Raw genomic sequence first — 72,089 nt, 5'->3', positions numbered from 1 at the left:
CGACTACATGTGTACACATGTACTGCGTCTCCTGCAACAGGAATTCTTGTCCGATGTGCAACACAGTAAAGCTGTAAAACTTCTGATGGAAGGAGAGCAGATAGACACGTAGGTGACATTAGTGCTTATTTATAGCATTCATCAATAAATATCCGTAGTTTATAAAGTGAATGAACAGCTGTAGAAGGCTTGATTTTTGGTTTTATGCTTGCAGAAGACTGAAGCCAGCTGATGTCATTTGGTTAGCGGCGTGCCCCGACTCTTTAGGTGGAAGATAATTTGCACCTTTGCATGGATGAGACTCAGGCATTAATGTGTGAGTCTGACAGTACCGTTAATTAAGGCAGATGGTCAAATGACCCTGTCAGGGCTGCCAACAAAGTAGGGACAAAACAGGCCTAATTGCCTGCCCATTTGCAGAGCTTTGTCAATTCCCTGTGCACGTTGTTACTGAAGTGTTTTTGTTTTTCAGTCCATTTGGGCCTTATTAAATCTGTGGCTACAACTAAGGCGTACAGTAAATAGACAAAGGCAAGGACGGCAGTGAGGACATATACACAGCAGTGCCTGTGACAACGCCAGATACGTCCTTAAATGACTTGAAATGAAGCCCGCTGCTCCCAAAGCTACCTAATCGTTGCAGCGCACGTTGAAGGATTTTCCATCACACCTCAGGAAGAAAAGGTTATTTTTGTCAAGCAATTTTTTTTTGGATTCTTTAGAAAAAAGAGAGAGAAAGAAGAAGTGAATTGTGGGGGGTCACAAAATGAAAGCAACACCGGTGTTCAGTCGAGCTTAGATTTGAAGAGCTCATAAAACTCTCAAGATGTGTTTAAAAGCACCAAATTGAAATATGTGCTAAATTACCAGCTGTGCAAAAAAAATAAAAAATTCCCCAATCTGTCAATAGGAAGATCCTAGTGTATAATCATCGTTTTACAATTGGACCACATGCTGTAATAATGCACTCAGCAGGCCTATGCTGTGCTTCTGACATGATAGTACAGCTCATAATGCCGCCTGTAATTATCCGTTTCCTGAAGGTGGAAGGCTGCGTAAAAGTGCCATGAGCGCGTCAGCTCCTCATAAAAAACTCTCTTGTTCTCCTCTTGAGAAACGGCTCCTCCAGCTTAACTCACTGGGCTTTGGTGGGGAATCACAGCAGTTCCAGCAAGCACCCGGTTAAAGAAACAAAGGGCAGTAAACCTCAGATCACACCTATAATCCACCCACTGCACAAACCTGTATTCCTTCTCATGCCACGTTTTTCCTCTGACGGCCATTATGTGGTCGTCAAACGGGCAGAATATAGTTCACCCACAGCTTCTGTATAGGGCCTTAATTCCCACAATCCACTGTGAAAAGCCACCAGTGTGTTACACCCATATCTTCATGCAGTGTGAGATTAAAGAAGCTAAATAAGCATCATCTGTGCAGACGATGCAGTGCTGTCGGCCATTAAGCCAAGTCATCGTCTATTACAAAGTTGCTGCCTTAATGATGCATCAAATTGTAATGTCTGTGTGTGTGTGTGTGTGTGTGTGTGTGTGTGTGTGTGTGTGTGTGTGTGTGTGTGTGTGTGTGTGTGTGTGTGTGTGCTGCTCCTAGTAGTGGAGGTAATGCAGGACCAGAGAAAGAGAGGGTTAAAAGAGAAAAAAAAGCATTAATTATTAGTCCCAGTGGGATCTCTTATACTCTGTCTAGCCTGGACAACATCAATTAATACAGCAATTATTATCCTGGCCTGTAGCGGAGGGTTGACTAAGCTGGCTTGTCTTCTGACGATTACGGCGTGAGGGGAAGCAGTGAAAGAGAGGCATGCTGAAGCGAGATTATTCATCTTGCGCTAAAACCCTGCTTTTATGATGCATGGCTGATGAGGGAGATAGCCAAACAGCCAAAGAGTAATTCAGTCTGCACTCAGCATTACTGCAACACAATCTCCCTATAGATTAATTTCTGTTGGGTGTCATCTTTAGGGGTGTAGGGGAGCGCCACTTTGATAAAGAATGAACCGCGCACACATTTTTCTTCCCTCCTCTGGAGGAACAAGTGAGCCTAAAGCTGTGCTTTAACTCTGAAACCCTCTAGATCCTGCCTGACAGGTGCAGGTTCGCCGTCCTCTTCTTACACTCCTGGGGTCTCCTGTGACCCCGGCCCTGCTCTACATTCACTCTTCTCCCGTTCCTCTATTTGGCCTGGTTCCTCGGCACCCGAGGCAGGTGTGAGCAACAGCTCCACCTAGTTTCTGCAGCACAGCTCTCACTCACACACACTTGAGAAATCTGCCGTTTCAAATAAAACACGGCGCCCATATTATGCCCCCTGCTCCAGTCAAACGATCCACTCTATTCTTCCTTGTCATATATTTGGAGAGGAGCACCCTCTGTGTCTCTTGTTCTATTTTTGTGATCCTCTTGCTCGCTCTCCTGCAGTGACAGGCCTCGCAGGAGCGTCTTAAGCACATATGCCCCCTTTTCCCCGCTGCCAGTGTAAAATCTGTGCTGACAGCCTATGAAAACAACACGGATGCTTGCATGTTATCTTGACATGGCCATGTTAAGCCGCGCACCCATGATGCTAAATGGTCCTCATAAACCTTTTAAGATCCGCACAGCCTAATATGGACTTTATATACGAGGTGGGGAAAAAGCCATTATGCTGTGTAATATGGTTAGATTCATCGGAGACGTACAGATGGCAGCCGCCGCTCGCAGATCGCCAACATCCCACCAGGACAGTGTGGACTCGGAGGGAATCCGGAAAGGGGAATGCAGTTTTTTTCTTTTTCCAGGTTATGGTGCTGTTTAATTTGGTAGAAACTGGAAATCGCAGCGCAGATGTGGGCTGTTTATGCTTTAGAACGACGTTTAAGTGTCTCCTGCATTATAATCTATCGCTACTTTCCTGTGGAATCAATTGACAAAACAATTATGGTCTGCAGGATCTAGTCTAACAGAGTGCTAAGGATGATTAGATGGTGGGTATTACATGAGGAACCCATCTTTGGATTAGCGAAGAACACAATAAATTCTGAAATAAGTGGAGGAATATGTACATCCCTTTCATGGAAGACGCTTAGGTGATTGCTGCCACGAGGGGATTTGTCAGCATAACACAGGATCTCAAACAATAATGTGTGCGTGATAGGACACCACGGAACACACTCACAGTCGATTCACTGCCTGTTGTGTAAATGGATTTTGACTCCATGAAGCCGAGCAAAGGGCCAGAAAGAATTCTGCTCCGTTTCATCATCGTCTGATGGAGCGCAGAGAATCAGCCCCATTGCCGCAGTCGCTGAAGGAAGAGAGGGGCATTTATTTCCTTAAATGAGTCAAATCCAGGCACATGTTCGTCCCTCTGAGATCAGGAGTCTTGCTTTGCAGCTTTCCAACACGGCCGCCTTTATCTCCGGGAGCGGCGACTGCGAGGTGCTGGATTGCAGCTCCTGAGCAGGTTGTAATTACAGCGGCTGAGGTGTAATAAAGGTGCAAATTTCTGCTCCTGAGGCCGGTGCCAAACTCGACCAGATTGCTGACGGCGTCGCGAGCCGGCGCTTGATGTTGTCACCTCGCTGCCTTTACCTGCCTGACAGGATGTGTCAGATCCGAGCGTGCTCGCAACACCGATGCTGACGACTGTCCGTCTCCGATGACAACAATAATTAGGATTATGATGATTAATGGGGACGACGAGTTTCCAATGGGCAGCAGTTTGGCTCACAAGTGCGAGACGGGAAAGAATTTGCGCTTGTGTGATTGATTTAAAGAGTCTCCTCTTTCTGAGTGTTGATTGGAAACATTTTCTGGCGCCACTAGTTGTATCCTTCAGACACGTTCACATGACGTGAGCACACACACCCACACACAAACTCAGAAACAGACAAACACATTTTTCCTTTTTTTTTTTTGCACTCGCGGCAAAATGAAAACTTCTGCCGGAGTCAGATTGAAATTTATATCAGTTTTTCAGGCCCAGGCCCAAAGAAAAAAAGAGAAAAAAGATCTTACTGCACATTATTTTGATAAGTTTGGTGCCAGAGATAGAGAAGAAATGGAGGAAAGAGGGAGGAAAGCACCCCATGCTCCAAACAACAGATAAGTGCAGAATCCAAGATTCCTCTTGCTGCTTCATCATTAAATGCTCAACTCGACCCTAAAGAACACAACTTTTACTAGAAATGGATCCTTATATAGTATTCCACTCCAAATACAAAACACCCTCAATTACTACAAGTCAAAAACAATTTTGACTCTGTGCAATTGTGTGTGTGTGTGTGTGTGCGCGTGCGTGTGCCCAAAATGCCACTACATGAATGAACTTTGAAATGAGTTTGCGGCGCTCCTCCATCTGCTACAGTAGCAATCGTAATGAGAGAACCTGCAGCGCTGTTGTCAGTCACCAACATGTCGGCGTATCGTCTTCCTACACTGTTTATTTACTTTCCTAATGAAGAGAAAGTCTTTATCTGTGGACCACGAACCATGAAATTCTTTGTTGGCTGCAACACATGCACACGCACACACACGCACACACACACACACACACACACACACACACACACACACACACACACACACACACACACGCGCTTACATATATCTTTGTACTTTCTTTGTGAGGACTTTCCCAGACATAATGCATTACCGGGCTCCTTAACGCTAGCATCACAGCTAATGCTAACCTGAACCTAAACCCAAGTTTAACCTCAACCTTCAAACCTCATCTTGACCCTCAAACAGTCTTTTGAAGTTGTGAGGACCAGTCAAAATGTCCTCGCTATGTAGCAAGAACAAGAACACACACACACACATGCACACACACACACACACCACATCAGAGCAGCAGTAACACTCATTACTGAACCACAAATCAACCACAACCTTCCATCGGGTGGTGCAGCTACAGTGTTTTCTACTTTCTCGCACTGGGTCAGGTCAGGGTTGACTTTCAGTGTACAGTAGTGCTGGCAGTAAAAATCTGTTACCATATTTATCACTCTTCTGACGACTTTCCCCCCTTAATGGTCATTATATTCACCGCAGTTTACGTCCACATCTAAAGCGGACACTAGAACACCCGCGGAATCAGCCATTGTCCACAGGACCTTTCAGGCAGGTGGAACGTCTAGTGTGGAGGATTCACAGATGACTCCACAGCAGCAGGAGTCCGGACCCACCAGTCAACATGGAGAAATTAAACGCGGAGGCGGTTTCAATGTGGCATTCGCTAAAAATGCCTATTCCAAATTCCAATTGTGCACTAGAAGAAATCTGACAATCAATCAGAATCAGAATCAGGGTACTTTATTGATCCCTTTAGGAGGTGTCCATTAGGGAAATTAGCATCTCCCCAAAGAAACAAATTGGCAAATGTGTCAGTGTAATATGAGTGTTACAGTCACAACATGTGTGAATGCTGATTCACGTGTGGCTAATGGCATGTTGCCAGGTGTTAATAGCGAGAAGAGAGTTGAGGTTATTTCTAAATTATGTGTAATTGACGTTGACAATAATGCATCGCAGTATCAGCCACCAAAACAAGTTGACATTTAATTAACTAGTTATCATATTTGTATAAGATTGCAGGTGGCTATATGTCTGTTGATGTTAATGCGTTAATATCATTGTTTACATTTTAGTCGTGTTTGGGCCTGAATAAAGACGTGTGATAGTAAAGTGGTGATTATGGCTGAAAAGATTCATTTCCTTCGCCAAGAAGGTCATGTGACTGCGTTTGTTGGCAGCATAACTGAAACAGTTGCAAACGAATGTTTTTGGCATTTTCAGGTTATGACCAAGGAAACAGATGATTACATTTTTGTGATGTTCTGGATTCCAGAGGGCCTTTGACCTTTGATCTTTCTATATTTTGATCATAAAGCAAGCAACCTTCTATGTTATTTATCCTTGTATTACTACTGCATACGTGTATACTGCATACTATACTGTACTGTATGCTATGCTATGCTATAGGTGTGGGTCACAATATGGGGAATTAGGCTGCTAAGCAGAGGTCTGATCTGTCCGAGGGTCTTTTCTAGTGAACAATTTATTCATTATAGTAAAATCAACTTGAAGTTCTATTTTCTGTGCACCATCAGTAGAAACCAGCACACATTCTTATCTTGCTAGTAACAGCATGCTCCTGATCTCTGGAAGAATCACACAAAAGTGTGTGATCACACTTAATAATACACACATAATAAACTGAAGTGACACTTCAAAATAAAAGCTAAATTAATGGGGCAGAACAACATTTTATTTTGACTCGGACTGCGGAAAGAGTCTGTAAAAAGTCAGCAAACTGGAGCAGCATTTATCCATTGAGAGTTGGTCCACTCCCAGTATCGATTAATAATGGTTGTAGATCCCTTCAGGAAATACTGTTCATCCAAACAATTTCTTCTTCTAGCAAATGTATGTAATTGAGTTATTAGGCACACAATAAGCAATAAACCAAATAAACAGCTAAAAAAAACCCAAGTCAGCATAATAAAGTTGGCAGAAAGATAAAATTACAGTTTTAATAGCTTTACTTTTCTATATGTAAACAAAAACCAAGTTATTGAAACTGACGGAATCTCCAATAATGAGACTGTGTTTGATTTACTCAGCTCTACTGAATAATTAGGCTAACTTAAGAATTATTCAGAGGTTCTTATCTGAAGCACCTCTGTTAAATCTTTTGTTGACGTGTTGGATGAGTGTGGAGGACGCTGAGCAGGGCCGGATCTCCCACACGCTGGCACCCAGCGAGCCTCTACCGGATCTGTTTCCTCAGCAAGGTGCAGCACGCCGCTGTCACCGCTCGCCTCTTCATTACTTGCACCTGCTAAAACATTTGTGGTATTCGAGCAGCACATTTGCTTTTTATTTAACCTGCCGTTGGAGACCTTTGAAGTGCATAATAGCAGAGCAGCGTAGGCCCTCCTCCCACCCCCCTGAATCATTTACCTAGTAAAGGCACATTCTCTGCAGCTAACCCATCAAGCGGAAAACGAGTTTGGCCCTCTATTTCATCCTCCCTCCCTTCTTTACCCTCCCACCTTGCGCCCCCCCACCCCATTCCTCCGTGTGCGTCACTCCCTCCCACCTCTGTTGACAACCTTTGGCTGTTTGTGGACGAACCAGTCGCAGTGGATGGCCGCGTTATTGGCTAATTATCCTAAAGAACTTTACATGGCTAATCTTGGAATGCTACCTTTGTCATTTGCGCTTGACGGCTGCGCTTCCATGTGGAACGCGTGAGAGGAGAGGAGTTTCAAGAATGGAGCCAGACTTGGAATAATGTTCGATCACCCTCAGTGATAACAACAAATGCTTTTTTATTTTTATTTCTGAGTGCCCTTATTGCACAGAAGGGACTCTCTCTCTCTGTGTGTGTCTCTCTCTCAATTAGATTTATTCTCTCGCAACTGTAATCGGGTTATATTGTAAATCCACTGATGTTTTATTTTGTATGTCTGACAGAGCTATGTGAAATTTTCCCGGGTATGACATGCTCATGTTTTTTTTTTTTGATCCCTCAGCCAAAACCGCAGATGTAAATGTCATCTTTAGATAATACGGCCCATCCACGCACCATCTGCTGAGTATATTGCACATATTTTAAATCAGGTTGCGTTGAAATCCAGCACATAGGTGGTTATAATGAACAGGACCTTCACCCGTAAATGCCAACAAGAACTTTTCTTGGATGTCTGACTCAAATAAAAGCCAAAGGATTTTGATTTGCATTGAAATGTGCTCGAGGGCTGCAACATGGCAATCTGCTGCGCCTTCTAAATCATAACCTATCCTCTTATATTTGTTTGTGTGAACAAATATACATGTCTGAAGATGCACATGTCTCTGATTGACAAGTAAAGAATCTTTGAAGTGTTTCCCTCTCAGTTCTGTGTCTCATGAGGAGCACAATAAACACTTGGATGCAGTACAAGTAGGGAAAGGGTTGGTTTTTATGACAAAGGCATAAATCAGTCAGAAAGAAGAAAAAAGTAGATTTCTAAGGTGTTTTAAGCAGGGCCAAGCCTCCATAGTTCTTTTACAACCTGTTGCATTTGTAATAACTGCAAAAAAGGCACATAAACTATCCAGAGCTCATCAATCTTAGACAGCGACATTTCTCTTTTAGCCTATTTTGAGTCGCAGATGGAATTTCCCGGTAATTACTGAATCAGATTTGCCAGGGTAGAATCAAGTCCACGTTAAAGTTAGCATCCATTATTTTAAAAACACGCCCCAAAAAATGCCCCCAAAGACACAGATGCTCAAGCAACATGCCAAAAGCTCGATGTGCTGCTATTAACCAGTTTTTAAAACAACGCAAAGATAAGTTTATATTATGCTGCAGGTTTTTTCCCCCCAAGAGAGCCTTAAGCACCTTTTTTTTTATTTTTAGAGAAGTCAACCTGAACTAATAGTCTTGTAAGAAAGGGTCAGCCTTTGTGTTATCTACAAATCAAAAATAACAGGTCTGCAGCATTTATAAAATGATGAAAAAGAAAGATGGACTTAGAAAGATAATAAATTACACCTGGATACTTGGAGGGAACCTGGCAGAGGGCTTCTTATATTGCACCCAAATTACTCCATTTGTTCCTTGAAATATTTTAATCCTGGCTGACCTCAAACTTCCCATGAACCAGAGCCTGAACAAAAGGCCGCCCACTGTCCTTGCAGTAAATCTGTTGTCTCCCTTCTCGGCCCTCAACGGGGGATCATAGATCAGCACCGCTCTGCAGCTTGCTTCAATTTACTCAATTAACTCTGCTAAAGCGCTTGTAGGTTCCGCAGATGTTGGTTTATTATCAAGGCCTAAAATGTACAAGTGGGTTCAGGAGCCCGGGGTGGTGGCAAGGTTCATAGAGAGAGGGAGGGTGGGGGCCGAACAAACCTCAACCCCCCTTCACGTCGAAGAACACGTCAAACCCGCGTCTACAAATTGATATGGCTGTTATCAGCTGCATCATCCGCTGTAAATATTGAGCCCGGTTTCACATTCAGATAAGCAGAGGTGACGATCGCTGGGTTTAATTGAGCCATTGGAATGATCGAGTGGTCCGCTAAGATGAGCGGCGTTTCCGCTAAAGCAGATGTTAAACATCCAGCACGCCCCTCCGAATGAAGTCCTCTGAAGATCTTAGCCCGCATGAAATGGCTCAGATTCGGCCTGAATCATTTGCAGATGACAGCCCTCGAGTGGCTGGTTATAAATCACCATCGCAATATTATTGCGTTGCTTGCAGTTCACTCCGAAATGACCTCCCCCTACAATAATGTGGTCAAGTATTTTACACATCTATTTTCTTTCACTTATCAGAACATTTCTGATTTCCTTAAGCGTGCGGCGTTGTTTCCTTTCTCCTGCTAACCTTGGCTGAGTAAATCAAACTAAAACTGATGTAAGGAATGTATACAGTAAAGAAGATGCTAATGTTAACCAGGTGCTGTTAGCATTACCATAAACCATCCTGCTGTCACAGCTGATGTGTGCCCGTATATTTCCTCGCTTCCTTGGCCAGCTACAATTCAATTAACAGCGGCAACACAGGATGACATTCATGGTGCTTTAAAATAAGGCTCTGACAAATAATTTGCGTGTGTCGAGCTAATATGCTAACTGCAGTCTTGGCTCCGCCGAGCGAGTGTTTATCTGAGCGCAGCATTATAAAGCGCAGCGAGTCAGAGCTGAAAGGCTCCGCACCACTTTAATGGCGTGCCAGTTGATTCTAATGTGTAAAGAGATGCACAAACACGCACAGACAGACTCATCAGCATCTTTTGGCCGATTTGAATCCTTTTTTAGGGTGAGGATAATTAAAGCACAGTGTTACTCAATAGTTCCACTGAAGAGTTTGTTTTGACGGCGCGTTGGCCTGAAGCTGCGTCACCCAGACACAGATGATGTAGCATTCATCTAAAATCTCCATGTTATTTTAAAATCTAGTCTTAATTTTTACAATAAAAGTAAACATCAACTACTAATTACAAAAGTTTAAATCACAGCAGTTTATTGGGTAAAAAGGATGCATTTAATTCTTCTAAATATTTAGCTCTACTGTGACATACATGAGCAAAAATTGAGAAAAATAACAAAAGCTTTTCAATATTTTTCCTTTATTTAAAGACTGAAAAATAGAAATCTTTACTGTGACAGTAAGACCGCCTTTTCCTGCAGCAAAGATATGTTAGGTCGAGGTATCCTATTTTTATTTCAGGGTTTATTGCAGGGAATTACAAAAGAAATGCAAGTTGTTCTTGCTAATTTTAACGTTTAACAACTGAATTGTTGAACACATTTGCCGCCGCTGCAACCAGCCACAAAAGCACCGCAGGATTAGCATCAAAGTTGCGCCCTCTGAGCACCAGGGTAGTACTAAATGTTTGGAATAAGGCAGTGACCCCAGAGGGGGTGAGGTCAGGGGGTCTGGGGTAACAATTGCAAATGACACATTCACCCTGGGGCTTCTCCTAATAACTTTGGGAGCAGCGGATGAGGCCCACGTGTTTCTCCACTGTCTTCATTGATAGCTCTTTGGGGAGTGATCTGCAAGTATGGGAGTGTAATGAACTTGTTTTCCTTTCCTAACCCGCCATGCTGTCTCCTAAATCACTTGTGCAGCACATGAGCCACCACCGTCCCCTCCACAGATGCACTTGCTCTGGAGCTACAGAAAGTGGCGTTGATTCTAAGCAGATACGGTCCTTCTATCCTGTCAGCCCTAAATTCATGATTCACGTCGGGGGTTTTTGCCTTAAATTGTGAGCTTTGTATTTTTCAAACTATCAAAGTCTAATTTTCCCTCATATGTTGCTCAATACGTAACAGACGGAGGTTGTCATGAGCTATTTCCTGCGATGTAAAAAATGCTAATGTCTGACAGTTCCTCCTGACAGAACAGTCATCTGTCTAATCGCGCGTAGGTTCAATTAAATAACCTGCACGTTTACAGCATGTGACACTAATTGCGACATCATTGTGGCCTTTCTTCGCAGCGGTGAATTTGTCCTGTCATTTGTTCTCAAAACGTTCCCGTTTTCACATCTCAAGTCTCAGCGGTTGACAGTTCTGTTGAATATTGCTTTGGTTTGCTTTGTTACCAAAGCAAAGATTTGCCTCTTTAATCATCCCTGGGTTCAGATCTGGCCACAACGTTCAAAAAAAGTCCAACTCGAGATCCATTTTGCTCTATAATTCTAACGTTTAAGGTTAACAAATCGTGATTTGGTCACATGACATATTGTTTATATTAGGCATATTTATTTTTTTTGGAATCAGTGTCTACACAGGACCAAATTACTCCAAATTCAGAATCTGAGTGAATTCAAAGAAACAGGCTACGACAAACGCATCTCAAATCACTAGAAAAATAACATTTTGATCAATACGTGTGAGTCAACTCCATCAGAGTGAAGGGGAAGTAAAAATGAAGCAAAGAATTTCAGGATAACTCAAGACATTTTCAGGGGTTCATTAAATCTTGGTTCTAAATTTGCTTAGTCCAAATTGTTCAGGTGTCCAGGCCACCAAACACTTTGCATGTGATGAGTCTAGCATTAGCATTAGCATCTGCACAAGCTTGAGCTATTGCTTCGAAATGGACATCGACACTAACAACTATAACAACAGTCTGCAGGGACTGGGCTGAAAAGTGGAGGGTTGCTGGTTCAAACCCCAGTGTGGACAAAACATGGCAGCAGGGGACACCTTCAGAGCACCACCAAGGTACTTTTGAGCAAGGTACCGAACCCCCAAACACTCACATTCAGGGGTTTACCCTTCCCTTGCTCATATGCAGTTGGGATAGACTCCAGCACCCTCCCTGTGACCCCAAAAGGGAAAGTGATCAAGAAAAAGATAATAAACGTACATATTTAACTGGTTTTTCATTTAAATGTAAAAATAAAAAGCAAGCCTCCAATGAAAAGTCATCTTTGCTAACTTTTCCTTCCTTGATGGAGGGATTTAGCTTCTCTAACCTGTCCTGTACGTGGTGGGATGGCGTATGGTAGTGTGTGCTGGCTCAGATCCGGGTCTGTTCCTGGTTAACGCCACTAATCTTAATCTCCTGTGCAGGCTGAGGCCTGCATCTTTCAGAGAGGATATATGGGCAGCATTCCTTGATTCCTAACCCTGGCCTTCTCTGCCCCCCTGTGATGTAATGACATTATCAATTAGCCCCCATTAATTTAGCAAAAACAAATACGTGCCATGATACGCCTCCCTTCCAGCATGTGGTTCTGATTCCCTGAATACTGGTCAGTGGTTGATGTTTGGTTAATCTTTTGGCCAAGGTGTGCCCAGCAGAGGTCATGCCTTTGTCCTCCCTTCAGCAGGTTTCCTCCCTCTGCTCTCAAGGATTCCTCACGTCTCTGGTGAAATTCAACTTATATGAAACCATCTTGTATTTGTGGGTTTGATACCACAATGATTATTAAAAGAAGATAATAACCCGATCCTTGGTGATGTCATAGTGAGCCAGCAACCTGATTCTCTACAAGATTTCCTGCTGCGCTGGATTCGACGTGGAGGATTTTTGCAGTGCAGAAAAACCGTCCTGGGCGTTTACGTCAGTACCTCTAATCACAGCGCGTTTCCATGTCTTCAGCCGATTGAGCAGCAGAAGCTCTGAGCAGCAAACAGGCAATAATCATTGCAACTGTGCACAATATAGCATGAATATCAACCACTTAATCGCTGTAATCTGAGTCCAAACAAGCACCACTGCCAATACAGACGCACGTCCTCGTATACACGGCTATGTACACAGTCTCAGCCTGCCAACGTTTGACTACAGACTGGACTCAGGTTTGTTTTGGAGTAGAAAGAAAAATACAGACATCCCATTGTTTTCTGCCAAAAGTTGTTGATTTGATATGATCGGAGGGGTTTAAGCAGCGCTCGACTTTCCTGGTAAATAAGTAACTTAAATGATCATTTTTTTCACAATTCATATAGATTTCCTACCGTCTGTTGGGAATAAGGATAATTTTGTTTTACACGTTGGATAACGAGAGATTGAACAGATCCGAGAAGAATTTTATGAATGCGTAGCACAAGCCTGAATGGATCGTCACAACATTTTGAGTTTGGGAGTTTAAAGTCATTTATGTTAATGCCCATAATTACCACATGCACACAAAACAAGACTCAAGACGAATTCAATAAAAACTAAAAGAGGGTGGATATCATCGAAGCCCACCAGTTAACTAATATAAGTCTTTAAGAGATGTCATAGTTATGAGATCATTTTAAGATATTATCATCTCAAAATTAGGAGATAAGAAGTCATGACTATGTGAGATAAAGTCATGATTATGAGACAAAAAGTCATTTTATGAGATAAAAGTCACAAGTATGACATAAAGTCAGACTTATCAGATAAGAAGTCACGTTTATGAGACACAAAGTCATAGTGAGGAGACAAAAAATTGAAATTATGGGATAAGAAAGTCCTAATTGTGAGATAGAAAGTTGAAATGATGAGATAAAAAGTCATGATTATGTGATTTTTCAAAAGGTTGTGATAATGTGAAAAAAAAGATGACAAAAAGACAACATTATGAAAATAGTTCAGGATTATGACATCAAAATTCATCATTATGAGTTTAAAAAAATCCAAATTATTAGACAAAATGTATGTATGTATGTATGTATGTATGTATGTATGTATGTATGTATGTGTGTGTGTGTGTGTGTGTGTGTGTGTGTGTGTGTGCGTGCGTGTGTGTGTGTGTGTGTATTGTCCATGAGATAAAATGATTAACAATAATTGCTGCTTGTCAGCGTTAGCATGACGCTAACCATTAGTCAGCAAAAACATCCCAGGACGGGTCAAAGTTGCAGACAAACATCAAAGTTACAGAGAAAAAATTACTCAAAAACACTGAGCAAAATCACTACGAATTGGATTTGAATAAACCTTTTTTAAGGTTTCCTAATTTATACCTGGATGACATGAAGCCTGATTTTGGCTGCTGCTGCTGTGGGTAATGAGGCTGCGTATGACAACACATCCTGGAAGACCAGGCTAAAGAAAGGCTTCAACACGCACGTGCGCGCCGATGTTTCCCACTGCAGCCTCATTTGCTAACAGGGCTGGATATTATTATTTCCGAGGACGACTTTTCAATTGTGGCCACCTGCTAAATTCACTGCGATTCAACTTGAGCTTATCCTGGTAAAACCATCAGCGGATGGAAAATGTTAAAGAATTTATCCGCGTGCAGATGAAATGAAACAGTAATAAACGTGCTCATGACAACATCTTAATCTGCACTCCTGTGTGTTCTTGATAGCAGCGCCACATGTTGGTTATGCGATTGCTGCTTCTACCTAGCCGATTTATTTGAGACTGACGAGAACAAATCTCCAGCTTCTCCTCCTGGTTGCGACACAGCAAATCCTAAAGAGAAATCAAGGACCTTGAAGCGTGTTAATGCTCACATATTGAAGTGTTACAGCATGGTTAAGATACAGCACCTACGAGGGAGCGCAGATAAGAACCGTGGACAGAGATGGGAAGTTTCCCTGCAGCATGTTTGGAGAATATTCCATCTAAACACTAAAGTTGCTGTGACCCATCACCGGACTTTGCACCTGACTCGTGCTCAGCCAGTCAGCAGTGCACATCTTTATCCCTGAATCGGATCTGGATTAGGATGATCTGCACGAAGCATTGTGAAGTTTAAACTGAAGAACATTTTACAGAGTTAATTGACGCGATTGTCTCAAACAACAGTGGCTAAAATGCGATGCATCGTGTGATTAATGCAATAATAGTAAAAATGTGGAGGGTTTGTCCCTGAAGTTATTTTATGATTTGGAGTTTTTAGGACCTTTTTTGAACAAATTTGCAGCCAAAAACACAAACACAGCTGTGAAATACAGGACATCAATGGCAATCCATGTGTTTTTGTACAATATTCTACATAAAAGCTGCTGCAAAACTTCTAATTCCACTAATACTACTTAATTATTGTGCATATATTTTATTCTTTTCTTTATCCTACTCTTTTTATTGATTATATTTTGGCAATGCAAATAAAGACTAAGTGATTCTGATCAGACCGTTTTTACATAAATGCACACGTTATTATTTATTACCATTCATTTATGATGACAAATGACTGAATAATATATAGTTGTACCTGTAACCCAGGAGGGTGAATTTGGATGAAGTTACGATGAATGGAAGAACTTTCATCAGAACTTCTAATCCAGCCCTTAATGGATCTGTCTTGGTGTGGTCCAGCCTCTCACCCAACACACACACACACGCACACAGTCAGATTAGCTCAATGTGGTGTTTAAGTGATTAATGAGTGAATGAACACAGCATACATGGAGATACAACAGCTAAGGCACGCAGCGCAATATTCAGCCCTTGTTGCTGGAGATGGGTGCAGCGCAAATATCATCATTTGACTTGAATCACTGTGAGGATTAATCACATTATAATAAAAAATGGCTTCCCGTTTTTTGCCGCTCGCAGATCCACAGCTGTGTCTACGTGCTGGCTGGGGGATAACAGGGAAAGGAATTCCTCTTTGATTTATATGATGGACCTGTTTTTGACCCGGTCCAGCTGCTGGAAGCTTGCCATCACCCCATCAAGCTATCAGTAAGCGCTTGAAAGTGACCAGACAACATTTTTACACCACGCTCAGGTCATTCTGGGCTGCTCGGGCGCCTGGGCAGCCTCATTACCTCCGGCAAGGAGGTCATGTGACAGCCCACGTTTGTGCTCTTGCTGTTTGTCGTTCTGTTAGCACCTTATTTTAATGAGATTTCCAGGAATCGTTGAGAATTGCCGAACCAAGATCCCATTACATTTCAGTGATGTTCCAGATTCCAGACCTTTGATCTTCCACAGATCATGATGATCAAAGCCAAGGGGGCTTGCAACTGCTCAGTGGAGGACTTTGTTTCTAGTTGACCAGATTGGGACTTGGGATATTTGCAGCAAGGGATGCATTTAGAATGTTTCCAAGTTTATTCTGTAAAATTTAATCCAGTGCAGAGGTGTTCCAATGCTAAGATGAGCAGATAAAGATTCTCAGAAAGTGAAAGGTGCAGTTGCTCCTTCATCTCTGGCGCTATGATAAAAAGCTTAAATGGACACTTGTAAAACGTCTTTGGCTAAGCCACGATAGTTGGAGGAGCAGAAAGGAAATCTAGAAATAAATAAAGTTGATTATAGCCACTGAATTCTCCATCTCTGCCCTACAGCCGACCGGCACCTCCTGTCTGCGTGATAATGCTTTTGTTGAGGTTTGTGACCCAGTTGGTAAAAAGCAGGAAATTACGCCATTTGCAAATACGCTTTTATTCTTATTTATTTTTATTGTATAATTGTGCAAATGAAATGAGATTATCTTCCGATTTGTACACAAACAGCCGTGTGTCTTTGCTGGAGGGGGGTTGGAAAAGACTGATAATTTGTCGAAGGAGAGAGGGGAAAAAATGTGGCGTGGAAGCATGTAGTCAACATTGGGCCCAGGTTATTTTAAGGGAAAGCCAATCTTTGATCAGTCAAGCTGAAATGACTAAGATAAGTGCAAGCTACATCTCACGGCAGGACTGCACACCAGTCTGATATTGCTATTTCCTCCTCGGTTTCTCAAGAGTGGTAAATAGCTGCCGCCACCGCCGCCCCCCCCTATCTGCTCCCCACTTTCTTCTGGAGATCTCTGTCACTTTAATCCACAGAGTCTGCCGCTGGTTAACAAGGAAATCCTGTGTCAATTATCACCAACCACTTCCTGCTGGGAGAGCAGCAGGGAATCAAAGGGGCCAGAGAGTCTTTCACACCAGAGAGGAGCAGTAGGCCTAATTAAATGGCCCTTGAGTCCTGCTGGCTGCCGGTGGCCGGGCGACAGATAGCCCCACCAAATGATAACCTCCTTCGGCTGATGATTGTTTTGATAAGCTAGTGGGCTCTTTGGGTGCCCTAAGGTTTGTAGATTGCGATCCAGGAACCCCAAATTAAGTTACAGCCAGGACGCACAGGTTGATGGTGAAGAATGATGATTGAATTCTCTGAAATGTGCATAATCGTAATGTAATGTGGGCAAAAGAGCCGTATCAGAGTCACGCCGGAAGCAGATCCAACCCCGATTCTGCAGCGTGCCACAAGAGAAGGTCATTAAAATTCCGGTTTCATGACTCTGGGACGGCGGGTCCATAGATGCATCATTTGCACACTAGTTGGTGAAGCATGCTATCAGGATTTGACATGCTACACTGTTTGGGGAAGAGGAGCAAAGAGCAAATCTGCTGTGGTCAGCGTCACGTCCCAGACCAGTTTCAGACGGACGTCCGTGAAAACTGGAGATTCCCAGTGGATCCAATCAACACCGACAAATGTACAACCTGCTGCCTATGAGTTGTCTTTTCCCTCTTTACCTTGTTTGGCATAATCTGTATACTGTTATACATGCTTCTAAATTCATAATTTCCAATAGCGCTGGTTTGAAAGTTATTCCACGGGCCTGGCTGACGGGCCGTGCACGGTGATGTTAGAATAGGTCATTTGAGGATTCAAATCATGTCCATTTGAATAAAACCTGCAAAGGGCCGACAAACTTTGTAGGATATTTAAAAGTCGAAACATTATGCTGGAATTTGGGTGTGTAAACGTCAAGAACAAAAACAAAAATCAAGAAGCGGTTTATCACAATGTCCTCTCTGCCACCGTCCCACTGTTGTTGGAGGTATCTTTAAACCCCAAGGCCTTGTCCACCTTTAAATTTTCATATGGAGGAAAAGGGCTGCAGAAAAACCAATTTACTAACAGAGCGACACCATCTGTTTGGCCGTTTATCTCTGACACACCACCCCTCGGTCCAGTGTTGACAGTACATGATATTCCATTAATCTGCCTAATGAAAATTTAACCAGTGTTATAAACAAATAATTGGCCATTATCCTCTCAAAGATCCAGAATAAATTACTTGGGCATTTTCCATGGCCTCTGAAAGAAGAAGAAGCCGGCCCCTCCTGATTGATGTTGGAATAAATGCAAGGCCGGCACCGACGCTGCGAGTGGGTCTCAGCTAAGCCTGTGATTGACTTAATGAGAGTCTTTGGGGTGAGTAAATGTTCCAAATTGCTCAGTCATTAGCTTTTGCTCGGCTGTCTGAAGATACCCCCGGATCTGCAGCACGGGTCTCTCCTCTTGTACCATTCCGCCTGCAATTACATTTTCATTTAAAGCAAACCTCTGAAGTCCGATAGGCAGGCCCCTTTTCATTACGCTGGCCTCCTTTTTCTTTTTTATCTAAATGGTGTGAAATGTCTCTTCATTTAGACCAATTAAAGTTGAAAAAGACGGTGCTGTAATGAATTATCATACAAATTATTTACTTAATGTCACAATCTGGCTCCCTCTCCCTCTCCTTCGCCGGGCTGCGGGGATGCAGAGAGTCAGGTGGATGGGGACCTCAGCATTAGAGAGATGAGGTGAGAGTCTGCACTGGACCCACTTTGAAACTAAAACGTCTTCTAAATGATACACATTATGGCCCATTTAGCAATGTGTGGTGTGAACTTTGCTCCGCATTCGGACAGTCTTGTCTAATGGAGGTGGACGGGGACACCCATAAGGGAACAGTATGTTGTCAATATAGTTCATTTCAGATATTTCATTTCAAGAGATGTCTAAGCTCTTCTTAATTAAGGGTGAGCTTATGGTTTCAAATTAACTTATTTAATTGAGGGGACCAGTTCTGGAGAATGTCTTCAGCCTCCTTCTGGAGGCTGTTGGCTGACACAATAAACACTGGGAGAGTTCACAACTATCACACCAGCCCCATCCATACCTCTGGGACCGCCTCGCTCTCCCTCCTCAATGAGACGCATGCTGCCAAAGACTCCCTCCATTAGCTTTTCACCAGCTATTCAGCATATTCTCCAGCCGCTTTTGGTGTTAGCAGCCGCTGTGCCATATTAGCCCTATTTTTCATTAGCCGATAGAATGGGGAGAGGAGTCGAATGGTATATTTTGCCTGAATGTTTGGGGTTTTTTCATGTGAAATGCTAGGAAATTCATAACTCAGCCGCGCCGGGTAAAGCTGGTGGAGCCAAAGCGACTTGTCACCATGGAGACGGCAGCTTGTATTTCATGCCAGAGCAGTTCTGCTAAAGCCCCGAGATGAGGGGGCAGCAAAGAGAGCTGGGTTTGTCCCCTGCCCAGCCACCCCTTCCCTCAATATAAATGAGGGGGACCAGCCTGGCCAGAGATGGAAGCCAGATTTGTCACCGGAGGCCAAATTTGAAAAACCTCAAGCTGGTAAAATGAAAAGTTCCAGCCTGGATAAATTACTTTAACATCCCATGAGGCAGAAACCCAAAATCTACGGGGGAAAATAAACTCAAGAGGGGTCACTTTCAGATGAGGTGTCAAAGTGTCGTTAAACTCACGAGGCCATAAGCGTAAGTACTCCCTGATCTGCGCTAATTGGTATGAAATCACCCGCAGTGCTTCGCTGCAGCTACTGCTGCACTTGCCGGTTTGCTGCATCTGTTCTGTGTCAGTGCCGATTCCTCTTGACAGCCTGGAAATAAAAACACCAAATTGCTGTATGAATCGCCCACCTTTGAGCTTAAGTCACAGGTACAAAGAGAGAATGGATTTTCACCAGAAAATCTTCTCTATTGCTTTCTCCTTCCTTATCGGCAACAAAGAATACAAGTGCTATTTGCTTTCATTATCAGCAGAGACATAAAAGCTGCAGATATTCTCTTGTGCAAAGGCAGCTTTTCTAAATATTATGACTTGAAATGATTTGAACACAATGACAGACTTGATTTTGGCAACTCCGGCAGGTATTTGAAAGTGGAAGGGGGACAGAGTGTCACAATATTTTCAGATTATATAAAGAAATATGTTGGATTTCTGCCGTACACGAGTGACACTAACAGCAATAAACGTTGCGTTGGTTTACCAGCAAAGCAGCCTCGCTTCAAACTGTCATGGGATCCACGGTCCCAAAACCACATGTGCTCGAATGAGTGTTTGCCGAGCTTTCTCAGTAATCAAACCAAAGTGCTCATTATGGACTGCATGCACCTTAACGCATGCTAATTGCTGTTTATTGACTTAATGCCTCTGGGGAGCGAATCAGGTGCAACATACATAACATATAGCTTCCACATCCGACTTCAAATAGAAATAGACATAAAGGTTGTCTACTGTGAATTTGGCCGAAGACATTTGAAGAAAATCTGCTTGATGCAGATTTTAAAACAGCTGGATTGATGGCTGGCTTCACATTCCTTTTAAACATTGCATGTGGATCTAATTTACATGAATCAGAACAGGTTAATCCCGGATGCTTATACGAGCAGCTCTACCTTCAGTCCTCGGCGCGCATGATGACTTCCAGCGAATGAAATAGCCACCCATAATGAAATCTCCCCAGAGAGTCATAAGTTGTGTTAAGCAGTTCGGCGACACGAGCAAATGTTCTTTATACGTGACCACCTCCCCGACAAAAAAGCAGTTGTTTCTTCGGTATTAATAACCAGGCATCACCTCAAAAATTAATTTGAAACTATGCATACGCTCCTGAATGGGAGAGGGTAAAATTATTAATTAAAAGTGGAACAGGTTCTTATTTTAGTGGAAAGTGGAAAAATTAAGAGCTTTTGTTAAGAAAGGCCCAGGAGCAAAGCTTTCATTAGCCTACATGCATGGCAAAAGCAATTCATCAACTGTAATTTTGCCTCAATGGGCAAAAAAGACGGATCAACCTCAGCATGCTATTTATGGAGATTTACGGAAGTCTGGGAAATGCTAATGTGATTAACATTTATCTACAACATGTTTCGAAATGGCCCTCGTGTCCACGTTTTGCCTTTAAGATTAAGTTTCCGCACTCACTCCAGTGGGGGAAATGAAAAAAAGTGATACCAAATCTGCTTTGCAGTGCAAGAACACAAGATTTTTTATTTATTTATTTTTCCCGGTGGCGGCGGCAGCAGTGGCGGTGGTGGTGGTGGGGGGTGCTTCTGTCACATTAGTGGAGGATTTCTTCCACCCCACCGTCCCCTCCCCTCTCTAAATATCTCTCTTTATGTATGTCTGTCCCTAGATGAAGGAGCGGCGAGCACAGCGCCGCTTTTGTCCTACCGGAGTGTCTCTCTCGAAAATGTGAACTGTTCCACGGATTAGCCGAGCGGAGATTTATTTAATGCATCCTCATAGAGTATTGTTGAAATCTATTTTGGGATACGGAGCTTGCCAAGCTCTAAGCCTGGTAATATATGCCTGCTACAGTTTAAGAGAGAGGGTTCACAGACCCTCTTTTTGTTGGGATCATAAGGATCATACACCACCACTGAATATGAAAATATTGAGGGCTGGTAGCACATTGATTGTTTTGAGACAGGGTCCACAAAAGGCTTGTTTCTGTGCCCTCCTTTCTGTCTCCTGTTTGTATGGCCTGTTTAAATATTTGATGTCCTAGAGAATGATTGTGATATTCTGCAGATAAGATAGTGCACATGCATATGCCATGAGAGGCCCCTATTTAAGATACCGGCTTAAGGTTTCTGAGAGGCCAACAAAGCCACGGATGGAAAAGACTGCAGTGCATTTGCATTTAAGCTGTGGATTTAGAAAAAAAAAAGGGAGCTTGATCTGACTGAATACTAATAATGTATCTAATTTAAAATGCTAAGTATTTACCTTAGAATTCATTCAACCTTAAAATCCTAAAAAGAAATGGAATTACAGCTTTATATGTTATATCTATTTAAATATTCATGAAGTATATACTGTGAAGTGTACGAGAATTTTACCTGTAGTTTTTTTCCCCCCAGTTTTAATCACACTTTGAAGTACTTTACTGCAGCAATCAGTTTAAAGTCCAAAGAAACAGAACCAAGGCTCTGGGCTCTGACTACACTTCCCAGCATGCCTCGCAGGGATACGTTTTGGATCACTTCTCCTCACGCTGAACGGGTAAAAAATGTGACAGAGAGTGACACAAAAGAGAAAAGCCAGGGGGTGTGCAGGAGTGGGGGAGAGGGAGCCGGACAAAAGAGAAGACATGGGCTTTTGCACGGAGGACATGATAAAGCCAGGAGCATTATCGTCAGTGTGAAAGACGGGGCCATACTTCAAACGGGATTTTCTCTCCATGACAGGATACTCCGCTGACGCAGAGCAAATAGCTCTCTGTAGCAGTATATGGCCGCAGGGCTCCTAGGCTTCTTTGTAAATTCAACAAACTACAATGCAGCGATAGGATCTCATTGGGAGAACCCAGCATACAGTGAATTCAGCTGGTAGATAAGTCCATAGGGTAGACAGCAGTTTGTCCAGCATTACAAAAATGTTTTAAAAAAAAGGGAAAAAAAGGTGAGTTTTGAATAAATAAATCAGTCCCACTTGAAAGCAGCGCTGGCAAGTGATGCATTATTTTAGCTGCACTAGTGGAGGCATTAAGCTTTGCAAATATGACTCTCGCAAGGAAGCCTCGGGGTTCAATCAATTAGTCTGTGATTATTATTACTTCTGTTGTTATTACTAGTCCCAGCAGCCAGGCTGTTATGGTAACCCTAGACTGCTAATCCTTGCCCCCTCCCTGACCTCAACCTTTACTCTCTTAATCAACATCATATTCCGAGGGGTTGGGCAAAATATTTACATGTTATCTCTTGCAACGCTGAGCGAGAATTGACTTTCATTCTGGGAATTTTTCATCTGAAGTGTGTGCGTGTATGTGTGTGTGTACAGTATCTCCATGTGTGAGTTTGTGTGTTATTGTGTCCAGGCTTCATTGTTAGGTTCCATCTTTTGTCTGACTGGAACATCACAAAATTAGAGGAATAACGGCCCTCGGTGTAGATGGGTTATTGTGGGTGGTGCATTTCTGTCTTTATATAGATCTGCGGCCCACATTGTGGCATCACTGACAAAAAAGAATGTGGGCACGGCCTCAGAATTTGTGGTAAATGCATCGTTTTACTAAGTCAGTAAAGGCAAAAGGAGACAGTAGTACAGCGACCACAGCAAGACAATTTTAAATGCCAGACTGGTGGAAAAGCGCTTCATTATTCTATTCAATAGTCCACCCATCTGTCCTCAATTCAGAAAATGACTATTGAGAAGTTTGATCCAACGGCAAATATGAACTGGACTGTAAGATAAAAGAAAAGCACGAAAACAGTAAAGCAAGCAAACATCGCAGCGAGACAAAGATATTTCCTATGCAAAGCTCGCACACAATGTTATGTGTGATAGCGACGGATCCCGTCCAAGTCACACGAAGGGGATGGGGGGGGGGGGGGGGGGGGGTGGGGTGGGGGGGTTGTTGGAATGAGAGGCAGAAACGAGGTCGGCTGCTTGCATCTTTCAACCCACCCCCCCTCCTTTTAGCTTTGATTCTGCTGATCCAGTATCTCGCCATATAGTGAGGGACACAAAGCCTATTTCAGCTTTGGGCTAATCTCATTAAGAAACTCTAACCACCCCTATGAGTGGCGGTGGTGGCTGTGGGGAGGGAACAACCCATTTTGCACCATGCCCAAACCAACGCTCACAGAGGCAGGTGTAATGTTACATAATTAGCTCCCTAAATGGTAAAAAGGAGATTATTACGAATGGCCTGCTAGCCAGCACATGCAGTGGACCTGCTCTCTGGAGACGTGCAGGTGTAGCGAGGCTGAAATCCATCCCAGAGGAATTGATGCGTGAAACAGGAAAAACAGCTTATTTACTTTAAATGCGCTGTGATTTATAGAGCGGGCAAGACCTTCAAAGTTGAATCCGCTCTATGAAATAGACGAAGTATGGAGGTTAAAACAAAATAGTGATGATGTGTTACTCCATTAACGTTCTGTTACAGGGTTCATTTTAAATACTCAAATTAAAAAATCACTTGGGGTGGGGTAATAAGGGAGGGCTGACTCTATGCTACTGCTGAGATGTCCTGTCGGGCACCAGCAGGGGCTCTGCTGCTCCCGTGAAGGACTCAGAAGAATTGATGGAATCCATCTGATCTGCGAAGCCCACACCTAGTCATTCATAACCTCAGGACCGCTTTACCATATCAGATTGTTGCCATATGCGGCACGACCCACCACTCCAGCAATGACAGTGATCAACTACCACCATTCACCATATCCATCCAAAAAGCATTAGCGTCAGAGTTCAAACGCCAAAACCGACTCAAATAAAGGATTCCCGAGCTGTGATGACATGCGAATCTCAGCGATGTTCAGCAAGTTACGGAAAGAGAAGGACGCCGTCCGTCGGGACAATGACAAGATGGCTGTCCACGGAGGCCTTTTAAAAAAAGTTTTAAATATCAGATTGTTGTTACATGAGGTTGTATAACAAATGAGCCTGGACTCTTTGAACTGGCTGACCACACAAGGCTGGAAGAGTCACTAGAAGCCCAACATGTGGCAGCAATAAGTTGGCCCCACCCTCTGCGAGACATGTGGGAGACATCGCATTCCAGCGGAGCTCATTAAAGCTAAAAAACAAATCCAACAAACACTGCTGGGCTCTCGGAGGAGGACCGGGGAACAGGGGGACTGATGTCCCCTCCATATATTTATCTTCTTTTAAAATCACCGGTTTGTTTTGACTGCCGCCACCCCACCCCACCCGACACAGAAAATGGAGGACCAAATTTTAATAATCCCCAATTCTGTCTGCTCATCACCTCGGAAACTTCAGTAAGTCAGTGTGACTAACAGTGGACTTTTCAGACATGTTTTAAAGACACTGACATTTACCATGGCTCTTATAAAGTGTACAGATGTGGTTTAGCATTTAAACCTGTCATTGAACTGGGCTTATTTATAATGCTGTTTGTTCCACCAGTCTGCCCACTTAAGCTATGTGTTGTCTGTTTCACTTGACTATAAACAAGCTGCTGGCTGTCTCAACTCCCCTTCATAGGTTTCGTGTAAGCAAAAGGGCGTTTGTTCACTTGCTGTTATTCTAAAAATGCCACACGATATTCGCCAAACGCGCCTTCGCAACATTTCCGAGGATCCGGCTTCAGTGTATTCACTTAAGATCGATAAGGACTCAATAAAACCAAATGCCCACCGGGGAGGTGGGTTTTCTCGCAGCAGCAGACATCTGGCATGATTATTTTCAGCTCTTCAGCTAATCCTCTCGAAATGTAAACTAGACAAAAACGTGCCAAATGGCTTCAGAGCAAGACTGAATTTTGGACTTGAGAAAGATTTAAATGAGTTTTATAGTAATGTTCGAGGCATTATTGGAAAACACAGTGAGACAATTGTAATTACTTTTCAGCCTGTCACATTTATAATCATTATCCCACTTTTTAGACATGCCAATTTTTGACTCCTGTTAACCACAGCGACTGTGGAGACGCCACGTAACATCCAGCAGTTGTTTTTTTTTTCTCTCTCCATTTTCTGTTCATGTTTTGATGTTTTCATCTGCGCTGCTGGGCGTCAGCTGTTTGATATGTAGTGTTTTGACTGGAAATGCTTGCGTCGCACGCGCACCATTCAGAGGTGGCCCAGTAAGAGCTTAATCTACTTGTCAGGGTTGACTGCCAAGCATATCGGCCCACACACTTCACTATGTGACTTTATTCTCACTGTGGATCTGGGACATTAACAGTCTCTGCCCACCAGAACACAACACTTACGCCCACCGCTGCCAGTGAAAGGAAGCTACATTAAATCATAGCAAGCCCAAGCAAGGGATCCACATCCCCTAAACCTCACATCTGCAACCCCCATCACCTTAAGAATACAACCTGAGCCCTGTTCAGACCCACGCCTCTCAAACAAACACCTTAGTGCAAAACACTTTGGATTTCATGTGGAGACTCTTCCTATTTCCCTTCAATATCAGGAAACATACCAGCAGGGCTGAATGATGAACCCGAGCAGAAAAGGGCCTAAAGAGATGTGATGTTTCAGGCTTCTCTGACGACTGCCACCTCCAGCCAGCCGAGAAGACTCGAGTCAGAAAGGTCACGATGCCACTGTTCTGACGCGTGGCGAGCGCAGTCTATCCGATAGAATCATATAGCAAAACGGCATATTTCCTGTTGGACTTGGAAGTGGGAGATGCATTTGATCAGGCCCCGCACACGTCGTGCCCTAATAAAAGAATTTTGTGATTTATTGAGCTTAAATAATGGTGCCTCGCGAGTATTTCATAAATCTCTAATAAGGCAGTGACCTCAGTCACAAACACTCCATAAATCTATATCAGCAAAATTGGAAGTTCAAAACACTCATACTATAGCAGATACAGCTATTAGTTTTGCTGCTATTAGAAAAAGTGAGTGCAGGTCATACATGCAGAGTTCACATATGCATTAGGAGTAAACTGCAGAACAATTATTTGGAAAGTAATAACTCCCCGATAAAGAAGAAAGGACACGTCGGACATCTGCAGCCGATTAAAGCCTCGCAAATTTACAATGAGGCGGAAGAAGGATGTCAAGTTTTCACACTAATTTAATGCACAGTCTTCCTGACCCGGCTGTTATGAGAAAGACTCTTTTGCATATCATCTTGTAATGATAGCTTTTTTTCACTGTAAACTGTAACGCAGGAAACCCGTCACAGACACGGCTTCAGCCAGATGGACGACGTATCTCTAAAGAGTTTTACAGCTGGACAAAATGAAAATACAGGTCATATCCGAAGGCCATGCAGGGAAACCTATTTAAATCAAACAATAAATAAATGACAACACAAATGTGCATGCCTCAGGGCAGAGAGATAATCTTCCTGCCAAATTATAATCTCTGTTTTCAGAAACGCAGGGGACAGTGTGCAGCATCTGACCGACTGACTGCTGCACAGACTCCTCACATCTGCCTGACAGCAGGGGCGGGGCCTAAACAAGTCACTTCAGGTCGACACGCCGCCTTAGGATCATACAGACAAGAAGACACCCAAACATGTCCGGCGTGCTGACAGTCCGGTCCGTGAGTTAGTGCTGCGTTACAGAGGTTGTTGACGGTCGGTCAGCGTGGTGAACGCGGTGTTCCACGACCGTATACTGGACTCATGTTCAGGAGAAACCTGAGCTGTGGTCCATTCATCCAAAGCTGGGAAACTATTAATTTTGAAGATGTCATTAAAATGGTCTAAGAACAGCGCTAAATATTTTATAGGACAATTAATTTTGTAAGAATCAATGATCTCCCTCTCCCTCTCTGTGCCTTTCCTTTCTAGATTTGATTGTTAAAAATAAAAAAGATGTTACATATTAGTATGATTACAAAAGAAAGAACCTCAACAAAACATTCATTGTTGATTAAAAATGTGTGTGTGTGTGTGTGTGTGTGTTGGGGGCCAGTTGTGGAACATGAGAGCACAACCTGAATCACTTTCAATCTATGTACTGAATTGCAGGTGATGAAAATAGGAGTTAAAGACAGTGAAAAGGCTTGTCTGCAGATTAACGTGCTGAACGCTGGGCTCTGACAGCTCTGTGGGCTCTGACAGCTCTGTGGGCTCTGAGGGCGCTCTCTATTGCTGGACTCATTGTGCTGCAGCTCTGCAACTAATGCGAGGAGGCTGAGGAGCACACTGGGCTCTGCAGCACAAACTGCACATCTAATTATGAAGAGAAAACAAGTTTACTTGATGCTGAATGTTTGGACATACTGAAGATATTTTATTTTAATAAACAGGTGAGCTAAGTCATCGGGGAGACGGCTGCTCCTGTAGCACAGTTTGAGTTCCTCCACAATGTCACTTTTATGCTCTAATATTCTCTGGGAGAATGAATATATTTGTTGACTAACAGCATGGATAAAACTCTTAAATATTCAGAATTTTTAATCTGGTTTAACATTTCCACCCGTTTTATGCAAATTACAGTCTATTAGCATAATCTCATTTGAGAATACATCCTTTTAAAGTAAAAGATTATAACCTATTTTTTTAAAACACATATAAATCAAACGTGATATTGAAATGGTAATGTCTGAACGTTGCTGCAGAAAAGACGCGTGTATACATATACACTTTTCTTTTCCATTAGTGGCTCAACACTATTTGAAAAGACAAAGACAAAGCTAAAGCCTCCATGAAGGAAAACATCCAACAGCTTAAATGTCTTGGCAAACACGAAGCATTCATTAAAAGAGCTCCAGTAAACACCTGCTAATATTTGAATTGTGGTATTTTTCAACAACTACTTTTCTAACATCCTCTTCTATTTATCCCCCCACAGGAGGACATCAAATTTCAAAAAGAGAAGGAGGAGAGAGGAGTAGACAGACACGGGCTAAGGTGATGCGAGACGGTGGCCAAACGAGAAAGAGAAAGGGACCTTATGCTGTCAACTGTCTCCGTACTCCCTCCTTCCTTCTTTACATCTGGCTTGAACTTGAGTTCAGCAGGTCCGACTCGACAGTCCAGACGGGCCTCTGGAATGCGAGTGCGTCCACTCGAGCTTGTCCGACCTGCGGCTCTATTTCAGCGGGCTAACTTACCTATTCACTTACAACAGGACGACAACTCTATCTTCCCTTGTAACACAACATTAACTGCCAAAGAGCTGAAAATTTATTATCAGCCAGCCCCAAAGCTTGGATTGCTTCCCTCATAAATAAGATCATTATACGAGTGGTAATCCCATTAAATAGATCATTTTGCAAATATCTAAATCCAATTAATAAAGTGTTTTCAGAGGGGGTGCTGCAAACAGGGCATTTTAAAGCGCTGACATGCTGTGACTCCACGTCTTTGTTCAGAACTCCCTCAGTATCAAGGGTGATATTAATAAATACAACCTCCAGCTTGAATGGCTTTTTAAGAGAAAACTGGGATGGATTTTTTTTTTGTTGGGGGGGCTGTAGACACACACACGCACCGGAATGCTTTTGGCTATCAAAAAAAGATTTAATTATTTAAAGATACTTTTATGTTGAATCCCCAAAAATAACTTCTTTCCATAGATTTGAGCCTGGCGTGTGTTGCACCTGATTGCATGATGTATGTTAAGGATGTCTGCATGTTGTAATCCCATAAATACCTTGAATTGGACTTGGCTGCAAGGGCTAAACGTTTTTAAATGACTGCCAGATGCTTTAACAAATTAATCCCAACTAGTTTCCTAAATCATAATCAGAAGTTTCCAATGAAGTGTTGAGCCTCTCTGGGCTCTTCCACTGATCATTTACTTTATTCCACAGACAGTAAGAAGGCCGACCACTGCTTAAACAAGCCAAAAAAAAGAGAAGAGCATCACAACCCTATAGTGCGTGGCCCTCCAGTGCTTGTGTTTGTTCCACTGAACTAATAAAATACATAATCCAATAAAGGACGGTATCGTAAGCTCTGACTGCGCCTGCAGTGGTTGTTTTACCTTTGTGGAAAGTGCGTCTGCATGGAAAGAATGTTTATCTATCTTTTCATGGTTGTTAATTGCCGGCAGAAGCTGTTGGGAAAACACAGCTGTAGTTAAATGAATTATAACATAGCGCCCCTAGGTGATGTTAACACGCTGCACTTTGTCATCCAAAGCAGCTGCTAGTGGCTGATCTGTCATTCATGTAGTTGTTTACGTTACGAACTGCTGTTTTAACTAGCCTATTTCGCCATAGAGATGATTTCAAGAGTACACACATATGAAAGGATTTAAGGAACAATGTTTTGACATTCAGCATTTCAGTCTCATCTTGTTTAGCTTAATTTTGTTTAGATCTATTGACATCATTTTAAAAAATGGACGCCTGCGTTTTGAAATAAAGTTTTAGTTGCTTTGGTCTGACCCAATGAGAAAACGATTATATATAAGAAATAATTTAGCTATTTGGATATAGGTATAGGTAGAGGCTAAAGGTGGAATTTAGATTTAAGGGGACTCGAGGCCTTAAAGGAGCCCGGTTATTTATCGCCGTCTACTCAGAGCAGGGATGAAGCAGCTTTTATCTCAGCAGCAGACTGCAACTCAGCAATCTAATGGCAGTCTGAGGAGAAGTATCATTGCTGTAATTATTCTCTTCATCTTAGGGCAAAGAAAAAGCTCAGGTTGAGGCTGGCCTCGCCTCCACCGCTCCCCCTCTACTTTTGCCCATCTAATCTGTCACTCTCTAATGAAGAGAGGGAAAGCGAGAACAGTGGCAAGAAAGAGATGTCAAGATTGAGGCCGCCCGACCCCCCCTCAAGGGGTCAAACACGAAGGGTTAATACCTGGTGTCCAACACTGCACATAAACTCCGCTGAGCTCATCACACTAATTAAACAGACACACATCCTCTCTGAGCTCCGATGGCCAATCACTGCCAGCTAAAAAAGCAGTCCATTCATAGAGACGGGCTGAGTGTGTGTGTGTGGGGTGCGCCGGGGAAATGCTACCTGCCCTTCCTCAGTTTGATTAATGTGAAGAACAATAGAGCTCTTGTGGCCCGCCAGTCTCACTCCACTTCGTTCTGGTTCACGGCTTGTAGAAAGGAGATTGCATGTTCCAAAGTCGTACCACCTACTTTAACAACTTTCCAATGACGGCTGTCTCCTTGACACCCATCGCCTTATTTCCAGCCCAAACATTAGCCGAACGGAATGTAAGGGGTCAATCATAAAAACCAATAAAATGTTTTACGATTTAACTACATTTGTATATGCATGTATAAGCGTATGTTCTTCCTTCTGAAATTGGGTGCAAATGTGGGCAACAAGATATAAGATCATCAATGTTACAAATACAGTGTTCTTATAAGAAGGATTTACTTTGACAGATTTTATTTACCCCACTTAGATCTTGCACATTATGCACAGTTTTCACTCTATCCTTTGTCTTTGCTTAGTTCAGATTACTCTAGCTTAGTGTAGCTGTTGTTTAGTTACCATGGCAAATTCCTTGTAATGGGAAAATTTCTCAGCAATAAACCTTCTCCTTATCCTTATGAACATAAAGTAGCTTATCTGATCTAATATGTGTGTTAAGGAAATGCACATACAGTATTATCCCAACACAGTATATTTGTATTTTCTGCGCACATTGAGTTCCTGTCAAGTTCCTTGACCCAAATCGATCCCGTAGCCGGTGACAGAGACACTCAAAATGGTCCAAGCAGCTGCAGCCTCGGTTCTCATAAATCTTACCTATTTGGATGTTTATTCAGGGTGTTGGAGCAAGGTCAGCTTTTGGCACCCTCACCAGCTCTCCACTGGGGTCCCCAAAAGATTGGTGCTGGGGCCACTGCTCTTTGCACAATCTCGTTGGGGCCACTCACTCTCTTGCATGGTTTTTCATACCGCTGCTATGCAGACGACGCACAGCTGTATTATCCGTTTCCCCTGGATGAACCTTCAGTCTCAGACGAGATCTTAGACTGTCTCTCAGATATCGAGCCAACCAGTCGATTCATCACATTGGCAATAAAATTGTCACCTTGTTTTTTGCTCTTATTAAGTCGGTTTAAAATCTTTGAGTTGTGGTTGATGATCAACTGACTCTGATCCTGTAGCCTCAGTCTCCCGGTCATGATGCTTTGCTTGAATGTCCGAAACCTAACTCAGCATACCGCCCAGGTGCTGGTACAAGCCATGGTGACCCCCTGCAGAGACTTCTGCAAGGGCCTTCTAAAGAGTGTGCTGATGTGTGGTCAAGCTGCTTCAGATGGGCCAGAATTTGTAGGGTGTCTGGTCTACCAGACTGAAGTGGGCCCACATTCTACTGCTGAAGGAGCTCTGGTAGCTGCCCGCATTGGGGTCTACTCATTTATGCTGGCCTACAGAGTACCTGCTAGACCTGCCTCCTCTTACTTGAACAATCTTGTCGGACCCCATCTACCCCTCATCTGCTGTGTTCCAAACCTTAGCATTGTCAGGCTATTCTGACTATTCTCATACGTTGTTCCCATATAGTGAAATGACCTTCCGACCTCTGCTAGTGCAGGGGCGACCCCCTCTTCCTTCAAAAAGCTCTCGAAGACACAGCTCTTGCGAGAGCACTTATCTTTTTCCTACCTTGTCTTACTTCCTCTCTCCTTCTTTCCTGCTTCTATCCCTGTTCACTCCATCTCCATAGCTCTGGAGTGGTAGTTTGCAGTTGTACTTGTACTGGGTGCTTTAGGACTTCAGAACATTGGTCTCGACTAGTTGGTTGAGACAGCATGGTTGAGACCTAGCATGGCTGCTTGATTGTGTTGCTTTGAACAATGGTTTCTGCTAAATTACAAAAATGTCATTAATGTCATATAGCACCTGGTATCACCAGCACATGATGCTCTCTGTTCTACTGCTGGCCTGAAACAGCAGGGAATTTTCAGCACATAAAGACATCACAATCATTCCTCATTCCAGAATTCACCTCACCACTCCCTCAAGCCATAAAACATGTCCAGCTTTGCCAATAGGTCTAAGCAATAAGACAAACAAAGCCACTTGCATGTCTTAGAAACTTAGCAAGTCATTTTACTGGCAAATTACAGATATTTTACCCCTGTGCAGAACAGTTCACAGAGGCTGGCCAGCAGCATCAGCCGCAGCCTTGTTGGGTCCTCCAGCAGCTATGTGACGCTTTAAAAACAGCGCGATAAGATGTCTCATAATGCTGCAGGCTGCAGAGAGAACATACTGTATATTGTAGAGTCCTAATGATGATCGCCCAGATGGCCAAGAGCACTGCATTGGTCACACACAAGGATATGTTTGCAGAAGGGCTTTACAGTTATTTGCACTGAACCGACTGAAACCAGGACTGTTGTTTTTCTGCAATCAAACGGGATTTCTTCCAGCTCGGTCTGGATCGGAAATTGGAAAAATTTACCAACACAAATATTTTTTAGCCCTCCATTTAAGAGCAGCTTTGTGAACGTGAACATTCTGCAGGTTGTCATAACTTTCATTACGTAACCTTTTGTGTGTGCAACAAAAATAAAAAAGCTTTCTACAAATCTCTCTGGATGTGTCATCTCTTTTTGATGAACCAGATCCAATAAATATCATGCACAGTTATCTACAATAAAAGTAATATAATATAAATGACAACAAAATTCTGCTTTCATATTGGAGGATGTGAAATGTACAAAGAGCATTTGTCTCCCTTATATACTCTGAACTCAGTGCACAACTCAATTTTAACATATTTTAGGGTTAGAGTTACTGGGAGCAGAATCTTGTTAGCTGTTCTGTTGCTTCATCGTTTCTATGGATACGGTGTTCCACAGCGCAGGATCAGTTTCCACCACTCATTAATTGTTTTCTGTCGAAGCAAAACCAGCTTTCTATCTCCACTAAGTAGTGCTGCTCATTTGTAACTTGGCATCACAGGATCGGTTTCGGTATACGAGTGACACCAGATATAGGGATGCTACCTAACATGTATCCTGAAATCGGGCCAGCTTGGATCTTGATTTGAAAATCAAACCGATGCAGAAATAAGTTGTGGGTTAAGTTGTAGTTATGGGCTGTATTTCTTTCAGATGTGGGCAAATCTCATCTAACACTTCACCTCTCTCGGGAACAAGGCTCATTCTTGGGAAAATTGTGTTTCAGAAATGTTTTGTCAGACATGTTTAGGATGAAGATTCCCTATACGGTTTCACCAAATGACAAATGAAGCGTTCCCAATGCATCATACAGCACTGGGACCAATCCCTGTAGCTGTTGCATGTGTTCCGATTTTAATCAGAAATGTGTTTTAAAAAGCCAAACTCCACTTTTGTGGTTGGCTCGTTTGCTTTCATAGGGCCCATTCACTCAGATGCACCTGGGATTGCCCCCCCCCACGACACCAAAATGGATCGAGCATTGTTTAAGTAAAGTAAAGAGGAAATATTTGACAGGAAGCTCATGGCATTGATTGATTGCTTGGAGGACTAAAAGTGACTCATTGCTACATACAGTACATTTGGGATTTTGTTTTATTTATTTGGGTCATTTTTGTATATTTACAATTATTTAATAAATTACGAATTAATTTTTACTGTTGCTTTTTTCATAGACATATATTTCTCCATTAAATTATTTCTGTATGTTCCCATTCCTTCATTTATTTATACTGGGCTTCTGTGTTTTTGATTAGCTTTGAAAGGTTATCTAATAAAACATGTAATATACTGTAGCCTATGTCTTTAAATGAAAATGAGTGAGTGAGTGAGTGAGTGAGGGAGTGAGTGAGTGAGTGAGTGAGGAACAAATATGATTGGAAAAAGAGTTTGATGGAGAACCTTAACCCCTTTAAGTCTTTAAAAGAGCTTTTTGCTAGAATAAAGGAATCCTTTGATATGGACCATCTAAATCTGCTCCACCGTACACATTGTTGCACCTTTTGGGTTGGAATAAACCCAATTACTTGATGATTAACTATAACTAATAACTGGCTGATAATTGTAAACTGTAAACCTAAATGAACCATATAAAGTAATAATTTGGTGGAATAAACCTTTTCATTTGCACTAATTCTATTTGAGGGTCCTACTTCTACGGCCTGAAGGCCGGATATTGTTGCCCTAAGTAGCTGGTTTACCACCTTTACCAATGGTGAACCCCAACCACAGAGGGGCTTTGCCCCTCCTACCCTGGGGGGAGGATGGCTTTCTATGACCAAGGCTTTTTGGTTGTACCCAACAGCGGTGCAGGCAATCATGTAAAGGTGAAGCGGGAACAAGAAACTGGTGGATCCTTGCACAGGTAGCTGTGGTTGTAAGGAGGAGGTGCCCAGCACGAAGACAGGTTTCTTCCAATCACTGTTTATGAAACTCAGATCTGGCCATCCAAGGTAATCATCAGGGCATGATAAAAGATCTAAGCGGGTCAGATGATCCTCTCCCGATGGAGATTTTTGTGACTGCTTTAGTCTGCAGGCTTCAACTTAAGAACTGGGTAAACTTGCTGAACTGGCTTTGTGAAACTTTAAAAAAAAAGATGAGTTTCCCTCATCTCTGGGTTGACCTTTTCACAGTGCAGCCACCTTTCACAGCCCCTTTCGCAATGCAATGATCTTGCCTTATCCAACGCCAATGTTGACCTGCGTTCTGAAATGGGCTCCGGGGTTGGCAATACATGGAAAACTTTAGTCGTGTGTCCAAGACAAGGGAGCCAATTCCTCCTATTACCACCGATAAATCGTAGCTTTTCCACATATCGCGCCCTTTCCTGCTGACTAACACTTTCACCATATGCCTTTTTATCTATATTGCATTCTATGGTTTTGGACATTTATCCAGTGCAGTTTACACCCCAGTGCCTCCAACATGGCTGTCCTAAGTTATGCCCCACAACAAATTGTATGCCAAATAGTTGGGCAGAATGCAGTCTAAAGCGCAATTAGTTAGTATAGCCTGATTCTAGTCTTAACTATTACTGCCTTTCATTGCAGAGGTATTCTGTTACCATTTGCTAGTTAAAGGCTCCAAACTAGGTTGTTGCTCTCTAGAGTTTTGTTTGGGATCCTGATTGAAGTTTTTGATGGCAGTTTTTTAGGAGCCATTGCTCATCAGTAAAGATGATTACCATGTTATTTCGAGACTGTGTAGCTAGCAACCGGCAATGTTAACAAGGCCTATATTTGACAGGAGTAGCTTGCAAATCCCAACAATCCTGCTTTAGATAAAGCACTGACTACAAAATTAGCCTATAGCATCAGAGAAATACAGAGATAAATGCATGAAAAAATCTGGAAATACAAAAATAAATGAGAAGTAATTATTTAAGTACATATATATGCATGGATGTCTCATTCAGATTCACACTTGGTCCAGCAGCAACATGTCGACTGGATCTTTCTCCACTTTCTGATACTTCAATCTTCACTGATGTCACTTCCTCATGGCCCTGCCTCCTCCTGTAAGCAAGCTGAGCAACGAGCTCTGCATGAGAGAGTGTGAAGCCAGACACTCAAAGACATTGGCAGACTTTGCTGAGCTCGACAACATGGGGCCCCCTCAAACCTGGACTTGTTTGGCTGCTGGCACCGTTGGCGCGGTTCTGATGGATGCCAGATGAGCTGAAACGTGCCCGCAAAGTACACACGGCGGCATCGCCACTACCGCCCGTGCCCTCACCTTGTCTACCTTGGCACTTTTTGAATTTGATGGGAGAAAAATAACCAATTACGAAACAGAGTGAAGTGCCAGACAGCATATTTATGTCTTAATGAGTAATAACCACACCAGGTAGCAGCCAACCAGCCCGTGCCAGTTGTTACTGTGTCATGCCGATGGGGCCGAATGTCTGCTGTTGGCTTTCTACTTACACGAGAACTGCACAAATACCAATGAAAAGATCCTGGATCCATTGGATCCAATGACAAACAGAGGAACAATGGGCCTTCAAATTACCTGGGGATGAAAATGTTTGGTGTGAATGAGCTTCTTATCAGCTCAGCGTATCTACAGAGGGGAGGCAGAACCTGCAGACCGCAGCACGCCTCACATTATCCCATGTGAATGAAAGAGCAAGGGATGATTATAAGGTGTTCTCTAATGTCACTGATCGTTCATCTGCAGGCCTGTTGGGACGCGCTGAACAAATCCCGCAGCTTCTCCTGATGACTGGTTTAAAGTCACAGGGATCTGAGGCCGCTTGATTGCCGACATCTTTAGATCTGTCATCTGAGGTGAGTCTGGGCCGTGCACAGACACACTCTTCACAAAAGCGTAAGGAACAAGTTGCAATTTTTTTTTTCCTCTTTTACCGTGAAATAGGCTGCAGCCATCCTCCTGATGTCTGGATTTATGGCCTGGTAATTCCCCTCCGGAGTAATTTGGCTGGTACATCTGCAGCTTAGCAGCATTCCAGCAGAGTTCTCCTGTGCTGTGAAGTCAGGAGATGACTGATTGATTGACTGTATTACTCTAGTTTTAGCCTGGCTTTACTGAGCTATCGCAGGGAAGTTCTAATGTGATCTATCTACTTAAAAAATACTACCGCTGCTGCCTGCTGCCGCCAAGTTCTCCAGCTGCGATGATCGCAAATCATATTAGTCATGTGAGTAGAATCACAATATAGACCCACACTGATCAGCGCTTATATGTCTAAGTGCCTATTAGGAACTGTTAAACATATACTGCAACACAAAGACAGGATGTGGTGTTTATCGCACTGATTTTCCAGCTGTAACTTTCCTGTGGAGCCAGTTACAGAATAATAAAGGCCAAAAAAACAGCCTGTGGTCTGCTGACAGCTCGTGTTTCTGTCCTTTTAGATGCCAAGTCTCAGGCACGTGCTGCTCTGACAGTGATAACGAGGCCACTTGCTCACCAGTAACAGCAGAAAACACTTGGTTGGAAAGGCGGAGTAAAAGGTTCAAAGCACATTCAGCATGTCAAGAAGAGAAATCTTTCTTATGAAGTCCAGAGACAACTGGCAAACATGCATAAAGGGCATCACTATCCAGCCACACTAGGTGTCAAACATGGAGACGGCGTCACGACAGGAACATGCGCGGCTGCTGATGGAACAGCTGGTTGGTGTTTGTCTGGTGATCTTGCTGATGAATGAAGTTGGAGCCGTCAGGATCTACATTTTCAGATTTAGATGAAAAATGGCGACGATGACAGGAAAGAGACAGGTCCTGCTGTGAGCAGGTCAGTGACCTGATCTGGACTCTCTGTCAGTGATCACTCATCTGCAGCTCCACCTCTGTCCCCACCCCAGAGAGGGGCTTCCAGCCGGATCATCTGTAGTGTAGCTGTTTTCCTGTTTCCCTCTGCTCTTCATCTGGCATTGTCCACCTGACACCGTACGCGTGGCAGCTATCAGAAGAAGACAATCCCATCGATACGACGCGCAACATCGGGATCTGCAGCACATTTGACACCCGATTTATCTCAAGCACCTATTGAGCCGAGTTAACGACCCAACAAAGGGACCGGCATCAGAGGGGTGGGTGGGTGGGTGGGGTTCCAACACTCTGGGGAGACTGAGAGCTTAAACTTGACATCTGGCCTCCGATCACGCAACAAGTTTCGGGCCAGCTGCCCAAATAGGTCTGCTTTTTCCTGCTAAAAACACCTCATCCATCTGCTGAATTTCTGCTCCTGCAGTCCTCCCCATGATTGCCTGAGGCTCTTCTATTCACAGACACGTGCAGCGTGACACTGATCCCACCTATGACGCCCATCCATATTTAAAGGGGAGTGTAGGTGACCTGAGGATGTGTGGGAGGGAGGGGGGGTGCAATTTTCGGCACGCTTGGGCCCCTCGCGCAGCGAGAACGTTCAATAACACGTTTGTCCGATATTTCCTCAAATTACAGTCATGTGATATATATAATGCCCGATGAACTAATGGGCTTGAACGTAGGAGACGGAGATGACACGTGCCACCAAAGATGGGATCAGGGAAACTCGATCCCATGACGAGCGTGTAAGGATGACAATGCGGATAGCAATTAGCTTATGAACACAACAGGCGACACCTGCCTGCGGCCCAATTACACACGCTGTTGTGTTCGGTGTCACCCAAGTTAAAACGGGAAGATGAAAATTTAATCGTGATGCAAAGAAATCAAATCTGAATGCGGAGTAGGTCCTTTCTATTGGGTCATTGAGCTGATGATGCCAGGGCAGCTGGGAAGGGGGGAAAGCCTCTTCAGGACTCCCTTATTGATTGCTGTGTGTCGAGAAAGTCCAGCCCAACAAAAGCATCGGCCAGTAAACAACACAAGTGTGTCTTTTCCGAAAAGGTTTTCTAGTACGGCGGCTCACATAGGCAAATGAGGGGGGGGGGGGGGGATTTAACAAGCAACCCTGCTACTCCGTTGTCTGACAACACCACTTCTTCCTCCCAGGAAGCCATGGGAATTTGCCCGGAACAAAAGGAAGAGCTGCTTTAAGGAAAAGGAGAAGTTTGACGCAAATCAGCGCATTTGAAACCGCTAATTGTGTCGCGGTCTTTTAATCCAGGGGACTCTTACTGCACCCATGAGAATGATAAGACAGGTGCTGAAAAAATAATTAGAAAAAAAAAAAAACACTTAACAGAAGACTTGCATCAGATTGGGATTAAAAAGATCTGCTGCACTGGTATTTTAGTTAGTAATTTAAGGTCATGGACACTGAAATAAACAAGCCACACATGTCTTCTTTAGAGTGAGTTTATTAAAAATTACAATCGCGCTTGTGTCATTTTAAACTACAACCAACGGAATTGTGACATTTTAACAGTAGCTGACGGTACCATGAAGAAAACTCAAATGATCAGATACTTTTTTAAGCCCCCAGAGTTTCTAGAACTGCCATTATGGCCTACAAATCACCTCTAATGCATATAAGCTAAAACCTTTATTATTTAAGGAAATGCTGTTTAAATAATAAACAATAATACAAGGGGTACATAAATAAACACTAAAATACACTTATGTGCATTAACTAATCCAGTTGAAAATGCAACGTGACAGAATTTAGAATGAAGATGTAATTTCAGGTCCAACTGAACTCAACCCGCGTTGATGTTAAATGTTTATGCTTTATTGTGCTGCGCTCTGTTTATCCCACCTCTGCACAATTCGGCTTTAACTGCGAGATCTTTCACAAACAGTCATCATTTCCTTCAAACGTGTGCGCCACATTACAAGCATTGTCAGGGGATTTACTGGGAGCTTAAGTCTTACTGTCTGGCAGCTGGATGTGGCCTATGGCAACTCGCGCCGCGTCACAGTGGAAAACCTGCCAGAGGAAGGTTGTGAGATTTGACTCCAGCTTTGTGTCATTGTCATGGAAGGCTTCGATGCTTTGACAACACTGGGGAAAATAAAAAATAGCAAAATGTTTGCACACTAATTACACGGGTTTACGTGGACGCCAGCCCACACGGTCAACTCGGGCTGGAGGTTTTGCGAATTATTGCTGACAAAAATCAAACCATGGCATTAAAAGGGCTGCAGAGAGGAGAACATGATGATACAGGGTTGAAGTTGCCTCTCTAACCCCGAGCTGCAAAACAATTAAAAATAAAATGTTTTAACACTCGGCCTTTAAATTTGTGACATTTTCCAGAGCTAGTAATTAAACAGGAGAACATCACACGAACGGAAAATGAAATGATTTGAACTGTTGTCCACTCGTTTTTAATTTCAACTGAATGGGGTCCACAAATGAATTCCACCTGCTTTTTTGATTTAGACCTTATCTTTGTTTTTCAATCATCCCTCCAAAGCAACAGTACTAAAACAGCACATGCAGCCAATATAGCAATAAAAAAGAAAATATATTATTTCCAAATCTTAGAATTACAATTGGTATTTACAATCGAGCGAAAACATGAACAGGTTGAACATTATTCTTTTAAAAAAAAAAGACCATATCCACCGTATGTACTGTAGGATAAGAGTTGTAAAAAAGTTAGTGAGGAAATGCTTCACCACCAAGAGAACAGTTCAAAGTGTTGGTACATCGACTGGAGGAGGCAATCACATTTTATCAAGTGATCCAAACAATCTTCTCAAACACGGATGTAAATCAAACTGCAGCTGAGATGAATCCACTCAAATCACCAGCGGCACACACGACGTCTGTGGACCCAAATTCTCAGAAGGCAGCAAGGTTCAATGGCCTTGTTGGCGTAGCTTTACAAATTTTAGTTATCAAAGCTGATCGTAATACATTCAATAACGGGAGATTTTGGCTTCAAGTCTGCGTACCTCGACATGAAATAACTACCTTCACAACAGCAGAAATCATACAAACATTACAAAAGTGTCTCTGTGTTGGGACATTCACATAGAAAAGAAAGAGGAATCATTTACAGTGAGTTTGACGTCTGACATTCCATATGTACAGTGTAGCACTTTGAGCTGTGATCAGGATCGGCACGTGCGTATGACAGGAAATCAATGGAAACAGCAGCCAATGTTGAGATAATTGTTCAGATTCTAGCAGGAGACAGTGGTAGGTGGAGAAAACCCCAACTTATATTATTTTATAATATCAGTAGCAGCAGTGCTCCAGAGCTCATTCTGCATTTGTTCTGAACAAAGTCATAAAAGTGCTGAATAATGTGAAAAAACGACGTAGAAATACTGGAAGAGATAAAAGGTTGAAATGGAAATAGTGGCTAACCTGAATGACAACAACTTCCTGATTACTGAAGGTAAAACTCCAACTTGTGTATTGTGTAAGTTATTAAATACATTGTGACGTTAGTGTGTGAAAACTGGAGCAGTAGTGCTTTTTATTCCAAAAGCTCTTTTAGTTATTATTTTCTATGAGTGTTACAACAGTCAACCATGTGACGAGAGGGCTTAAAATACATTTAAATAATAACAACATGTCATAATAAAAGATTGTTCATGTACCCACATTTCTACCTGCAGCAGTACTTCGTACCTGCATGAGAATTTAGAGACAAAGCTTTTAAAAAAGAGATTAAGACTTTTCAAATCAACATTAACATGTGAGTATGGTTTAAACAAGATCACCCACATATTATAAAGCAGGGTACTTCATTAAGATTATTGCACTTTAGGTTGGTAAACAGGAAACAAAGAAGTGACCAGAAGAATGTACCTTTGTTCAGTTAAGAGGGGGGGAAAAAAATCGCGAGTCAGCATGCTGGACAGAAAGCAGACTGCAGATACTGTCAGGAAACATCTTACAGTAAGTCTCCTGTCTCTCTGAGGACGGCCATGAATCACTCCGGCAAATAGGCAGCGGAGGCTCGGAAACGGAGCCCCCGCTGCCTCTGCTACATGTGTTTTCTAGTTTAGGTGGCAGTGAGTGTAAACACAGCGGCTCCGTCTTCTCCATCCTTCAGCAAACAGCCCAGGCTGCAGCATCTGGTAAACAGGACTTTGGCTGCCTCCAAACCTTAAGGGCTCATGGGCAGAAGACAGATGCTGCGCGCGCGTGCGCGGCCGACTGCTGCCCGCTCTCACGTGTCCCGCTTGAACCGAGCGATGGATTTTTCTCCGCTCCCGTTAAAGCGCACGAGATTGTGCAGCAGAGTGATTTTAGACCCGAGCAAATAGTGGAATTTCTTTCGTTATAATAACAACTGCAAACAAAAAAACCCTCCCTGAACTGAAAAGAACAACTAAACCGTAGAAAAGAAAGCATAGAAAAATTAGAATTGATTACAAATGTTCTGAAACAACCCAGATACAGGTACCCATTTGTTCTCACTAAAGCATAACTGCCGTCTGCGGTTCTACTTTTTGCCAAGTTTACCCGCCTTCTTCTTTGGCTCGTAGGGCGTGCGGAGAATACTGGGCGTCTCCTCCATCACGCGCACAAGTAAGTTATCGATGTAGTCCTCCAGCTCCTTGATGTGGGCGTCTTTCTTTTTCACAATTTCTTTCTGCTTCACAAGCTCCTGCGCCACCTCTTCAAAGGACAAGTTGCTGTAGGCGCTGACGCTTTCCTGCGTGGCGTGGCGAGAAAACAAACTTTATTAGAACATCATCGGAGAGTTTTCTACTGCTCCAATTTAAGACTTTTTCTCCGCCTTTTGAGACCTCAGTGAAAGCAGATGAAACATATCTGATCCGAAATTAGCATGTGATTAGTTCCTCCCACGAAATTACTTAGATTCTTGGCTAATTTATTTTTGCTACACTGTCTTAATAGCGTTTAAAATATTTAAAACTGAAGCGTTCGTAAAACGCCACTAGCTGACAACAAAAGTCAAAGTTCAATCTCGAGGCAAAAAAAAACAACCTGTAAATTAAACATGTGGGTTTTACGTGACCAATTATCACATGATCACCTGAGATCTGGTGCTAATGATACAGAACTAAAGTGACTGATGTGCGACTGCAAATGAGTCCAGGGCAAAAACACTGACAAGCTCAGGATCGAATAACGCAGATTATTAGATCTAATAACGCAGATTCGTTTGGTACAGGACATCCAGATCGTGTTGCCTGGGTACGATAGGAGCTGCGGTCATTTTTAATGAGGGAGCGCTTTATCGCTGCACCACTGCGCATCCCATCCTGGACGGAAAGAGCAGCAAAGCCTTCACCTGTTTAAAATACCGGACTTATCAGCTTCCACTCCCACACAGCCTTCAAACCTCCGCTGTTGGGCAAAGACAATGGAGAACGACCTGCAGTGGGACTGCTTACCCCGGATCTTATCACATGGAACAGTACAGAGGCTACTGCAGGGGTGACACAAACCAAAATGAAATATTTGCTGCTGAGATTAAATGTCCAGTGTAGGGAGGGCTCTCAGAACAGAGCGAGGTAACTTACTCCACAGACACACACACGCACGCACGCACGCACGCACACACACACACACACACACACACACACACACACACACACACACACACACACACACACACACACACACACACACACACACACACACACACTTGAAAAGTGCATTTCTGTGGGAAGAGAAGGGAAATAAGTGAAAGAGTGCCAAGTGTCACAAGCAAGCATATGTACCAGCTACTTTGCGCTCTCACACACACACACACACACACACACACACACACACACACACACACACACACAGAGACACACACTGGCAGCTTTATTGGCTGGTGACAAAAGCCTGGAAATGACCATAAATTGGCAAAGTAATGATGACCATTTTTGTGCGATCAGTAGCGATAAGGCTTTCTCCAGTTGCGTCATTACAGTTTCTAATGAGCTCAGCTTTGAGAATCTAAAAGCTGGGTCCTTTGAAATCCCTCTCTGCCCTCCCTCCCCCCCTCGTGTGTGGTTAATTAGGGCCTTGAAGCAGAGGAAACAGGAGCTGGTATTTCTGCGAAGGCACTGGACGGGGGCACATGTGTGGATACTGACAGCCCTCAACACCCACAAAGGAAGGTGAGGAAAGCCATTATCGGCATTCTCCTCCTCATTTAGACATCACTTTGGCATTTAGGCACCACTAAAGCTCCCGCAACTGCTTCATAAACACCACTGTTGACGGGGGATAAATGAAGACTTTGAGTTGCTCTCAAATTGGTGATGCCAGACGATTTAACAATCTTCTAAACATCACGCACAAATGACACTGTTGTGTTATTTCCCAACAACAAAAAAAACCTCCAATTACTGACTTGGTGTGACGCACCACTAGGACCGGCCTTACAACACGAAATTTCACACCACTTCAAATCATGTCCACCTAAGACATGATGACCGACGTGTGCAGCTGCTAATTAGCTGAATGGCACCATCTGAATTTCCACTGGCCTCAGATCAGTGTCACCAGCTGCTATGAGGAATTATTTAAAGAAATAAAAAGACTTGAGAGCTGTCATTAACAATCCGTACAGCAGGAAAGCTAAGGACGCCTAACTGCGAGGGTCGTTCCTCCTCTTCCTCTTCATGTCAGCCAAGATCAAGGAGAACTGGAGCAACTGACGAAATCATTAAAGACAAACTTCTTCCTCTTACATCTTTCTTGCCATTGATGTCCTTCTTCTTGAGGCCAAAGTTGAGAGCTTCTTTTCTTGATGAGTTTTTTTCACTGCAGAACAATTAAACAGAGGATCAGTAACCACGCCAGTCATCGCAGAACGATCTGGGGTTAATTATCCCCAGCGTCGATAGCGACAGTTTGATGCAGCTAAATATACCCCGTTTTTCACCATGTTTAAACAAATGACCAGTGAGCCTGTGTCTGACAAAAGCAGCAGTAAAGATGATGGACTGGTGCCTACAGAGATAAGTGGTTAATTGGCTGGTCTATCTGTGCAGAGGATCTCATTACTATAGCTCAGAAGGCTCTGTTATCAAGCTCAGGCTCTCTAAAGAGCCACTAATGACACCTTCTTCTCTGATATGGCAGAACTTCGCCACAGAGCTCAGCAACTCTTTATGAAATGCAGGAAACAGATGTAGCCAAGTTGTCTTGGACGGTGGATGTCTCCAGAATTACAAAGGTCCTATCTTGGGACGTCAGAGGAGCTCCTTAGCCTCGTGAAAGGAGCGACAGCCCTTCTGCATAGCAGTAATTCTAAAGTCAGGTGTGGACAAAAGCTGAAGTGTAGAGGATCATTATTAGAAGCCAGGAGGTCTGAATGAAGCCACCTAAAGGAAGATTTCTGTTCAGTTCTTGATGCTGCATTGAAGTTTGGGGTCGTTTGTACATTTCTGTATCCACAGTCTCATTTTGTGTTATTTTATCTGTGCTGCAGGGAGGAAGGACATAGGTTGCATCTCACCTTTGTTACACCATTTTAACTGGACTGTGCAACAGTATTTCATTATCCATCTTTCAGGTAAATTACTTCTAATCTGTTTCTCTTCGATTCAAAGATCTTTCAGTTTTGAGCATCAAAAGCAGCTTATTTGAAAAACTTCCCACGGATTTCTCCTTTCTTCCAGTTGTTAATCAATATATATTCTATAATTTTGGTGGCACTGCCGTGTATTTCCGTTGGACCCTCTCATGTATGGAGATCTTATCAATAAATTATGTGACCGTAGCCTAAAGATTCTTTTTTTTTATTACCTGTTTTTTCTAGAAAGTGGAATTTTTTTTTACGACAGAACTGAACTCTGACTAAGAGAAGACTCGGAATTTTTCAATTAAAAAGAAAAGAGAAATAAGAAGTTTGTGTTGACTGAGATGAAATAAAGCGCGGGTGACCTGGGTTTGTAGTTGGAGATGAACGGGTTCGTGTCTGCTGGCAACTCTCCACTGAAAGGGTTGGGGGCGCGTAGGTCGCCTGCGCTGCCCAAGCGCCCCCCATTGCTGGTCTTGCGCCCGTCCTTTTTCCCCGTCACACGTTCCAGTAGCGTGACCTTCTCCTTTTTCTCCTTCCGCTCTGCCGGGTCCCACAGCTGCCCGTGCTCCCCCTCGAATGGGTTGCGGTTGCGTGGGAGTGTGGCATACTTCTGTGGCAGGGCGTCACTGATATCAGTGAAAGGGTCACAGTGTGCCTCGTCGTCCTGGTAGCCTGGCACCTCACTCTGGGAACGCCTGTGAGGACCGCCTGAACCAAATGCAACACGTCAGCTGACATGAGGCACTTTTAATAAGCAATTAACAAGCAATTTTAATTAGCATTTTACATAGTACAAATCTTGAAGTATTGTGATTGATTTGCTCAAAGACGATAATCACTGATGTAGAATTATTAGAGATTATGAGAGTATCAACATTTAACTGTGAGCAGTCTGCATACCTGCAATGGCGCCTCTCAACACCTATAGAATATCTGCATATTCATCCACAAGGACGGTAGGTGTGAAGCTCAGACGCAACATTGAGGATCAAAACGGCAGCGTGTCAAGAAAGCGCACATTGGAATTTTGCGCAGGGATTTCTGAATCTCGGAAAATACTGAAATCGGGTCCGACTGATTTAACGGGATCAGCGCCAGATTTGGAAATGACATCAGCGTTTCATCACATTCTTACCAGTTCTTCCGCCTTTCAGACGTTACATTAAATCGTTTTCCCATTGGGATCGCTTGGAAAAACAAAAGCTTTCATTCCTATTATCTATTCATAAATATCCTGGAAACCTGGAAATATCCTGGGATATTACAGAGCACCTGCTACAACACAATAAGCAACAGAAACAGTTCCAATATGATCGGTTATGTAATTGATTATATACAGTATGTTTTACACTAAGCTTATTTATCGTTATCCTGCATATGTGTGCGTTTAAAACACATGATGGAATTCTATGAAAAAGTAGAACCTGCTGGTTTAAATATAATGAACATATGAAAGGTGCACTGATCATCAGAAGTTCTGTGGAGCCACTGTAAGAAGATTAAACACTTCATTAATAATAACGTTACCGTGACAGATGAACCTGGTGATGATAACGTGTTTTACTAGTCATGAACTCAATACCCAGGCACTGGGCTCTAAACTGCGCTGCTTGTGAATGAAAAACTACGAGTGCAGACGGGTTATTGAACTCACCGCTCTCTTCTATGGAGTTCATGGAATCCAGTTTGGGCCTGAAGTGAGTTCCAATAAGGTCAGACATGGAATGGGCTGCAGACAGTTTGTGTGTCCCTGCGAGAAGAGGCCTCTTGCCCTTCGCTTCAGGCTGCGGTTGTGATTTCGGGACAGAGCTGGACTCTGAGTTGCACATGGCGGAGTGCGGCAGGATGGCTGAGGAGGTGTCCCCGGACCCGCCGCCGTGTTTCCGACCCTTCATTTTGTCCTTGAGCTTAGAAAAAGGTGAGCGGGGCTTCTCCTTCATGGAGAGGTCAAACATGCTGGCTGTCATGTTGTTCCTTATAAACTGGATGCTTACTTCGATACGACCCCGTTCTTTCCTCTTCTTTCCCGGTTTGGACTCCAAAGAATACCAACTGCAAAGAGATGTGGTTGTTTTAGATAAGCAAAGTTCTCAGTTTCTTAAATTTGGTCCCAACATCTATAATTATCCAACGTAATCTATAAAGTCACAAGATGGCAGAAGCCTGTTTGTTCGCAAATAACCCGAAAAACCCCGCTAACCTTTTAATGAACCCTAACTAGTTATTTCAATGAAAAGGCTAATTTGAAAAGATTAATCCAAAGGCTGAACACAAATACAGGGGCTTAATCGTTTGAAGTTGGTGGGAAGTGAAAATGCAATTTATCATTCAGAGTATAAACATTATTTTTTGGAAGCCTAACATAACAAATGGCCCTCTGCTGAATAATATAGGCCATTCCAGGCTGCATTTCGGCTAATATTTGTTTAACATCTCTGCTTTTTCAACTGGAAGTAATGGGATTTATGCTTGCACTGTGAGGGAAATAAAGTGGCATTTGCACAAATCTGCTCTTTGTTCGGAAATGCAATGACAAGCAATAAGGAAACTGCAAAGCTGTGTGATGGGGCAAACAAACGGTCCATACATGCTAATGAGAGATATTCCCAGTCAAGGAACCTGTGATTATATCCTTCAGCAAAGTGACATCATAGCACTCAATGCCTTATTTATGCCTGTGATAAAAATCTATTTTAACCACCTAGTCTGTAGCTCAGCAGCACACCCATGAAAGCCTTCGCCGGATCTGATTCCCAGGCTGTGCGCCATGCTCGGTCTGATCAACAGCCACAGCGTGCCGCTGCCATGGGGGCCAGGGTGCACCTCTTGTGTGTCTCAAGGCCAAGATAAACCTGCCTGCACTTGGAGCCACAATCCTCCCACTTGGGCCTGGACCGCTGGGAAACTCCGCACAATCAGTAAGCACAGGTGTGGGATAATTATGGGCTGCCGACTCAGATATCACGACGGGTATTCCTCCCCAATATGTCAGTTCCAAAACACAGCAAATGGGCCACGGCGAACATGGGCCCACTGTCAATTGTTGATATTGTATTGAGGGTCCCGGTATCATAGTCAAGTATGCCTGCAGTGTGGGATTAGCCTAACAAGCACCCTGAGTGTATGCATTACAGAACCGCTTCTGAAAATATGCAGCTCGGAGGTGCATCATTTCCACATGTCAAAACAAATGAAACCCAACCTCTCCTCACTGATGGATGGCAAGACTGAGGAGAAGGTGTGCAAATGAGTCTCCGTGTTCATGTAGTGGAAGCTAATCAATACCGCATCAAACCTGATTATTCTGGGTTATTTTCTGTAATGGATGGGTTTTTAACTCATATATTCAACACTAGCAGGTTTATCATCATGCTGGCTTTCATTACATTCACCTATTGTATTTTCCCAGTGTGTAGGGAGGAGAACGGCCTTCTCAAAACAGTCGTTAATGAAAGAGGTGACTCAGTTACAGGCACGCCCATTTTTTGGCAAGCGGTGTCTTTTCCCTTGTCTCTACCTGAAATTTAAAGCCTTCGCTTCTCCTGACATGCATTCTTTCTTTTTTGAGGAAGAATTATGCTCCTAGATTCGTCCACACCGCAACGTTTACTTCCCAAGATACATTTATTAATATAATTGTACAGGAGTGACTTCCAGAACATGTTTAACCAGCTGCACCAGTTCCAATTAGGCCAACTGGTGCTCAGCATGTCAGAGTTTAAGCTAAAAATAATCTCTGCACAATGTAGGGCAATTCATTGCTAAGCCCCAAACAATAGTGTCCATAAAATGGGACATTTTGCCAAATATCTCAAAAAGACACCAATGCATTATCACACTCGCTTTTGATTGAAATCACAGGAGAACAATTCTGTTCTGTTTCTGGCTGCTTTTTTTTTTCTTGTGTGGCTGCAGGTCAGTCTCTAGGGGACTGGGTTGAAGCGGTTCAAGCCTCGGATAAAATATAGAAGGTGTTCTGGTCATAGACAAGCGGTGACGGCACACCTTCAGAAGACTGCCGAGGTACCCTGGAGCACTAAACCCCCCAAATGCTCACACAGTGCCCTTGGAGGAGATGGCAACTTATTCAGGGGTGGACCTGCCTTTGCCTATATGCAGCTGGGATAGGCCCCAGCACCCTCCACGTGACGCCAAAAGGGATATAGCGGTAAATCAAAATCATCTATAAAACACACACAGAGCAAATACGGGCTAATTTCTTTGTTCAGTTCTGGAAATAGACTTTAGACTTCCTCTCAGACACTGACTCCTCTTTAGTAACTACATGTACACAAACCATGAGTGTGAGCTGGCAGTGACATGAACAATGATATGAATGATATAAGTATCCCGTTCTCAAAACAGTCGGGAGGAAATACACTTCACCATCTCTGTTGAATAAGCATTACTGCAAGACTAAGAGCTGTTTTGGAATGTAATGTTAATAGCAAGTTAAACCGTAACTTAACTAAATTAGTTTACGTTACTTATGATAGATTTTACAATCCTCCTTTTTGTTTAACTATTTACTGAACATTTTTCAGAGGCATCGACTCATCAATTACAGATAAGTAGACAATAATTTGCCCTGTGTGATATTAGTCAGTGGAATAATTGCCGATGGCTCGATAAACCCTACAAAACATTGTCAAAGAATGCAAGTGTTCTGAGATTAACTTGATACTTACTCAGTTTTCTTTCGTTGCTTGTTATCAAAAACTTGGTTAAGGTTGATGGACCTCTGGCCAAGGAATTTGTCCATACCAACCAAGGACCGATGCATGACGATTAGACAGAGTTCGTAGACTTCTGGATTACCTTCCAAAAGTAATCCCGGCAATTCAAAGGAGGCTTCTTCTTTCCAGACAGGGTCAAGTGTCTTCTCGGCCACTGACGTTGAATACTTTTCTTTGCCCATTTGAATAATAGTGTAGGCATCATTGGTGCTGTTTTTGCCTTTGGGTTGTAAACTGGTTGCTTGGAGAACAGTGACTTGGACGTGGGTTGGAAACCACTTCTGCGATTGTGCAGCAAGCGACATTGTCAGCACGGTTTTAACAAAAGTCCGTTCAGAAGAAATCGGATACTTAATATTGAGTTGAATAATGACACTGCAGACATGGATCACTATTGTTCACCGTGGCAACACAACTGATGCGCCGAGACACCGACGTCCAAACCATCGATAAATCATGTAGGATGAAAAGAAAACAAAAAAGAAACATCATCAGTTATCTTAAAAAAAAGCAGACACGTGAATTAAAATGTAACAAAATATTCATAACATTAAATTATTTCAAGAATGAAATAGACCATTTCCTTTGCTGTCTGTTGCCTAATCTGAAAGCCAAAGACAGATTGATGAGCTCATCCAGTTTGGGCTTGGTCACCATACTGGTGAGTGACTCAGTGACAGACTGACTGCACCATACTGACTTTAAAAATAAAATAATCCAAAATAAACGTGTGGGGCCAGTTCATTCAGGGTGAGCAGCCCGTACATTGTGAAAATGCATCACTGGTACTAAAGTAATAGCGAAAAGGCATTTGATTGAGTCAAGAGAATTCTATCAGGGTAGACTTTAGCCTTAAATAAACACCTTTGTCTTTACTGCTTGATTACTACTGTCTGTCAGGGAGCACTGAAGCTTAAAAATTAACTTTTAATAAAACGACGGCATTGTAGTCAAATGTATTCTGAGGGATTACTTTAGCTATATGCAGCTAGTCACTGAGCTAAGAAGAACATTCAGCACATTTAGAGTGCCTCACCTCGGTGCCATCACAGCAGCGGATTTCGGATGAGATGGTATCAAAAGCAGCCTGAATTTCCATTCATGAGAAGTTATTCTCACATAGATTATATGAAATATTAGCTTGCAGCTGATGTTCCTGTTGTTTCTGCTCGCCTTTTGCCGACAGTCAGCTTTACTTCCTACTGCGACGTCACTTCCGCAACACCCTGCGAAAGTTCAAGCACGAGCTGCGCACACGCGCACGATGAACGTGTCGTTTTAAAACCTGTCGAAGCATTTAATAATAACTTTACTTTTAAGATATCGATTATTTTCATGGAAATGACTGAAATGACTTCTTTTTAAAAATTCTAAACTTGACGTTAGATGTATATTTTCCACAGAGGAATCATTTACATGTGTGAATATCTTTGTTTTTAGTTACTACATGTGCTACTTTTAATAGATGTTATTTCTGCATTATTAGGTAGCTAAAATTATATCGTTTATTTTTTCAAAAAAAGGAAAAATGTGCTATAAGTATTGCTGTGTAAGTAATCACTGAGTAATCTCATAAATTTTCTGACTAGTTAATACACTGAAGATATTGGCCATTTGTGCATATTTGTGCATGTATGAAGGTGTACTTTGATGCACTTTATTTTTTTTGAGAGGTAAATCATATAAACATGGGAAGTGCTTTTGTCTGATGAGTGGGAGAAGGAGGTGCAGATAAGGGGTGCACTTGAATGAACACAGACATGGTTGTCACCCCACTTGACAAGTGCATCTAAACCAAACACACCTGCCTGTGTGGGTTTTTATCGTTCTGCCACAACCAGTGCAGTATGTACACACCACTGGGCTCGGCCTCCGGCTGGGCCATCCATCAAACCAAGATTATTGCACTTATCTAGAGTACATCTTTGAATGAAATGCTGGGGCTTAAAGTGAAATACGAGGCTGTGCAAAAATGCAAGTCGGACTTTAATACATTTAAAGATCTCATCCGCGTGTTTTACATTACAAATCACACCTGGCATTTATATATTTGGATTTGTTCAAAAAATATATTTGGATGATAAAACAAAAACAAAAACAGTACAGTTGGCATTTTAAACGATACCACCTGTACCATCGTTACTGTTGTGCTTGTCTGGACTGCAGGCGTTGTGTCTTGTGACAAGGGAGCAATAACAACAGCAATGAAAAAGGAAACGATAACAGCATCAACATGATTTATTTGCACTAGTAAGGGAGTGTTGGATCAAACACACCAAACAGACAATCAGTGCAGAAAACAGCTGTTTAATTCCAACTGATTTAGCGAGCTCTGTTAAGGACACGCTAACATTCAGGGTTTTATGTTCACAGTGATTATCAGGCAATAGGCCTCGAGGTGCATGATAGCAAAATACATGTTCTGTTGTCATCCCGCTCATGGTAAAATTCATGGATGGTCCTCTATTTCACCTGTCTCATTTACGGGACTCATACAACCTCTCCTCATCCCTCTCACACAAATACATTCTCCAAACAGGTCAGTGCAGGGTTAGATTCCATCTCCCTTTCTCTCTCTCTCTCTCTCACACACACACGCACACACACACTGAAGACATGCAACACCAATATATAACAAGCTAAATCAGAGGAAAATATATGACCATGCAGCTGAACATCAGCAGCTATTTCCTGATATTTTTCCTTCATAGCACATCCTATTCTGCATATTTTGTGTTCAGATGACAGCTTGTGTCCCCAAAAAAAAGAAAATGCAAGAAACAGATTCAAATATTAGTTTGAAGTGTTACAGCGTTTAAACCTTTTCTGTTGCTGTAGTAACCACAGCAACGTGTGGCTCTTCATTTCAAAAGAATCAGTGAAAAGTGCAAATTATTTCCCCCCGACTTGTTCTTGTTGAAAAACATATTGGTGTGAACATTTTACTTTCCTTTTGGAGTTTGTCACCCTCCAAAGGTTTTAGTTTCTTATTTCTTGGAAGAGACTCGGAGCTCCTGGATTGTTGAGGATGGTAAATTTAAATGTCTGTCTTACACTGTACTGCTTACACATGTGTTGCTGTGATATTTTAGTAGATTATTACCCGTTCACAATTTTAACTATTAGAAATATCTCACCTAAACATTATTTTTAGGTCCTGACACTTTCAAAGTAATGGTTGTGATTGTTAGCTAGCTTTTCTGGAGGACTCTGTAACGCACCCCTTTGACTTTTACAGGTTTAAGTTTGAAGACAAAAATATTCTGAAGGTAAAACATCCTCCCCGAACAGCTGGACATGTGTACTCATGTGTAGTAGTGCACGACAGTGAATTTCAGAAATACAATATTACACTTTTATATCCGTGTTTAGCAGTGTCACCATCGGTGGAGAGAAATACGGCTTAGCTGGACTCTAGAAGGTTTGTGACACTTTCTTTCATTTGGCAATAATTCAGCCACATTTCTATGGTCCTCCATAGGAACATAACGACACAGCGGTGCGCCTCTGTGAGATAAAACATGAAATTTGCTGCATTCCAACATCACCTGCATCGGCTGCTGCATTTAAAAACACAACGCTGCACCATAACTTAGGGAGCTGTAACCAAAGACATTGTAAGGGAACAGTGCTGAAGGTCATAAACTGTCCAGGAACCTCTTGATCCACATGTTGGACTCTATTAGCTGTAGCCTCTCATGGCCACCTGGCACATGGTTCTGGTTTTGGCCCCTCTCTTTCACACCAGATAGGTTGTATTACATTTATTAAACACTTTTTTAAAAAGTGGTTGGCTGCAGGATTATCCATCTGTTGAGGACAAGAGAAAGCACATAAAAGAGACGTGAGGCGCGGTGGGATGAGGGGAAACAGTTGTGATGACGTGCCGGTCTTAATGTGGTGCAGGTCTCTGTTCTGGACGGCTGACTGATTTAAAAGGTACAGCTTTTAGTCGAGTGAGGAGTTACATCACAGATGAGTTTTAATAAAAAAAGAAGGATAAAGGCACACAAATCAGCCCTGCTTTGCTCTCAGGAATGTTTTTGTGCTAAGCTTTGATATACAGGTGCAGATGTGCGACCGCTGTATGAAGCCCACGGTCCGAAATAGCCCGCAAAGCTGGAGCAATATGTCAGCTGGGAGACTCCCCAAAGGGCTCCGTTTCCTCGCAGCCTCAAGATGAGCGAGACTGACGGCAGTAGAACCTTTGCAATTTACTGATAAATGGGCTTAATGTGTGCTTCTGGTTTAAGGAATCATTTATTCAATTAAACAAGTTTTTTTTTAAGGTGATTCTCATGAAAACTTGATTTTAACTATAATACCCTGAAGGAATGGGTAATGCATGTTGTCTGTTTGAGTTTGTGTAGCATACGTGTGTGTGTGTGTGTGTGTGTGTGTGTGTGTGTGTGTGTGTGTGTGTGTGTGTGTGTGTGTGTGTGTGTGCAAGGTCTTTAAAGATATAAATGTACTACATAATTTACACTGACTGTTTCCATGCAGGGTTCTAAAGGATGATTTCATACAGTACATGTACAGCAACACGCTTCCAGTTTGTGTTGCTAACAGAGAAGAGCAGGTGTCCTTCTGGCCCCAGTGTGATGACGAGGTGCCCTGGCCAGAAGAAGGCCCCCCACACACGTGCATGCCCCTCGGCCATGCGCGTACAGCGCAGAATCATTCATCAGAACTGTTCAGGAGACACCGCGAGACAAAGTTCAGAGGCGCTTTAATGACAATAGCATGTTCGCAGAGCAAAAGAGAACTGTCAGCTCTGAATGGATTGGGAATGGCAGAACAAAGGGGAGGCATTTCTAAGCCCTTCACGGCGCCCTGTCGGGCGTGCTGAGGTCCAGGAGAAACTGCTGGTTTTGTAGCAGATGCTGCTTGTGCGGTGCTGTTGGGTTCATGCTGATTTCGTCCTGCTCAGTAAGAAAGCTCATTCCTTATTTGCTGTCCCTGTCAATGCTGCCATGTCCGTGTGAAATGCTTGTAGTGCTCCTCTGCTGGTGGATTCCCAGCTCCAAACGCAAAGCTAAACACAGCCCAGCCTTTTAAAGATGTAAAGTCATTTAAAGTAATGAAGCCAGAACGCGTATCCCGATTACCATAATAGGTGGAATATATACTGTACTAGCATTTGCATAGCCAATAGGATGTGCTAAATCTTAACCGTCACTTAGACTGAGACATTTAAATGAGAAACAAATGGGGCATTTGGACAGACTATGCATCTTAAACACACAGCCATAAAGTAGTCTTACCTTAGCCCTACAGAGAAACTGAGGGGGATGTTACATTTACCAGCTTTCAAAGCTAGAAGCGAAATGGAATCTGCTTATTACCACTTTCTACGAGGATCAACATCCCACACAGCAACTCTGTCTGCATAGTTTATAGCAATTTGCCTATATTAAGTATCAGATTATCATTTTCCTCTGCACACAAATGCATGATTAACACATGAAGTCTGTCAGACCAGCATGTAGATAAGATGCAACTTTATGACACCAAAGAAGGAATATATAAATATCCCAACAGAATTATCTGCATCATTGTATCATTTCCATGTATAAATGGGTGAAATGACTCCGCTTTAATTTGTGTATTATTGTATTAAGTGTTGCTGAATTTATTCTATCATTAATTATAATTGTGTAATGCACTGAAATGATGTCAAATAGGCCATGAAAAGATGTAAAATGTTTAATCGAGATGATGTTTGTTGAATTATGGATGAAAATTTGGTGCAAGTTCAAACGAAACCCAGAGTTCAAAAGTTCAGGGACCTGCGAAATGAAGGGCCTCGCGCTGCGAAACCACAGCAACAATGTTGATGATGAAGAGCAGCAGCAGCCTCCCAAAAGGTTTCCTGATAGTACCTGAAAAAAAGTATTTGTATTGGCTGTGATGCAACAGAAGCAAGCACACATCTAATCCCAAAGATTTTGTGTGTGCGTGTGTGTGTGTGTGTGTGTGTGTGTTGGGGGAGCCTCCATTTCTGGCTAATAATGGCTGAAACAGATGACATTTATACTGACATTGCCAAAGGCCAAGAAAGTATCTCTAACCTGGAATGACACATATCACAGATTACAGGTTAGCGTCAGACCATAGCTGCCATGATTTACTGTCATTTGTGTCAGCAGCCCCCCCCCCCCCCCCCCCCCCTCCCCAAAAAAAAAAAAATTGAATTCCCACGCATAGAAACTCTGGCTTCATTTTAAGTCCTCTCTTGAAAAACGGCGTTGTGGTTCATTTTGTTTTGTTTTCAGACTTGCATCTCGCTTGTTTCGAGCGTCCAGACCGGCATCGGTGTCGTCTGCTGGAGGTGTTGGCTCTCCGTCCCCCCCTGCCCAAGGAGCCGTCCCCTTGCTTAGGTTGAACCAGACATCTCTCGTGTTCCCCCTCATCCCCGCGACGCACTGACCCTCTCACATCAGCAGGTTTTACATCTTCCCGGGGTTTAATGCCTCTTCCAGATGTGCTCATTTCAGTGTTGCAGCGTGTTTGCTTTAGAGCCACTTTAGAGCCAAATATTCTTCTTACTGGTGTGAAGGGGCTGATAACTGGGAAACGTCGTCGACATGACAACAAAGGTCAGAGTCTGTGATGGAGAAATGCTGAGGTATTGTCTTTACTGGTGTCATATCTACTACAAAGGTTACCTAGATGACATTATGCACAGCCGACATCTGCGACTGGCACTTTGAGGTCCGTGACCTTTAGCATGTATGCTACTGCAATGTGAGTTTTTTTTTGTTTTTTTTTGATAGGTAAAAATGTAAATTTAATTCAGTGGTTTATTGAATAGGTTCATGGGGTATGCTTGAATTTAGAACAGAAGCATTACAGCTATGCTAACCAACAGGATCAAATTAGGATTATAATGTTCTTTTCTCTTTTCTGACCAGAGAACAATGTTGAGCTAGAAGAAGCTTTGTATCCTAGTTGGAGCTGATCAGTCCAAAATATCTACTGACACAATTAACTCTCAAATCTGGAGCCGTTGTTGAAAACTGGTCCTGTCACATGAATGCAAAGTTATCGGTCCTTTTTTAAAAAAAAAAAAGTGAAACGATCACTCCCAGTTAGGGAGACGGAGCTCAGAGGGGCGATGTGGCGGCAGACTTTGTGATAAATCGATCCCTGTCCACACGTGACAGGACTGATTATTTACACGTCTCAAACAAGCACGTTTGGTTTATTTCAGGGTGAGCCTTTCAAACGTGAATTAATTCTCCTCTCGTAAATAGTTACACATTTTCAATTACGAACATGTTACAAACCTCATTTTGATGCCAGCCAAGAAGAAAAAAAGTCACATTGAAACGTGGCTTTTGCCACAAATGCTCTATTTTTCTGCAGAAAGGCCAATTTGATGCTCATCATGTGCCCTGGTGTACCGAAGAGCTGTTTAAAGAACATCAATGCAAAGGGGGATTAAATATTCCTGTATTTTGCTAATCATTTATGAAATGCATAATTATCTGAGCTGCTTGTTGAGTGGATTAGGATTCATTGATTTTCTCTCTCTCTCTCGTCGCCTCCCTCCATATATATAGCGTCTACCTAAGTCCCCAATGGAAATATTTTGGATAATACTTCCATATATTGTTGGCAGAGCTGCACTCTGGTTCATATTTCATGCAATGTGAATGACTAATCCATGAAATGTGTGGGTGGGATGATTAACACAGACACACGCGCTGAAAATATGTTTGCTTTGAAACTCTGAATGTGACACGTACGTGAAACTATGAATAATTGGCACAGAGCGGGAACCTGCGTTCGGAACTCGGAAACACAGTTTATGACTAATTGTGTTAAGTGAAAATAAAGTGCACTTTTGTTCCTGGGATAATTAGCTTTTGAATGTTGTGAGGCTCTCCTGGGCTCTGCTGCACCCCCCTTCCTGCTCTCCCATCAGGTAGCAACACTCCTCGCATGCAGCCTGCAGGCCAAAAGCGGAGAAGTGCTCCTCCGACTGTAGTTTAGGGGCCATTATCTCTTATTCTTGGTTGCAACTGTGCTCTAATCCCCAAGCGGCTCCATTTGCAATTTTCAAAAACAAATGCTGAATTTCGAGGCCTGAATTTACGATAAGGAGATTTTGTGTAGTTTACACATATAAAGGTATGTAAATTATTTGGTTGTAAAGCTGCTTTACATGAGACGTATAATGCAGTCCTCAACATCACAGCCTGTTGGAGATCATCGAGAGACTAAATGGTAACACAACCTCTGGGAAGTAGGTGAATTTCCTGATCAGTGATAATGGCTTTAAACAGGATTCCCGGTACATTATTGGAATCTGACGATAATTCCGGTGTTGTGATTTTTTTTTGCTGGTTTGGACGTCAAATAAAACCCTGAAAATACCCAAAATAATATAAACCTTATTTGCAATGATTATGTATCCCAAAACCTATCTAAAGAACATGATACAAGTCTAAAAATCAGGAACATCCAAATAAAAATAAAAAAGATCTGCTCTTCACTTGCCTTTATTGGCATCAAAATCCAAATGTTTTGCTGTAATTTTCTCCTCCTACTAGCACCAGTCCATGAATTAGAGTGGCAGAAAGAGGAGGATGAAGGGTTAAATTACTGTTTAGCTGCAGCAGCGAATGACAACAACAACCACAATAGAGAGCTACAGCAAACATTTATGAGTAAAGTATCCTGTCACTTTCTTTGGATTTGTGTGGCCTAATTTGTCTATTGTTACAGCGATTAAATTGTTATTATTGCTATTACTCAAAGTCAAAGCATGCTTCAGTTAATTTCAGATCATTTATGTCTGAGATCCAAGTAGAACCACATATTTAAATGTAGCCAGTGGGAATTCTCTCTGAAAGAGGTGAAGGAAAAGGAGGATTTAGGGGAAAAGAGAGGAAAAATAGGAGCGGTGTGGCGAGAGGGAGAGAGTAATTACTGGATGTAAAGGCCACAAACGGAGCTCCTGCTGCCGCTGAAAAATCAAATCTGTCAGCAATTAGAAAGAGGCCAAGCGACACTTGTCAGTGGACAATGGAGCGAGAGGAGAGCGGGTGAGCAATTATTAGAGCTGAGAGAGGACTTTTATTTATCTAAACAGCGGGTTAGTTGCCCAATCTCCCCCTTTGTCACTTGTTGCTGATGTGAAAGGGCCACCACTTCATCAGGATAGTGTTCCTAGTGGCGACCAACATGTATTATGGCCGGGCCAAGAGTTGGAGAGGGCTGGGTAATCCACGGGTTGATCTCATGCCCTTGAAATGCTTCCGCGGCTCAAAGTGCTGATCGCGACCCCCTTATCTTTGAAGCCTTTTATTAGAACTTTAAAGACACCAAGGGGATGGTGGGGGTGGTTGGGGGGGGGGGGGGGGGGGGAGTAGCTGGAAAATGTGCAGCATTATCAAAGACCTCTGCTGCTTGAAAACGCAGAGTTGCGTCGAGATTTGAGATGCGTGGGGCTTATTTTCATTCAGCGTTCACACACACACACACACACACACACACACACACACACACACACACATACAGTGGTTTTACGGTGGAAAATTCAGTATCAGGTAAACTGGAGGAGGTTTCACTTCATTAAGATAATGAAAAATTTGGAGACATGTTTCTGAAAGCAACAGCAGAAGTGAGTTTTTGGAGAGAAAGATTTGTATTAGTTGATACAGGATTTTCTCACTAGTTGAACCTATTTTTTATTATTATTACTATTTAGGATTTTATTTTTAAAAAAAGAAATTTTTATGTAGATTCGGTTATCTGCTGCGGTGTGGAATTTATGGCGCCGTGTCACTCGTTAGCAATTTTGTGACTGTCGTTTCAGATATACAAATTAAAGTTTGCGTGTTTTTTTCTACAAATTAAAATGTTTCTGATTCCTACAGAAGCCTCCGATGCACTTTGACTACAGGACTAATCTGGAGGACAGAAACATTGTGGAGTGACAGAAGAATCATCAAATAAATGATTAAGTAGGTCCTTCTCATGATGGAAGTCCAAACTTGCAAATTAAACTGTGTAATTTGCCAATGATGTAAATGAAGTGTATGAGTTTGTGTGTGTTTGCAGTGTTTGAACTGTGGGGACGTTAAGAAACGTCAACTCAAATATGCGCTATGCCACAGCGTGCCCGATAATTCTTGTGCTGACTTAGGCTAATTTCCTTAACTGAAGGAGAAATTAATATCAAGGCCACTCCCAAGCGCTCTGTTGTTCAATTAATTCTCAAATCGGAACATTTGATTAATAAAGTTGGAGCTAACTTTATGAAGATCCTTGTGAAGTCCTGCTTTGAGTCAAGAGGCTGCAGCTTCTGGAAACAAGCTACTTTAAAGCCAAACATTGAAATTTTCCATTTGCCCTCATAGAGAGTTCCATTTTTGGGATGTTTTGGAGCGAATCACAGTAAAATTATTGCTTTATACACAAATCTGTGCAGTTGAAGATGAGAATAAATGTGGTGAAAAAGCACCAAGGTCAGGAAGGTATTCAGAATGCGGTGGGTTAAATATTCCTGGCATCCAGATGTGAAAAATATGAAACAGCATAAATCAGTCCCTGACGATCAGACCTCTGAGTCCTCCCATTGATGAATGCGCGAGTGCGTCGCTCATTTCTCAGAGTCCTTCCTCTGAAGCTGCATATTTCCTAAACAGTGACAGGACTTTCTGAGGAGGGGGAGCGTCTAAACCAGAGACAACCGCCGTTATTCCTTTAAGTCAAAATATACATATTTGCCTGTTTCTCACACTTAAGAGCACGTGGCGCTGAGATGCGTTGCTTAGCATGTGGAGATACGCGGCCAGAGCTGCACATTCAAGTGTGCACACCATCGTTGGTGGACAAAATGAATCTCTGTCAGCCTTAAAATAAAGTAAGGAGAGGAGAAAAAAATACCTCTGATTGGAAAACTTTGTCAAGGAAAATTGGTGGTTGTGGAGAACACGTGAAAAACGTTGTTTCTTCTCTTCCAAATGCTTTCACAGCTTAAACAAATTTAATAAGACACGCTTTGATTGACAGCGGGCCGCTCTCCCACAATGTCTTCTTTTTGCTCTCGCATTCCTCGTCAGCAGCTGTGTGCCGTTTTTAAATAGGACGAAAGGCCGCAAATGTGCACACACACACACACACATATTAGCATGCATACACACTCTTTATCAGTGTGAAACAAGTAGGACTTTTACCCAAATCCTGTTGGATTTTCTCATTGGACACATTTTTTCAAGGGCTGTTTTGTGTAATCGAGGGTAAAGAACAACAGCTATTAAAACGACAGCGCCGTCACTCGAGTTGCTACAATAATTTGCCCCGTTTGCTGACAACGGAGAACTTTTAAACGGAAAAGAAAGCCACCCGCGGAAAGGGTCAAAAACCAAAAGGCAGGGACGTTACAGCACCGCCCCCTAGATTATAAGAGCATCAAAAGGGCAGACAGGGGTAGATCCCTCACAAATACGAGCCAGATTACTCCCTTCGACCTTCTTCGCAACTCCGCTGCCATGTTAAGAGTCACGGTAGTTACATTCATCAGGTCTTTCCAGCCAGAGTGAGGCACAGTGGAGGTCTGTGCAGGTGGCATAGCTGCAGAAGCCGCCGGGGTTTTTCTGCTCCTTCCACCCCCCCCCCCCCCCCCTCTTCTCCACAGGTGCTTATTAGCATATATGAGCTGCCACATGTTCTCAGCCTGGGCCGCTGCCCGAGGGGGCAAAAATCAGTTTTCACCCATAATCTTCACAGCTCCACCAGGCTGTCATTCACGCTAACATGCACACATGGAGTTTATGAAGAGGGGGGGCGGCAGAAGTAGTGCTCTGCTGTTTGCTCGGTCTCTTCCTCCCTTGTTCTCCTCCGTAATGACTGGATAACCTTTCTGAGCCTCTCCTCCTTTATTTACATAGTTCAAGTTTAAGGTCGAGATCACAATAGATATCCAAGCATAGCAGGTTTGCAGATGTAAACGGTGTCTCCTCTTCGAGGCAGAGGAGTAATTCGATTTGCTATTTGTTCAATAATACATATCAAACAGTGCAGTTCTGGTGAAATGTTTTGCACCTGGTCAGCATGACAGAAATTTTGTTGTCATCTTAATAACCCCCCCAACTCTGAGACATGTGAATGGTTCTGTAGTGTGTGTCTGTGTGCGTGCGTGCGTGCGTGTGTGTGTGTGTGAGAGAGAGAGAAAGGATGTTAGATGTCTGTTTGAAGTGGGCATCTGGTCATCGCATTTGCATTTAATGCCCTTCAGATTACTTGTTTTAACTTGTGCTAAACACCTCTCTCAGTTGGGGCTAATTTGATGAGGTCATGGTTTGACCCCGTGACCCCTCTCTCTCTCGGTCTCTCCGCGTTCTCTAAGTGAATCCAGCTGAGAGACGGAGCAGGAGAGTGGAGGAGGGTGGGGTCCAGAATGGCCCGAGGATCACTGAGCTTCGGGTAAGCCGCGGATCCGGAGTGGACACCGTTAGAGTTCCTCTCCGAAAAAAAAGCATTCAGGCAAACACAGGCAAAATATCATACAATAACAATAATAATTCCCCAGAGTTGTGTTGCTCGTTGGTTTATTTTTGAATGCGCCAAAGTCCTTTCAATCTCTTGTTCCTCGTGCTACAACCAGAAAACTTTAGGGTTTAGCTTTGATTAGATTAGCGACAGCCGTGAGTTTTAAAACATGCGCGGGTACAATAAAGCGGAGATATGCGGTAAACACTAATACACACGCCTCTCCACATGAAAGGCCATTCGCAGGAACAGAAGGAGCCTTCCTGAGGAATGCCAGGGAGGCCCGCTGAAGTACCGATCCACAGGCAAGCCGCCTCTTTTCCATTGCTGCCGGCTCAAGTGCCGCGCGGACTCCAGAGAATAGCCCCGTTTGGTCCGAGGGGGTACATTTTCCTAACCTCCAAGGCCACCGCCACGAAGGCGCCTCAAGAGAGCCTCTTTCGTGTCAAAGGGGGAAAGCCATTCAACTGGAGAGCAGCCTCTGGCTTTTGATCAGCTCACAAGTTACAGTTTCGCCTCGACGTTTTCTTTTTTTTTCATGCAAATGCAAACGCTTCAAACACTGCACGGAAATGCCTCTCTTATGGATATCATGTAATAAGCGGAGCTTTTAACATGGGAACTTTCACAGCCAAGGACTTCCCTAAAAGCGTCCTCAGAGTAGTGAAAAGCACACTCAGGCCCAGGTAGAGACGGTCCTCGCTGAGAGCTTCTTTCTGCCCCTCAGCAGCTTTTGTATGTTCGCAACAACATGCAATATTGGCTCCCAATTAAGGGATTAGGATAAAGATTATCTGAGACCATTTTGAAAATACATAACATTTACTGGCTTTCCCACAGTCCTTTTTGGGGCTGCGCTCTTGTTTTGCCACACGTTATTGTCATCGATGGGACAGCTGTTTCTGAGCACCAAGCGTCATTAAAACGGTTGCTCTATCATCCAGGATAAACTGTTTTCATTCCTCCCTGACAGAAACCGTGTGCATGTAAGTGTGTGTGGGTGCGTGCACATCAGAAAACACCTCAGCTCCACTCAGATCCTAATTTGAAAAGTTATTTGTCGCACCGGGTTGCCTAATGTCGGGAGGCTGTCATACTTCTGGAATATCGGGAAGAACGAGGGTGGGAGGGGGAACCGAACTCTCGTCAAGGTCATGTTCCAGTGGAAATAACCAACAATGCCACTGCTAACACCCCCCTCCCCCATCCACACCCCCCTGTTCTGACCCCATCCCATGGCTTGTATGACTGGGACTGGGTGGGAGAGGACAAGAGGCCCAGCTTGTTCCAGTAGTCAGCCCGGCATTAGGCAGCTCAGAGCTGCTGGATTATCTGCCAATTAGCACCAATTGTGCCGGGCAGCATTAAAGTAATGTTCCATATTTTTTTAATACCCTATAATTTTTTTTTGTGCTGGTCTCCTCTCCCCTCCTCCCCTCACACCTAATCAAGATTGTCAGCAGTCTTTCACTTTTTCTCATTTAAAATAAAAGAGTCGGGGTTTAATTTGGCATTAGGCGGCGCAGAATGTGCCTTGCCAGCAGAGCATTTGTCGGGAGGGAGCGAGTTAGCCGGGGAAAAAGAAAGACGGGAGCAAATCATTTTAGGGTAGATACTGTGAAGGACTTGTCTGAACAGGCCGCAAGCCTCACTGTCCTGCTACTTTAGCGGGGAAAGTCAGCTTTGTGCTGGAATAACGTGTTGCCGCACGACTGTGCCCCCTACAGTGGAAGGGTTTGGTGGGTTTGGATTAGGAGACTCCATTACATTACCCTAATAACTGGATAAAGCCGCCTCATCCAGTGGCAACTGATCCTCAAGTATTAGCGCTCATGGCTCGTTACAGCGTTTCAGCAGCCGATCTGCAGACAGTTGATTTCTCATTATAACGCGGCGATAGAAACACACAGCTGCGCTGGGCAGGCCTCACTGGGCAAAGGGTGTGATTTAGTGAGAATTTTTAGAGAGAATTACGGGCGTTTTTCCCCCCGCTGATTTAGATTTGGAACATGGCACCAAACACAATCAACACACTCTGTATTTAGGAGGCGAAATGATCATCTTTAGTCTGCTATGAGGGAATTTCCACAGAGGTGAGTTTTATTACCATGAACGAGGTTTTATACTGGGTGCATAATTGACTCTGCCCTACCTCTAAAAGCTAGTCATTACTGTGATTAAATTACAGATCTGTTGCAGGTACGGATGGCACGTCAGGCTGCAACGCACAACAGAGTTTTTACAGGGTTTTTTTTCTTTCCCCCCCTTTTTTAAAAAAGAGAAAAAGAAAAAGGGCAGGTGAAAGAAAGCGAAGATGGTTTTTTCCATTACAATGCCCCCCAAAAAAGTTGTTTTTGATCAAAGCGAATTGATAGGAAATAGCCTCCTTTACGACACGTGAACATATATTATAAATGAATAATTAAAAATCAGAGGATTGTGGAAGGGGAGCGACCAGATTACATACAACGCCCTGCTTCTTTGATGTTAACTGGCCAGAACAATTAGACCTGAGGACATGTGCCAATCCTGACGCTTTCATGGCTGATTCTGCAGCAGACGCTAGCCCAGCGCCAGACAGTTTCATCCAAATATAATCACTTTTTGCCTGACGTTTCCTTTTTTTCAGTTTCTTTGAATACAAAATATATTTCGCATTAATATACAGTACAGTACATCCGTCCAAGTACGAAAAAAACAACAAAAAAGTAAAAGATTAAAAAGCCCCTGTCAATAAATTAGTCTCCGGAATTCCTTGGTAATCTCCTCACATGCGCTCTCCATGTGTCCAAAGGTCTGGTGGCTGCATGGGAGGAGCTCAGGTGAGGTCAGAGTTCACGGGTCATTAGCGACCCAGCTTCCCTTCATGGTGTTAATATAGGTTCAATCTGTGAAATAGAAACCCACAACCACAGCTGGAACATTTGGCAACTCCACGCTGGCTGTTTTCACTTGTGGAGCAACAACAACCTTCACGCTGCCCCCCCCTTCCCGACTCCACCTCCCGGCCTATGGGGCTGACCTTGCCCTTGGGCCATGGCACCATCCACCAGCCCAGCTGCAGTCGCTCTCAGCCGTGGATACCCCCTGCTGCTTTTCCTGCCCCTCTGACTGGGACCTTTTACTTTGCTGTGGGCTCTTCCTGCAGGTGTGTTGTGGTCCTGGTTCCCCAGTTTGATTGCAGTGCAGGCAAACACGGAGGCTCTCCTCCAACCCAGTCCTGTGGGTTTGATTCAGGGCCTCCAAATGCCTTTTAGATCCCTAATCCTAAACACTTAAGCCCTTCCTGATGGGTTCAGCTCCAGGTCCCAGCGGTTTAACCAATCTAAATAGTGAGTGCAGTGAGGGGTTGAGTTCGGCCAAGTTACCTTTTGCCCCTTTTGCTTGTTAACCCTTTCTCGTTCCTTCATGTTCTGCAGATGCGATTAAAACTGTCATTCTTGTGTTGATGCTTTTCCATGTGTCATTAAGGGTTGTTTGTTAGGTGTGAACAAAAAGGGCTGGAAATAAGAAAGAACGTGCCCTCAGAATTTTTTCCTAAAATGTCATTTTTCAGTATAATTTCAAAACTAAAGGTATTTGTCTGGTTCTAATGGGACCGAGAGGATACCCAGATACTAAAGTATTTTCACCAACTTGATTTGGACTTTTTTTCCACATAACAAATGAAATTATTTTTTTTGACAAACACTTTAATGGCCTAATTCACACAAATAAAACGCACACACACAAATCCATACTACAGTCATTCTCACCGTGTGCTAGTTGGATTTCTCCCATTACCCACGTGCTGTTTGGGTAAACACTGCAGTCCAGTCCTCCACCTGTTTAATGGGGCTTGAGAAATGGACTTTTCCTGAAAAGTCTCTGACCTCTGACCTCTGCAGAGCAGGAAAGGGTTGCCAGCAGGCAAATGCCCTCTTGTGTGGCCAACTGCCATTTAACCCCATAATTGTTACAAGGCAGCTCCTGGTTGTGCAAAACTCGGTTCCCGGAAACGGCCCTTAAACAATCAAATAAATGCTCATGTGGGAGATTTGCCCTGCCTGAGGCCCCCCGAGATGTAGCAGCGATTGCACGTTCACTGCTTGAACCTGACACCTCTTAAACCACTTTTTTTGTTTTTAGAAAAAAAAAGGTTGATTTTCAAAAGAAAATGGCAACATTTTGACATTTTTATACCCACGCGTCCCTTTAAATCCCTAAAGTGAGCCAGTCGGGTCACGTTGTTTCACACGGACAAGTCCACTGATGTGGTTCCTAATTGAAATAATGTAAACAAAATCTCCCATCTAACGTTTCAAAGTTTAGATTTGCTTGTGTGCAGTTCCAGCTGTTCTCAGTCTGCGCCGCAGATACTGTATCCGCTACACCTTTATCAAGCGGTGCTCCGGCCCATCACGTTCTCTCTGTGCTTGGCTGCACTTGGTTATTTTGTTCCGCCCGTGCACATTTGCTTTTCGCTCGCCGCTCACCTCCAGTCTCGGCTTTAGAGTGTTTCCCCCAGCAGCCAGTCTGATAGCGGCGCCGGCGATGATTGCTTCCTCGGGATCAGAGCAGGGCGGCTCAGCACACCGCACATGCTGCCAGATCAAAGGTCATTCTCGGAGGTCTGGGATTATTGGGGAAGAGGGGAAGTTATATTTTCTGTCATTTTTCTTTTGTTCTTGATCGCCTCACGACCTCCCGCCTGCACTCCCACGCCGCCCCTCAGTGCAGTCCTCACGCTCAGGTGTTAGCTTTCAAGAGGGATGAAGCGGGGCTGCAGCTCACTAATAGACCAAAACAACCGACGGCTCGGACGCAACCTTGAGCGGTGGGGTTTGGAAAAGGGCCCTAAAGAGACTCCAAGGTCAGCGGGATGTGGGAACGGCGTCTGTCTCCAGGGCCTGATGGAAACAGCGACCAAATCAAAGACGGCTCTTGAGTGATGCGTTCAGTGAGGTCACATCTATTTATTAGCACAGGAGGGGGGTATCGCATATACACAACGGCAAGCGCACTAATGATGCTTGACGTATGTCATCGGCAGGTGCGAACGACTTGTCATCGGATAAGTGACCAGAGCTCCAAAGCTTCATTGTTGCTGCCTCATGTGATATTCTGCAGCGTTTCGGCACGACTCTGAGAGTTCAACACGCAAAGCACTGAACAAAATGGCTTTAACGTGGAAAGAAATAAAGAAACATGCACAGTGACAGCGGCTCCTCTCCTTATTTTCTTAATTTCAAGCTCTTTGAAAGAAACGTCATGGTGTTTTTGCACTATTGTAAAGACCCCAAACATCAAAGACCCAAAAGAAAGGGTGCTTTGTTAAAATAATTCATTCATAAATATTTTCCCATTGTGCCAAAGTTGTGACCGGGGGCGCTTTTTTAAATATATATCTGCACTCACAATTATGCTGGACGAAGAATATTGTTTAGTAACTTCTGTATTTTAAAGGAGACGTTGGCAGATTTTAATTCAATGTATTTATTCTAGGTTTTTTGCTCCTTGACGTGCAACTGATTTGTTACCTTTGAACATTTGTAGAAATGTCTGACGAGCAACGGTGATAAAAATGAATTTCAGAGATCAACTGTGAAATTTAGAGAGAATTCCTCCTAGAAATTCCCATGAATTTGCGATTTCAAGATCATTGATGCAGTGAATTGTGTTTTGAAACTGGATATCATTTGAGAGACTGTTATATGGCTTTGATTTATTTAAAATTCTCTGTTTTCATGTTTTGTTTTTTAGAGTTTTACACCTGAAATGAAGCGAACAAAAGGTTAAACCGAGATAAACGCAAGATAGAACAATGGAAGACTTAAAAGCGTTGTGTGCTGGTACAGTTAATCCAAGCTGAGCATTGCAGCGCCAGATGTGGGGTTCTGGAGATGAAGATGAACGAGGGATGATGATGATGAGTGGAGAGGAAGAAGCTGCCCTCCGTGTAATTCAAAGTACTCGGAGTGAGAAAGGACCATTAAGTGGTGTGTTATTTACACATCATAAGCCAGTCTATTATATTGACATCTAGGCGACCCAGTCCAGCACTGTTCTGGGCACGCCTCGGCCTCCCTCTGTTTGCTCTCAGCGCCGGCATGCTGATGGGATGATTTTCCGATATGACATTCCCAAGCTGACGACTACGTGCTGGATCTCTTTTTTTTTGTCTGAAATAGTCCGAAAGCCTTCATTACCCATAAAAAAAAACGAGACAAAAGGTCAAGAACGGGGCGGAGCCAAGAGAAGTGGAGGTGGGGTTTTACAATCCAATGGGGGATTAAGTTATCTCTTATATCTCTTACTTACAATAAATCCACACGTCTCCATCAGGAACGTCCTGTTTAAACTGTGGAGCAGCATGAAGCAAATGTTTGACTTTATTTAAAATTCATTGTTTAGTATTACATTGCTGGCTGAGGTGAGCCCCGAGGTTGCCAAGCTGAGCAGACAGGCCGCGTGTGTATATATATTTTATTCTGATTCCGAAATTGCCAAATTGCCATCCAGCTGTTGTTCTCCACACTTGTCATTTACCAAACAGCATCGGAATATTTGACATCGTATAATGGGATCACAAGCGGAGCAATTCATGCAGCTACCGTTGAAACGGGAACCCGTGTAAAATCCAGCGGTTGTGATGCGACTGTGGGGCGTTTAAACGACTGATGCGGATAAAAGGGGAGCCGCCGCAGCACCGTCGAGATCCTGCGGATCACAGACACGACACGAACGCAGCCAAGTCAGGAGTGTTCAAGAGTATGAGTCTTTAAACTTGATTTAACCCAAAACACTCTCTCTCACACACACACACACACACACACACTTTCACTCCTATTTTCAATTTACAGAAAGAAACTCTTTAAAAATAGTTTTGAATTCTGTTCACACATAAAAATCAGCTAGAATTCATACATGTCATTCCCAGTTTTCTTATTTTATTTTATTTTTGCTAAAAGATCACACACAAAGTGTGCAGGGTTTCCCTTTGCTTGTTTTTTTCCCAATTTTTTGGTGGGCTACTTCCTGCAGTTCGGAGGTGGACGCGGTGAAGACGCGAAGGGAACGGCAAGTTGTTTGTGACAGGGTAGAAGTGCAGACGGAGCCGTGAGAATCCCTGAAGCAGCCGGCGGAGCTGCACCAGGCCAAACACTACATCCCTCCCTCCTAGTTTTTAATTAGCATTTTGCTGGGTATTTTCCCCCCAAGATCAGTTGGACGATGATTTAGTTTGTTATAAAATATTAGACATCAGGTTAATACTCTTTGGGAACTTTGGGATCGTGTTAGTGTTGTAGGAAAAGACCATTTCTGGGTTTAAACAGTGTGAATTTTACCTCAAGAAGAACTGACTGAATTTGTGACGTGTCTAAACTATAAATGGGAAGTTCCATCCGGGAGAAAAACACCAGAGTGAAAAGAGACAATCAATATTATATCAATAATTGTTGAATTTTGTATATATATATGTAATTTTAATCCGTGTATTTATTTTTCTGCTGATAGCAAATTGGAACAAAATTACTATAATATGAAACCTTTAGATCTGCAGAAGCAAAAATCACAATGTGACTGAAGGCTTTAGGTGTCCTCCTGACTGACATCTTTAGGTGTCCTCCTAAATTTGCTCAGCTTTGAGTCTTTTAGAACAGCAAAACGTGGAGTCAAGGCCAAGCTAAATTTTACACTTCCTAATGTAAATGGAAACGATCGTATGGATTCAGGAGCAGCATCAACATTGAGCCCTTCTGGGGAGACGTCTGACCTCCGTCTGTGACCCATCTTTGAGGAGGGCCAGAGGCCAGATGAAGACCTCAGTTTAGGGACACCAGAGGAGAAGAAAACACCAGGAGAACATGCAAATCCCACCCAGCGAAGCCCCAAAGCCTCCACCTTCTCACTCCGAGGCAACGATGCAAACCGGCGAGCCGCCGTGCTGTCCAAGCACGGAGAGAGACAATAAATGAAAAGGAAAAACAAGAAGAAGCTGATGGGGATCTCTGGTCAACTTTGCAGGCAATTTCCTCTCCTCTCCCATGATCAGCAGCACCCTCCAGAGCTGGAGACGTCCCACAGGGAGAGGCTCTCTGCGGTTATCATACCCCATCTAGTGGCTGCAGAGGGGTAAAGTGTCAACAGCAGCTCCCACAGCCTCACTGGCCAGCTTATCTGCTCTCACAACAACATGGACAAGACAGACTGACTGACAGACAGGCAAACAGACAAACATTTGCAGAAGGAATGACTTGCCGCAGCTGAAACATAATAGGGATTCAAATGAAAAGATAACAGTGGTATAATTTGATTCAACACGATTATATGTTTTCTCATTAAGAGGAGCTTCAACGTGGCCTGTAAGGCTACAGAGTAGCTGTCCTGATGTTGCGAATTGAAGTGGAGGTAGGGGGGGAAAGGGCTGATGGAGGTGTTGAGGCTGCAGTGGCTCGCGTTCCAACAATATGAAGCCATAAGAGTGTGTGAAAGCGTTGCCCTCCAGATCCCCTCTTTTTCCACAAACCTATTATCCAATTGAAAACTGATCTTCTCGCATTGTGCGCCTCTCTTGGAGAATAAATGCAGCAAAATTGATCTCAGGTCTCAGATGTGGAGCCCATGTGTGGAGCTTTTACACACGGGACCATTTTATTCTCCTCTGGCGCCAATTTATAAACATGCAAAACTTGCAAGCTCAACAGCGGCCGCATGCACGGGCTCCACCTGTCCCGTCACCTGGCCGGATGGCAGCATTCCCGCTCAAAGAGGAGGAAAAGCGCCGCCCCGGCAGTGTCGAACAATGTGTGCTAACATCATAGCACGCGGCACAGTGGGGATGTCAGGCTGAGAGCGCTGCTAGTTTCAGGATCTGCTAATGTTTTGTGACTCCTGCTGTCAGCAGTTCAGCTCCTCACTCTCTTCCTGTAATTTTCAGCCATCATCGCTGCTCTGATACCATTTCAAAAAGCCTCCTCTGGATCACTCGCACTCATGCTGCCAGGTCTATTGACTGTTTGCTCTGGTTTTCATTTATGCATTATGCGAACAGGGGGGAGATGTTTGGGAAAAGGCCACCCGGCCCAGCCAGCCGGCCCATGAGCGGGCCGTGTTGTGACGTTTTTAAGCTTTGTTGATTTAAAGTTTCACTCGGACGATGTTAGCAAAGACACTCAACAAACACGAGTATTTTATGATGGACTTCATGTACTTTATGTCACAATTCAATTTATTTATATGTATGTCAATGTTCCTCCCCATCTTTTACCAACACACTTTGACCAGATTTTCTTTTAACTATTATAACCACAAAAAAAAAAAAAACTCAACTGACAGAATATATGTAAGAACCTGTTTTCTTGTTTTTCGGTCATGTATTTTTCAGAACAGTAATATTTGTAATTTAAGCATTTTCATGTTTGTTGCCTGTGATATTTAAAATGGGTTTTACTCTAAGATACAATGTTCTGGCATTTAGAGCAAAGTCTTAAGATTAATTCAATAATTACTTTATTTTGTGCATCATTCTTTTGTTTAAGTAGAAAGTTCATAACATTTTTTTATGCATCAAACTACATTTAAAATAATCTCAGTATTGTCTTGTTTTGCTTTTTTGCCAAATCATTATATAAAATGAGTTATGTGTAGGAGCCCCTTAAGTTTACATCAATGAAGTGGAATTAAATGAGGATATAAATATGTGAACAATTTAAAGAATCTGTCACAATTCACCACAGA

The 72,089-nt window shown here is 43.2% G+C and overlaps 1 protein-coding gene and 1 long non-coding RNA gene across 3 annotated transcripts; one reads left to right on the top strand and one right to left on the bottom strand.

Annotated features, from left to right (window-relative positions):
- Positions 1-39,017: 39,017 nt before the first annotated feature.
- On the bottom strand, positions 39,018-51,073 carry rab11fip2 (RAB11 family interacting protein 2 (class I)). 2 transcript variants are annotated; one of them, XM_011602920.2, is made up of 7 exons: positions 50,902-51,073; positions 49,818-50,280; positions 47,124-47,181; positions 46,784-47,036; positions 45,492-45,837; positions 44,294-44,366; positions 39,018-42,294 (listed from the first exon to the last, which is right to left on the bottom strand). In XM_011602920.2, exons 2-7 carry the CDS (start codon positions 50,168-50,170, stop codon positions 42,082-42,084), a joined length of 1,296 nt encoding a protein of 431 aa, XP_011601222.1. In that variant the 5' UTR covers positions 50,171-50,280; positions 50,902-51,073; the 3' UTR covers positions 39,018-42,081. The 2 variants fall into 2 exon arrangements, with proteins under 2 accessions (XP_011601222.1, XP_003963764.1); XM_003963715.3 differs by having other exon boundaries at positions 46,784-47,181.
- Positions 51,074-54,680: 3,607 nt separating this feature from the next.
- On the top strand, positions 54,681-67,567 carry LOC115249580 (uncharacterized). Its single transcript, XR_003888255.1, has 4 exons — positions 54,681-54,794; positions 56,141-56,493; positions 59,753-59,839; positions 67,402-67,567. It is a non-coding gene; the product is annotated as an uncharacterized lncRNA (long non-coding RNA).
- Positions 67,568-72,089: the final 4,522 nt, after the last annotated feature.

Source organism: Takifugu rubripes, chromosome 4 (assembly GCF_901000725.2).
Source record: "Takifugu rubripes chromosome 4, fTakRub1.2, whole genome shotgun sequence".
NCBI lineage: Eukaryota > Metazoa > Chordata > Actinopteri > Tetraodontiformes > Tetraodontidae > Takifugu > Takifugu rubripes.
Note: the sequence above shows the minus strand (reverse complement) of the source record. Positions and strands in the feature narration are given on the sequence as shown.

Coding starts and splice junctions, on each gene's coding strand:
- rab11fip2 (XM_003963715.3), bottom strand. CDS start 50,170: ATGTCGCTTGCTGCACAATCGCAGAAGTGGTTTCCAACCCACGTCCAA. Junction 47,182..49,817: donor AAGCAACGAAAGAAAACTGA/GTAAGTATCAAG, acceptor ATCTCTTTGCAG/TTGGTATTCTTTGGAGTCCA. Junction 45,838..46,783: donor GAACTCCATAGAAGAGAGCG/GTGAGTTCAATA, acceptor CATTTGGTTCAG/GCGGTCCTCACAGGCGTTCC.